Here is a 72089-nt window from a genome sequence, read left to right as displayed (position 1 = left end):
ATACACTATTGGAACCTGATCAAACTAAAAAGCTTCTGCACAGCCAAGAACACGGTAAGTAAAGCAAGCAGACAGCCCTCAGAATGGGAGAAGATATTTGCAGGTTATGTCTCTGACAAAGGTTTAATAACCAGAATCCACAGAGAACTCAAATGTATTAGCAAGAAATGAACAAGTGATCCTATCTCAGACTGGGAAAGGGACCTGAAGAGAAACTTTCCTGAAGAAGACAGATGTACGGCCTACAGACACATGAAAAAATGTTTATCATCCTTAATCTCAGAGAAATGCAAATCAAAACTATGTTGAGACATCATGTAACTCAGGGTAAGATTAGCACATATCACAAAATCCCAAAACCAGAGATGTTGGCATGGATGTGGAGAAAACGGAACACTTCTACACTGCTGGTGGGAATGCAAACTAATACATTCCTTTTGGAAAGATGTTTGGAGAACACTTAGAAATCTAAAAATAGATCTGCCATTTAATCCTATATTTCCTCTATGAGGTTTATATCCAGAAGACCAAAAATCACATTATAACAAAGATATATGTGCCAGAATGTTTATTGCACCCCCATTCATAATTGCTAAGTCATGGAAGAAGCCCAAGTGTCCATCGACCCATGAAAGGATCAATAAATTGTGGTATATGTACACCATGGAATGTTACGCAGCCTTAAAAAAGATGGAAACTTAACCCTTACATGTTTACATGAATGAAGCTGGAACATATTCTTCTTAGCAAAGTATCTCAAGAATTGAAGAAAAATTATCCAATGTATTCAGTCTTATTATGAAACCAACTTATAGCTTTCTTATGAAAGCTATACCCCAATTATAGCCCAAGAAGAAGGAAAGAGAGGAGAGGGAAAGGGGAGGGGACGGGGGAGGCTAGGTAGAGGGAGAGTAATTGATGGGAACAAACCTATGGTGCATCTTACAAGGGTACATGTGAAATTTACTAGGTGTAGAATATAAATGTCTTGACACAACAACTAAGAAAATGCCATGAAGACTATGTTAACCAGTTTGATGAAAACATTTCAAATTGTATATAAAACCAGCACAATTACCCCATAATTGCATTAATGTACACAGCTATGATTTAGTAATAAAAAAAGAACAAAACTGATGAAAACATTGCAAAAATTTGTCATATTAGATGTCAAAATCATTAGTTGACTGTAAGAACCATAACACACTAAGTAAACATCAATAGAGAAACAAAAACCTCAAATGAAAGCCTTGGCCAACAAATCACAGCTCTTGCATCAAGACAATGCACTAGCTCACAAGTAACTATATTGGAACTACTCACTACTCAACTGCTCTGACGCCCAATGACTTTTTTTTCTTCAGCTGAATATAAAAGAAGATATTTTGGTGGCATTCAGGATAGCAAGAGTAATATGATGACCACTCCAATGTCCGTGATAGACACTCCAGGTGTGAGGCTCCAATATCTCTGTTTTAATTTCAGTTCAAGATGGACAACAGAGTGACACCATGTATCTTCAAAACAATTTGTTTTTAATTAGGGGAGCTTGGCGGTGTGGACCTGTAGAGACAGCTACTCAGGAAGCTGAGGCGGGAGGATCACTTGAGCCCAGGAATTTGAGGATTCAGTGAGCTAAGATGTTATCAATGCACTCCAGTCACTGCAAAGAAGCAAGACCCTGTCTCAAAAAAAAAAAAGAGTAACAGCTTCCTTGCATCTGGGCACCATGAGTCTGGGGAGATAGGACTCCAGGCATCTCTGGCTGGTGGGATCTGCCTATCATCACCCCTAAGAGGATACAGGGAGTCAGCGAGAGACTTCTGGACCCCAAGAGGAGGACTAAAACAGTGGAAAACTGGCAATTGGTCGCGTGTGTTCAATCCGTCTAAACCCACCCACAACATCCACAGGCACAAGAACTTAAAGAGTAAGAGGAAGTGAAAGGAAAATTAGGGCAAGGAAACAGATAAAAGAAATCACTCATGAGGAAGAATCAGCAGAAAACTCCAGGCAACATGAAGAACCAGTCCAGAACAACCCCGCCAAGGGACCATGAGGTAGCTACTGCAGAGGATTCCACCTATAAAGAAATGTTAGGAATGACAGAAAGGGAATTTAGAATACACATGTTGAAAACAATGAAAGAAATGATGGAAACAATGAAGGAAACTGCTAATAAAGTGGAAAATAACCAAAAAGAAATCCAAAAACGGAATCAAATAAGAGATGAACGATATGAAGAATATAAAAAGGATATAGCAGAGCTGAAGGAACTGAAACAGTCAATTAGGGAACTTAAAGATGCAATGGAAAGTATCAGCAACAGGTTAGACCATGCAGAAGAAAGAATTTCAGAGGTAGAAGACAAAGTTCTTGAGATAACTCAGATAGTAAAAGAGGCAGAAAAGAAGAGAGAGAAAGCAGAACGTTCACTGTCAGAATTATGGGACTTTATGAAGCATTCCAACATACGAGTTATAGGAATTCCAGAAGGGGAAGAAGAATGCCCCAGAGGAATGGAAGCCATACTAGAGAATATTATAAATGAAAATTTCCCAAATATCACCAAAGATTCTAACACACTGCTTTCAGAGAGATATCGGACCCCAGGTCACCTCAACTCTAACCGAGCTTCTCCAAGACACATTGTGATGAACCTGTCCAAAGTCAAGACAAAAGAAAAGATTCTGCAAGCTGCCAGGAGTAAGCACCAGTTGACCTACAGGGGAAAATCCATCAGAATGACGGCAGACTTCTCTAATGAAACTTTCCAAGCAAGAAGACAATGGTCATCTACCTTTAATCTACTTAAACAGAACAATTTTCAGCCCAGAATTCTGTACCCTGCTAAGCTAAGCTTCAAAATTGACAGAGAAATCAAATCATTTACGGATATACAAACATTGAGGAAATTCGCCACAAGACCAGCTCTACAGGAAATACTTCAACCTGTTCTGCACACTGACCACCACAATGGATCAGCAGCAAAGTAAGAACTCAGAAATCAAAGGACAGAACCTAACCTCCACACTGATGCAAAAGATAAAACTAAGCAATGGACTCTCACAAAATAAGACGAATAGAATACTACCACACTTATCAATTATCTCAATAAATGTTAATGGCTTGAATTCCCCACTGAAGAGACATAGATTGGTTGACTGGATTAAAAAACACAAGCCATCCATTTGCTGTCTGCAAGAAACACACCTGGCTTCAAAAGACAAATTAAAGCTCCGAGTCAAGAGTTGGAAGACAATTTTTCAGGCAAATGGAATTCAGAAGAAAAGAGGAGTTGCAATCTTATTTTCAGATACATGTGGATTTAAAGCAACTAAAGTCGAAAAAGACAAAGATGGTCACTTTATATTGGTCAAGGGAAAAATACAACAAGAAGACATTCCAATTCTGAATATTTATGCACCCAATTTAAATGCTCCCAGATTGGAAAGACTTCATGAAGAAGACTGCCATGGCAACGGCAACAACAACAAAAATAAACAAATGGGACTTCATTAAACTGAAAAGCTTCTGTACAGCTAAGGAGACAAACACATGAAAAAATGTTCATCATCTCTATATATTAGAGAAATGCAAATCAAAACAACCCTGAGATATCATCTAACCCCAGTGAGAATGGCCCACATCACAAAATCTCAAAACTGCAGATGCTGGCGTGGATGTGGAGAGAAGGGAACACTTTTACACTGCTGGTGGGACTGCAAACTAGTACAACCTTTCTGGAAGGAAGTATGGAGAAACCTCAAAGCACTCATGCTAGACCTCCCATTTGATCCTGCAATCCCATTACTGGGCATCTACCCAGAAGGAAAAAAATCCTTTTATCATAAGGACACTTGTACTAGACTATTTATTGCAGCTCAATTTACAATCGCCAAATGTGGAAACAGCCTAAATGCCCCCCAACCCAGGAATGGATTAACAAGCTGTGGTATATGTATACCATGGAATACTATTCAGCTATTAAAAAAAATGGAGACTTTACATCCTTCGTATTAACCTGGATGGAAGTGGAAGACATTATTCTTAGTAAAGCATCACAAGAATGGAGAAGCATGAATCCTATGTACTTAATTTTGATATGAGGACAATTAATGACAATTAAGGTTATGGGGGGAAGCAGAAAGAGGGATGGAGGGAGGTGGTGGGGCCTTGGTGTGTGTCACACTTTATGGGGGCAAGACATGATTGCAAGAGGGACTTTGCCTGACAGTTGAATCAGTGTAACCTGGCTTATTGTACCCCAACAATAAAAAAAAAGTCAGTTCACCTGATTCAGGAAGCAATTAAATTAGGCTAGTCTGACATATTGACTATTTAAGTTAAAGGCAATTGAAAGATAACACGTACAAAAAGATAACTGTCTTTCCTAATCTTCATGCTGTTTCCTTATTTCTTTTTGTTTGCTTTGGCTATATCATGCATGAACATGCTGTTTCCTAAAATCAGGGATGAAATTCTCATAAAAAAAACACATAACACTCTTATTCTCGAGGAGGAGATATTGAGTATTTCTCTTTGAATCCTGTGTCTGTCCCATACCATGAGTCTGTTCCAACTCTTGAACAAGCTAACATCTTGCCTCAGATCCCTCTCTTTTTATTAAATGGAAAAGTATTCATCAAGCACCTACTTTGTCCCAAACGCTCTGTTAAGCAGGTGGTACACAGTGGTGAAAAAATTTATAGAGTCACTGTCCTCGTTGAACTTATTATCAAATGTGGCAATCAAACAAAAAACACCTCACACATTTCAATATATGAAGACAACACAAGCTGATAATCCCCTTAGAATGGAAAAGAGAGAAATGGGATCTACAAGGCGTACTTAACATCAACCATGAATAATCAATGAAGAATCACAAAGAATGTCCAAGCAGTCTTATTTCAGGTTAAGTTACACATTTCAGACTGATACAAAGTTCTCAGTTGGGAAAGATTCCGCAGTAGCTTCTTTCTTGTCTCTAAGTCACACATACAGCCTCTGGAACTTAGAATAAGAAACATCTTGTGATCCACGTGACTGGCAAAAGGAACCTCCATACTTTACCACACAAATCTGGTCTACGTGCCTGTCTTCATTCTCCTATCATTCTGTTCTTTAAGCATGAAATGTTTAATTGCTGTGACAGGTAAAATTATTCATTTTGGTAAAAGCCACCAAGTTAGTGACCTGGCTCAAGTATCTGAAAAAATAGGCACAAGTAACTAATGACATTTGTTCCCCACAATAAACAACCAAAAATTGCATCATTCATTCTTTATTAAAAGAGGGTCTGGGGCACATTGGCCTACAAATGGAAATTTAACAAGTCTCTACTACAATGATCTGTAAATGAAAAAATACTATGAAGTGAAATTTCAGAAAAATTTCCATGTAGTTCTCTGGTCACCAATGTTGGATAAATATTTGGGAAAATACCCAGAAAAAAACACTTTTGGATTACAATCTATGTGAGTCCATGAAGTAGAACCAGTGTGGGCCTCCAAAATAGATGCACTATTTTATTTATTTATGGAACATATTTTCACTCCTGAAATAAAAATGTCATCACTCTATTTCTTGGCATCTTAAAGATTTAACTTGTTACTAGAGCACAGTAGACTTCAGGTCAGTACAATAATTTTGAAAAGTAATTCTGCAATAGCTACAAAAATGTATAAGCACACATACCATTCATCTCATTTGTCCCATGTTAACAAATTTATCACACAGATATACAGACACCCAGACACATGAACATGTAAAACAAAGTGTCTATTCAAGCATTGTCTTAATGATAATAATCCAGTAATGATGTGGAAGTTCTTAATAGTGAAGTGGACTAATAGACTGTAGTATATGTTATGAAAATATATGTATCTATTGAAAACAAGTGACAGCCAAACTTTATTGAAGGGGGGGGATCCCCTCATCCCCTCATGCACTTTTTGGTTTTGTTGTTTTTGGGCTGGCGCCCTACCCCCTTTGAGCCAAAGGCACTGCCCTTTTCATGCACTTTTAAACATGGAAAACTCAAAAAGTCAAACACATTCACATCAACAATGAACTATGTTTTCACTACTTCTTAAATTTAATTAAAGGACAACAGGTTACTAGCCAAATATCGTATGGTTTCCCAAAGTCAGACTATATATAACAACACTTTTCTTTGCCATATTTTTATCAAAGCCCTTTCATCTCACTATTGTGCAAACTGTAGATAAGTGGATTCAGCAGAGGTGTAAGCAGTGAGTAAGCCAATGATATCAGTTTTTTGGCTTCTGGTGAGTAGCCAGATCTGGGTTGCAAATAAGTTATGTTGGCTGTGCCATAGAAAAGGATCACAGATGTGAGATGAGAGGCACAGGTGGAAAAGGCCTTTTGCCTCTCAGTAGTTGATGTTATCTTCAGGATGGCATAAAGAATTCAAATGTAAAACAAAAGTGTCAACAAGAAAGGAATCATAACAATCAAAATAGTAGCTATGAAGGCATATATTTCAAACACAAATGTGTCTGTACATACAAGGTCTAGCACTGCTGGAGCTTCACAAGATATATGATTAATTTCACTGGAGCCACAAAAGGGAAAACTAAATACCCATGTGTTTTGCACAATAGCCCCCATGATCACTAAACCCCATGAGAATATTACCAATTTTATAAAAACTCTTTTGTTCATAATCAATGGATAATTCAGTGGATGGCAAATTGCAGCAAATCGGTCATAAGCTATTGCTCCCAGGAGAAAACATTCCATCCCACCAAAAATAATAATGAAATACATCTATGGAAAACAGCTCACAAAAGACATCACAGTTTTCTCAGTGGAGAGGACCACCAGCATTTCAGGCATGACGACTGCACTGAAACTCACTTCCACCACAGATAAGTTCAGGAGGAACAGGTACATGGGAACATGGAGACTCTTGTCCAGGGAGATGACAACTATAATGATGCCATGATGGCATTTCCCTTCAGGGCCACCAGGTGAATAAAACCCCAAAGAGTGGCTTTTGGAGTTCAAGAAATGTAGAAAAGCCCAGGAGAGTGAATTCAACCACAGAGCTTTGATTTTGCTTTTTCATTTTTAGTTAGTGGAGCCCTACATTCCTTTTATAAACATAGCATGTAAAGTCTACAACAAAGTCACAGTCCCGTCTCCAGAAATTCATGGCAAAGAACAAAAGGAGAGTCCATCCTGTCAGAAATTGATTTTGGGAATTTTGGAGAATGGCCAATTACTTGGAATAATGAATCTTTAAAATATAAAAGGAAAAGTATGAAATTCTGGCTCAGAAATATTATTTGATGACTACTAAATAATATCAAAGATCTCCTTTTACTTGTCCACTCTGCAGTTTGAAAATTAAACAGTCTTAAAGCAAATAAAATATGTTATGACTTAAGTTCCACTTCTTTAAATAGTTATGCATAACATTTTTTCTCAATTTTAAATAAATATAAAACTCAAGACCACAAAATAGTGTTAAAAAGTGCATGGATTGAAATAAAAAACCTCAATAATTTTGATGACAACTGAGAAATTGAAAGCCACAGCAAGCATTTATTAGGTTCAGTGCCTGAGACTTCATTAAATGTGATGGCACTGTAGAAACACATATCCTATCCTTCCTAATCTGTGGCTTATGTGCTGATTTCTGCCCACTTTGCAGATAACAAATCATATTAGGATTGACCTAGATGAAAAATGTTTAAGGTCAGTTCTTCGTGTCTCATCTTAGTGGCCTTGATGACCTTGGGAAAAGACCATTTTTTGGTCACGGTGAACCTGTAATTTGAAAGATTCCACTCTCCCCTCTGTTTCTCTCTTGTTTTTGATTTCTTTCTTGTTTTGACCTTACTTTCCACCTCATAAAATTCATTTAATAATTGTTTACTCAACAAGCACTAATTGACCACCTACCATGTTCTAAGCTTTATATGCTAAGGGGAATATTTGACTCAGACATCAGCAAAGGGCTCACCTCATTACGAAAAATACTTCTGACCCTATAAGCATGACTCTGTACAGCCCACTTCTTGTATCTTGCTACACTTTCTTCTTATTATACCAATTTAACATAAACATATATCTTTTCTGAAATGTATATACACATTCATATATATAGGAAATTCTAAATATCTCACTAAAATACAAACCTCAGCTGGGGAAAGACTTAGCTTCCTTCTTTGTTATATCTCAGTGCCTACAACTGTTCCTGGCCCATCAGAGATGCTAAGTCAGTGTTGGTTAAATAAATGAATAAAACTTTTAGAAAAATCAAGATTCTACTTATAAAAGAGTGTCTTAAAGAAAAGTAATCCAAGTACACGACATAATTGGGAAGGAGAAGCAATAAGATGTGCTTTAGAATTTATATGGGGAAAGGATAAATTCTTAAAGAGAAGGGAGGAGAAAACCACAATCACAGGATGCCTTGGGTGGGAAGAAGAAGGCATAAGGATGATGGCCCAGTTGTCTGACTCAAAGGTGCTTTATGACAACATACAACTGGAATGGAGGCCTACTGGCCTTTGTGGGATGATTTGAAAACCAGAGGAAATTCACTGTGGGTGATGAGGAAGACAGGAAGACAGACAGCCACAGCAAGTTGAAAAATACAATGTTGTCTTAGTGTAGATTTGTAGGAATATAGAAGACAGTGAAAGACAAATTCATTTATTCCTGAATTTGACAATAGTCATGTAATAAAAACAAATGCCCATATTCAGCACAATAATTATGTTCTCAATGTCAAAAATTATTCCATAATTACTAAAATGTGTTCTAAAGCAGTGGTTCTGAACCTGTGGGTCATGATTCATAGGAACTGTATCAAAGGTCTGTGGCATTAGGAAGGTTGAGAACCACTGCTCTAGAGGATCAAGTATTTCAAATATTTCAAATTATATATAAAACCAGTACATTGTACCCCATAATTTCATTAATGTACACAGCTATGATTTAATTTAAAAAAAAAGAAAGACAGAAAGCAGGTGATTAGTAACCTGCCTGTTAAAAAAAAAAGAAAGAAAGGAAGGAAGGAAAAAAAATTACAGGCCAATACCCCTTCTGAACATAGATAGAAAATCCTCCAGAAAATACTAGCAAACCAAATTTAGTAACTCATTTAAAGTCTCATTCACCATAATCAAGTGGAATTGATCCCAGGAATGTAAGAATGCTTCCACATATATAAATCAATAAATGAGATATACCACATTAACAAAATAAGGGACAAAGCAACATGATCACCTTAATAGACACAAGAAAAGCATTTGACAAAATTCAACACCTGTTCACAATAAAAACTCTCAACAATTTAGGGTGAAAAAGAATGCATTTCATGCAACAAGCCCACAGCTAACATCATACTCAGTGGTGTAAATTTGAGAGCTTTCCCTTTAAGATCTGGAACAAAACAAGGATACCCTTCTTTTCAACATAGTACTAGAAGTAATGTCACAATTGCCAGAACAATTGTGCAAGAAAAACAAGGAAAAGAAATCTAAATAGGAAAGAAAGAGGTGAAAATGTCCCTGTGTGCTGATGACATGATATTCTACTGTTATTTAGAAAATCTTAAAATCTCCCTGAAAAACACCTGTTAGAACTGATAAATTTGGAGGAGGAGACAAGATGGCTGACTGAAGCCAGCTTTCCACAGAGGTTCCCGTCCAGAAGGAGAGTTAAAGGACAAAAATTCAGCAAGTAACCTGGTGGACTTGAGCTGCACTAAGAGAGAAGGTTGAAGAATGCACATCAACCCCACTGAGGTGAGCTGTGACCACAAGGATACAAACAAAAGGTACAAAATCCATCACCAAGCGGATGGGAGTCCCCTCCCCCATGAGAACAGCTCGGAGTGCCCCACAAACAATCAGGCAGAGTTCAAATGTCCTCCCACTACACTCCACGGGAGAGAACCTCTAAAAACTGGACCTACCTCCCCTACTAGGGTGCCATGGCATCCTCCTGCCAGGCATAAAACTGTATAAAACTGTATATAGTCTCTATCTGGAATTCTAAGCTCCCAGCGCTACCCTCCACTCACACTGAGGTCTGGAGGACAGTCCTCCAGGAGTTCAGAGACTTGGGTGATTTCTCAAGGGGTGTGGACGGTGCCTGGACTGCAGCTGGTCAGCACTGGCTCTGGGGCACAGGAGTGAGAAGAGGACGGTCGGCGGAGAGGGACCACACTGGAGCAGCGGTTCCCTGAGGCACAGTGTGACATCCGTCTTTTGGTGACAATATGGCCAGGCTTAAAACTGTGTAAAACTGTGTGTGTTCTCTTCCTGCAACACTGGGCTTCCAGTGCTCCCCTCCGCTCTCATTCCAAGGTCTTGAGGCCTGTCCCCCAGGAGTCCCGAATCTTGGGCGATTGCTCAAGGGGTGTAGACAGTGCCGGAGCTGCAGCCAGTCAGTGCAGACTCTGGTACGCAGGAGTGGAGAGAGGACGGTTGGCCGGAAGGGAGCTACACTGGAGCAGCGGTTCCCTGAGCCATAAAACAGCAGCCCTCTTTTGCTAGCAATACGGCTCACTACCGAATATTCTGCAGCCACACCCCCTGTCTCCCTGGGCAACCAGAGACTGTGAGTATGGGATTTGCCTGAGGCAAAACCAACTTGCAAACCAGGGAAAGTCCCAGGGTGGGGCTGACCCAGAGGTCTGCTTTACTGAACCTAAGATGCACCTGGCCCTCAGGGGATCTTAAGCCTATAGATAATACAAGAGCAAAGACAAGCTGATTTGGAACTCAATTCAGCTTCTCTTCTGCAGGGGAACCGCACAGTTGTTCTGTTCTGCTCTGTCAGTGACATTAATCAGGGGTGAGACTGGACCTGAGTGAAAACCCCCCAACCTTCATCAAGCGCCCGAGGATGTCAGGCCTCACCTCCTCCTGCTAGAGAGACGCAGAGTGCAGCAGCCCAGCAGTCTTCCTTGTGATTCAGGTAGGTGCAAACTCCTGGAGTACCGGTTCACTACAGACAACTGGGTCAGCCAACTGCAGGGCTTACAGTGACTGGGTGTGACAGTGGTGCAAGGTGGGGAAGGAGGCATCAATCTTCCCAGACTGATCTATTGGCTGGGTGGCTCCTAGTGACTCCATGCAGCACTGGAGCAAGCCACACCAGAGTAGTCACCAGACCCCTGTGATCCAGTTCCCAGAGACCTCTTAAACTCTCTCACCCAAGATGGGTGCAGACTGAGACAATTGATTTGTACCTTTTCAACTGAACCAGTCGCCTAAGGACAAGTCAGATGCTGCCCTGGGTGCATGGTGGTAGGAAGGTTTGATTCTCCTTTTCCAATTGTTTGCCTGTGGGGGCGGGGTGACTTAATTGATGATATTTCTCAACAGCTGAGACTTCAATCCAGAGTATCTGTTTCACTAGGGTGGAACAGAAACCAGCTGAAAACTAGACAGAACCACTTAGCCCCACCACACCAGACAGGACCCCAGTTTGTCAGGCCACAACACTGTACATGCCCTTGACAAATCCCCAGGGGAAAAAAAATCAAAGGGACTAAAACAACTATGGGGTGGAATCAGTGGAAAAACTCTGGTAACACGAATAACCAGAATAAATCAACACCCCCACCCTCGCCCCCAAAGGAAAGATATGGCAGATGTAACTGAAGATCCCATTCATAAACAATTGGCTGAGATGTCAGAAATCGAATTCAGAATTTGGATTGCAGACAAGATTAACAAAGTAGAATTCGAGGAGAAATTCAAAAGTTGTCTCAAGAATTTAACGAATTTAAAGACAAAACTGCCAAAGACTTAGACACACTTAGAAGCAAGAATTTGCAGCTCTCAAAGATCTGAAAAATACAGTAGAATCCCTCAGCAACAGAATGGAGCAAGCAGAAGAAAGGATTTCTGACATTGAAGATAAAGCCTTTGAACACTCCCAAACTCTCAAAGAGGAAGAGAAATGGAGAGCAAAAATCAATCATTCTCTCAGAGAGCTCTGGGATAATTCGAAGAAGGTAAATATTCGAATCATTGGAGTTCCTGAGACAGATGAAGTGGCCTCGCTGGGCACAGAGGCCCTTCTACATGAAATTATGAAAGAGGATTTTCCCGACATACCTAGAGATTCTGAAATTCAGATAGCGGACAGCTTCAGAACCCCAGCACGACCCAACCCCAATAGGATATCCACCAGGCATATCATAATTAACTTCACTAAAGTTAATATGAAGGAGAAAATTCTCAAAGCTGCCAGGAGAAAGAAAACCATTACCTTCAAAAGGAACAATACGAGAATGACTGCAGATCTCTCTGCTGAAACTTTTTAAGCCAGAAGAGGGTGGTCATCGACTTTTAATCTCCTAAAGCAAAATAACTTTCAACCCCAGATCTTGTATCCAGCTAAGCTGAGTTTCATTTATGATGCAGAAATTAAATACTTCAATGACATTCATATGTTGAAAAAATTTGCCATAACCAAACCAGCTCTTCAGGATATTCTCAGACCTATTCTCCAAAATGACCAACCCAATACTATACCACAAAAGTAAACTCACTCAGAAACTTGGGATCAAACTCCAATTTCCACACTGGCAAAAGGATTAAAAATGTCCACTGGACTTTTGAGAAACTCGATACCCAAAACTTCACCAGACTTATCAATATTCTCCATTAATGTGAACGGCTTAAACTGTCCTCTAAAGAGGCATAGGTTAGCTGACTGGATACAAAAACTCAGGCCAGATATTTGCTGCATACAAGAGTCACATCTTAACTTAAAAGACAAATACAGACTCAGGGTGAAAGGATGGTCATCCATATTTCAGGCAAATGGTAATCAGAAAAAAGCAGGTGTTGCAATTTTATTTCCAGATACAATAGGCTTTAAACCAACAAAAGTAAGGAAGGACAAGAATGGTCACTTCATATTTGTTAAGGGTAATACTCAATATGATGAGATTTCACATATTAATATCTATGTACCCAACCAGAATGCACCTCAATTTATAAGAGAAACTCTAACAGAAATGAGCAACTTCATTTCCTCCAGCTCCATAATAGTCGGAGATTTCAACACTACTTTGGCAGTCTTGGATGGATCCTCCAACAAGAAGCTGAGCAAACAAATCTTACATTTAAATCTAACCATTCAGCATTTAGATTTAGCAGACATCTACAGAACATTTCATCTCAACAAAACTGAATACACATACTTCTCATCAGCCCATGCAACTTACTCCAAAATTGATCACATCTTAGGTCACAAGTCTAACCTCAGGAAATTTAAAGGAATAGAAATTATTCCATGCATCTTCTCGGACCACCATGGAATAAAACTTCAGCCGAGTAACAACAGGAATCTGCGTACTCATACAAAAACATGGAAGTTAAATAACCTTATGCTGAATGATAGCTGGGTCAGAGATGAGATTAAGAAAGAAATCGCCAATTTTTTGGAACAAAACGACACTGAAGACACAAACTATCAGAACCTCTGGGACACTGCAAAGGCAGTTCTAAGAGGGAAATTCATACACTGCAAGCCTTCCTCACAGGGCGGAAAGAGAGGAAGTTAACAACTTAATGGGACATCTCAAGCAACTGGAAAAGGAAGAATATTCCAACCCCAAACCCAGTAGAAGAAAACAAATAACCAAAATTAGAGCAGAATTAAATGACATTGAAAACAAAAGAATTATACAACAGATCAATAAATCAAAAATCTGGTTTTTTGAAAAGGTCAATAAAATAGATAAACCTTTGGCCAACCTAATCAGGAAAAAAAAGAGTAAAATCTCTAATCTCATCAATCAGAAACGACAAAGACGAAATAACAACAGACTCCTCAGAAATCCAAAAAATCCTTAATGAATATTACAAGAAACTTTATTCTCAGAAATATGAAAATCTGAAGGAAATTGATTGATACTTGGAAGCACGTCACCTTCCAAGACTTAGCCAGAATCAAGTGGAAATATTAAACAGGCCCATATCAAGTTCGGAAATAGCATCAACTACACAAAACCTCCCTAAAAAGAAAAGCCTGGGACCAGATGGTTTCACGTCAGAATTCTACCAAACTTTTAAAGAAGAATTAGTACCTATTACTAAATATTAGTAATTATTATTAATTAGTAATTATTAGTAATTATTACTAATATTTAGTAATAGGTACTAATTACCTATACTAATTAGTACCTATTACATATTACTCAACCTGTTCCAACAGGTAGAAAAAGAAGGAAGACTACCCAACATGTTCTATGAAGCAAACATCAGCCTGATCCCCAAACCAGGAAAAGACCCAAGAAGAAAAGACAATTATAGACCGATATCACTAATGAATATAGATGCAAAAATATTCAACAAGATCCTAACAAACAGAAACCATAACACAACAAACAAATTATACATCATGACCAAGTCGGTTTTATCCCAGGGTCTCAAAAAAGGCTGGTTCAATATACGTAAATCTATAAATGTAATCCAGCATATAAACAAATTAAAAAACAAAGACCATATGATTCTCTCAATCGATGCAGAAAAAGCTTTTGATAATATCCAGCATCTCTTCATGATCAGAACACTTAAGAAAATTGGTCTAGAAGGGACATTTCTTAAACTGATAGAGACCATCTACAGCAAACCCACAGCCAATATCATATTGAATGGAGTTAAATTGGAATCATTTCCACTCAGATCAGGAACCAGACAAGGTTGCCCATTGTCTCCACTGCTTTTTAACATTGTAATGGAAGTTTAGCCACCGCAATTAGGGAAGAAAAGGCAATCAAGGGTATCCATATAGGGTCAGAAGAGATCAAACTTTCGCTCTTCGCAGATGATATGATTGTATATCTGGAAAACACTAGTGACTCTACTACAAAACTCTTAGAAGTGATCAAGGAATACAGCAGCGTCTCAGGTTACTAAATCAACATTCGTAAATTGGTAGCCTTTATATATACCAACAATAGTGAATTTGAAAAAACAGTTAAGGACTCTATCCCATTCACAGTAGTGCCAAAGAAGATGAAATATTTGGGAATTTATCTAACAAAGGACATGAAAGATTTCTACAAAGAGAACTATGAAACTCTAAGAAAAGAAATAGTTGAAAATATTAACAAATGGAAAAACATACCATGCTCATGGCTGGGAAGAATCAACATTGTTAAAATGTCCATACTACCCAAAGCAATATATAATTTCAACGCAATCCCTATTAAATCTCTACTGTCATACTTTAAAGATCTTGAAAAAACAATACATCATTTTATATGTAATCAGAAAAAACCTCAAATAGCCAAGACATTACTCAGAAATAAAAACAAAGCAGGAGGAATTACGCTACCAGACCTCAGACTATACTACAAATCGATAGTGATCAAAACAGCATGGTATTGGCACAAAAACTAGAAGTAGATGTCTGGAACAGAATAGAGAACCAAGAGATGAATCCAGCTACCTACCATTATTTAATCTTTGACAAGCCAATTAAAAACATTCAGTGGGGGAAAGATTCCCTATTTAACAAATGGTGCTGGGTGAACTGGCTGGCAACCTGTAGAAGACTGAAACCGGACCCACACCTTTCACCATTAACTAAGATAGACTCTCACTGGATTAAAGATTTAAATTTAAGACATGAAACTATAAAAATACTAGAGGAGAGTGCAGGGGAAATCCTTGAAGAAATCAGTTTGGGCAAGTATTTTATGAGGAGGACCCCCCCCCCCCCGGCAATTGAAGCAGCTTCAAAAATACACTACTGGGACTTGATCAAACTAAAAAGGTTCTGCACAGCTGAGAACACAGTAAGTAAAGCAAGCAAACAGCCCTCAGAATGGGAGAAGATATTTGCAGGTTTTGTCTCCAATAAAGGTTTAATAACCAGAATCCACAGAGAACTCAAATGCATTAGCAAGAATAGAACAAGGGATCCCATCACAGGCTGGGCAAGGGATTTGAAGAGAAACTTCTCTGAAGAAGACAGGCGCGCGGCCTTCAGACATATGAAAAAATGCTCATCATCTTTAATCATCAGAGAAATGCAAATCAAAACTACTTTGAGATATCATCTAACTCCAGTGAGACTAGCCTATATCACAAAATCCCAAGACCAGAGATGTTGGTGCGGATGTGGAGAAAAGGGAACACTTTTGCACTGCTGGTGGGAATGCAAATTAATACATTCCTTTGGAAAGAAATATGGAGAACACTTAGAGATCTAAAAATAGATCTGCCTTTCAATCCTGTAATCCCTCTACCCAGAAGACCAAAAATCACATCATAACAAAGATATCTGTACCAGAATGTTTATTGCAGCCCAATTCATAATTGCTAAGTCATGGAAGAAGCCCATGTGTCCATCGATCCACGAATGGATTAATAAATTGTGGTATATGTATACCATGGAATATTATGCAGCCTTAAGGAAAGATGGAGACTTTACCTCTTTCATGTTTACATGGATGGAGCTGGAACATATTCTTCTTAGTAAAGTATCTCAAGAATGGAAGAAAAAGTACCCAATGTACTAAATTACTATGAAACTAATTTAGCATTTTCACATGAAAGCTATAACCCAGTTACAACCTAAGAATAGTGGTAAGGGGGAAAGGGAGGGGAGGAAGGGGGTGGGGGATTGAGGGAAGGGGGTTGGTGGGATTATACCAGTGGTGCATCTGACAAGGGTATATGTGAAATTTGGTAAATGTGGAATGTAAGTGTCTTGACACAGTAACTGAGAGAATGCCAGGAAGGCTATGATAACCAGTGTGATGAAAGTGTGTCAAACGGTCTGTGAAGCTAGTGAATGATGCCCCATGATCATATCAATGTACACAGCTATGATTTAATAAAAAAATAGAACTGAAAAATTCAGTCAAATTGCATGTTATAGAATCAACATACCAAAACAGTGGTGTTTCTATAAAGTAACGCAAACAATCCCCCCAAAAATTAAGATAACAATTCCATATGCAATAGCATCAAAAAGAAATGTTCAACAATAAATCTAACCAAGGAAGTTAATGATCTGTACACTGAAAACTATAAAACATTGATGAAATGACCTGGAAAAGACACAAATAAATGAAAAGATACCCTGTGTTTTATGTAATAAGTGAGTCAATATTATTAAAATGTTCATACCATCCAAAGTAGTCTACAGATTTGTTGGAATCCCTATTAAAATTCCAAAGTCATTTGTCACAGAAATCGAAAAAATTAGATGAAACCATTAGAGACTCTGAATAGCCAAAGTAGTCTTGACCAAAAGAACAAAGCTGAATCACACTCCTTGATTTCAAAACATATTATAAAGCTATTACAATCAAAGCAACGTGGTATACTGGCATAAAAATATACCATGGGTCATTACAAAAGTTCTGAGATACATAAAAATCAAGAAATGTAAAATTGATGCAGATGGAAGCAAAGGAAGCCCTCCCAACAACATCAATAATCCAAGCAAGTTGAAACTTGCATCTGTGAATCAAAAAGGATGCTGTCAACTATGTTTTTTGGAAGTGAAATAATGGGAACAGAACAAAGCCTGTCTCGAAACTTTTGTAGTGACCTACATACATGTACACCAACGGAATGGGATATTTTGGGGGATAGAAAGCCTAGAAATAAACTCAAGTATCTACAGTCAATTGATTTTCAAGAAAGATACCAAGAACACACAAGGGAGAAGGGTCAGTCTCTTCAGTAAGTGCTGTTAGGAAAACTGGATATTCACATGCAAAAGAGTGAAATTGGACCCATATCTCACACCATGTACAAATTGTCAATTCAAAATGGATTAGAGACTTAAATGTAACACCTAAAACTGTAAAACTTTTAATTTGTACAAGAAAACGTAAGGAAATGCTCCATGACATTGATCTGGGCAATAAATTCTCATATATGACTCAAAAAACACAAGTCAACAAAAGCAAATACAGACAAATGAGATTACACCAAGCTGAAAATCTTCTGCATAGAAAAGGAAACAACACCATGAAGAGACAACACAGAGATTAGGAAAAAATACTTGCAAACAACATATCTGATTAAGAGGTTAATATCTAAAATATTTAAGGAACTCAACTCAATAGCCAAAAAAAGAAAACTAACTTACAAATGGGCTAATAATCTGAATGGATATTACTCAAAAGAAGACACAGTTAACAGATGCATGAAAAAACATGTGCAACATCTCTAATCACCAGGGAGATGCAAATTAACACCATGATGAGATAACAACTAACACCTCCAAGAAGAGCTATTATCAAAAAGACAAATGATAACAAGTGTTGGCAAGGATGTGAAGAAAAAGAAACCTTTGTACACCATTGGTGGGAGTGTAAATTGGTACAACCATTTTAGAAAATAGTATAAGTTTCCTCAAAAAAACTAAAAATAGAATTACCATATGATTCAGCAATTTCATTCCTGGGTATATATCCAAAAGAATTGAAATAGGTATATAAAGAGATATCTATACCTCCCCCCATGAAATAATAGTGCTTTGAGTTTGCATTTTGATAACCATTCAAATCTTATTAGTAACTACAAATACAAATAGGATAGAAAAGAATCAAAGGACAAAATATCTAGAATTGACAAGAACTTGGGAAAGGGAAACACTCATGCTCTGTTGAAGAGTGAGTTGTTGCTGTAACCTGACTGGAGGGAAATCTGACGTAGTAATCACACTAGTCATTTAATGTGGTACCCTTTGAACTGCCAGGTTTATTTCCTGAAACTTAACACGTAATAAGTGCACAAAATATACTAGGGATGTTCATTATAACATGTTTTTACTAGTGAAAAGTTGGAAATAAAATATTCACTTACAAGATATTGGTCACATTGATTATATTTACTCATTAAGAATAAAATGTAGTTAAAAAGAATGAAACACAAAACGATTCAAAAAGATACTCTTAAAAAATTAATAAAATGAACAAACTAAAAAAATATGGTATAGAGTCTCATTCTTTTTTATAAAAAATAGACATAGTGTTTTTACAAAAATAGGAAAAACCGGAATAATGCAAATCAGTCTGGAGTTACTATCTGCAGAAATGAGATAGGGGGTGACAGTAGAGGTACTTTTTAGAGACATTTTGGCATGATTTTAATATCTATGAACATCTCTATCTTAAAGTAAATAAATTACTTTTGTCATAAATTAAAAAGCAAATTTTTTAAGAATAGAAAATGAAATTGAGATTTAAGTTTTTTATTTTTAGACATACATAATAGTTACACAGATTTAGGAAGTACATGTGATATTTTGGCACAAGCATACAATATGTAATGAACAAATCCTGGTAACTGGGATATTCTTCACTTCAAACATTTATTATTTCTTTGTGTTGGGAACAATTCAAATCTTCTCTTCCAGCTATTCTGAAATACATATGTATACATTACTGTTAAAAACTTCAAATAAGCAACCTAACAATGCATCTTAAAGAAATAGAAAAGCAAGAGCAAACTACACCCAAAATTAGTCGAAGAAAGTGTAGCGGGGAGAGGGGAAAATTCAGGATTTCAAATGGTTGAGTAAAGAGTGTCCTCATAAAAATTACTCCCAAATTACAAAATTAATGGGAAACATGAATCTACACTTCATATACAAAAAAGCTAGGATGTAACCTAAATTACTATATGGGAAAGGGAGTGCCCAATACAATGAGATCAAATGATGTGTGTCATTTGATGATGAAGGAACAGTTCAGACAAAGAGAGAAGCACCGAGTTCTCCAGAGCTGAAGTTTTCAAACTGTGGTTCCTGGATTAAGAGCATCAGAAGGACCATGGAACTTGTTGGAAATTCAGGGTATTAGGCTCTAGCATAGATCTACCAAAACAGAAAATTTTTGTATGAATCTCAATAATATGTGTTTTAATTATCCATACAGGTGATTCCAATACACACTAAAGTTTGAAAAATCATGGCAAGTGACAGTCCTTGGGAAAAAAAAGAAAGAAAAAAACATAATCTTTTTGTTTGGAACTAAGAGAACTACAAGGTAGTTAAAGGCTTCCCTGGAACTGCTTGACATAATTTAGAAGCTATGAAGCATGGATAAACAAAGGATCACAATGTCGTACCCAGCAAAAGGACCCCTAAAAGCCCCTAACTGTCTCAGCCTGAGTCCCTGCACATCTCAAACCCCCCCTTTGGGTTAATTCCTCAGACAGGTTTCAGAAGAGAACAAGGAAGTTCCCTGAGTTCTCAAGAACTCCTAGCAACAGGTAACAATGGGAAAACTATTTGTGAGTAGCATAATATGAGGCAATGTGAGCTCCAATTATCGGATGACAGGGAGCAATAGATGGGAATTACTCATCTTCCTCATGAAAATTAAGTTGTGTTATGCAGTAATGCTTCTCAAACTAGTTTAAAGTATATCCAAGTCATGTGAGGATCTTATGAAAATGCAAATTAGAATTCTTGGAGTCTAGGATGAGACCTCAGATTCTACGTTTTGAATATCCTAAATGATGCCCATGTGTCAAGCCCACAGTTGAATAGCAGGTTTATAAAGGACATTACTGCTAACCATGAGTAATCCCTGCTAATTTAACACAAGATCACGCCCCCTCTTCAAACAAACATCCAATCCAAACTAAATGTTGCTATAGAGTGAATAAAAATTCTGACCAAAAATATTGCCAAAACTTGAAGTAACTTTTTCTATAAAAGAAACATGCAGGGCAGCGCCTGTGGCTCAAAAGAGTAGAGCACCAGCCTCATATACCAGAGGTGGTGGGTTCAAACCTGGCGCCAGCAAAAACTGCAAAACACACACACACGCGCACACACACACACACACACACACAAAAGTACATGCTGAAGAAAAAGGTGGAAAAACAACAGAAATTGATTAAACAAATCATAATAGGCAGGTGTCAAGAAAGGTGTCAAATGAAAAAAAAAAATCACAAATGTGATGTCCAAATGGAAGCATTGAAATAAAGGATGAGATACTGCTGGAATCCAGTAGTAAGGAGAAGACAGAATAATTCAGTAAAATAAAAGAGAAACAGTCTTCTAATGATTAAAGTGAGAAATATAGATGACTTGGAAGCTAAGAAAAAAGGTCTATACATGGTTAATATATCTAGAAACCTAATAAAAAGTTTAAAGAATTGTCTCTATCTCATAAAGTTGGTTCGATATTAAATCAAAGAAAAGTGTACGGATCTTGAAACAATGCCTGGCATACAAGAGCTCCAAAATGTGATAGCTTTTCTATTATTGTGATTCCTGTAATTATGACTACCACTGCTGTTATCATGGCTGATCCTTTCAGAAACACTAAATGTTTCCATTAGCATTATACTCATCATCATCGTCATCATTATCTTTTATAAACAGATAAGCTAATGCTCACAAAGACCTAGAACAGCGGTTCTCAACATGTGAGTCACAACCCACAGGAACTGTATTAAAGGGCTGCAGCATTAGGAAAGTTGAGAACCCCTGACCTAGAAGATGGCAAAACCAGTATTTGAAATCATGTTTATTTAATGCTTGCTGCATGTTTTCACTAAGCCTTGCTCCCAGTCATTTAAATTATGTTGATGCATAATTAATTAGCATCAACAACTAGCATATATTTAAATTAAAAATGTCTAAATCATTAAAAACTTTCTACTCTATTCCACATGGAATAGAGGAATACATGGAATTGACCCGCATTTAATACCAGTACAGATTGTTTTATTCTGTCTGCTGTAATTGCAGATCAAATGTGGATTAAGCAGCCTTGGTTTCCATCTAGTGGAACCTTGGTCTGTCATTCCAAATATACACTTTCCCTCTCACAAGTTAAAGTATCAATACCCAAAATTCTGCAATTGTGTTGCGGCCAGACATGGAGATGCGCTCACATTCATCTGCAAGAAAAGATTTATACAACCCAATGGGTTCGTTGCACAGTTACATTGTGTCGGGGTCCCTTCATTGTCACCACTTATCAGCTGGGACTGGCCAGGTCTCCAGCCCTCGGCTTATTTAGGTTCCAGACACTGACCACTAGGCTACCTTCCTCGGGAACAATAGCTCTTAGATGCCTAAGGGCTATTTGCTTTAGCAGAAGGGAAAGAGAGAGAAAGACAGTATTTGAGGAAGTAAAGCAGTCTTAGTAAGAAGAATACATCTTAGCAGACTTTAGCAGCCTTTTGTAGAGAAAGAGACGCCATACAGGCACTCTGCAGGCAGAAGAAGCCACAGAGTCAGAGTGAGCAGATCCGTAATAGAATACACGCCCTAACCGCCCTCTCGTCCAGCTCTTATAAACATACTCCCGTGGCTCTTAACACCACAGGTGTAGAGACTGCCAATCACTGATGCTCTCATCTGGCGAGCTCTCATGCTCGTTAGGAGAGCCAATTCTCTCCCTATGACCTTTTTATCAAGATGTTACATTGTCAAGCTATACAAGAGTTTCTTATAACTCTCACTCCTTGCCATAATCTATACAGGCCGCTACAACATTACACCCTTTCTGGGTGAAGGGCACACCTGTAATTGTGACTTAAAATATGCAAAAACAAACTATGGAACCAAAATGTATGTACCCCCTTAATATTCTGAAATTTAAAAAAAATTTTTTTTTAATTTTAAAAAAGAAAAGACTTACAGGCCCATGCTTGTGATCTCAGCATGGTAGGAGGTAGGAGGATCGCTTGAGGCCAGGAGTTGCAGACCATCCTGGGCAACATAGCTAAACTACATAGGTACAAAAACTAAAAAAATAAAAATGCCTGTAATCCCAGCTACATGGGAGGCTGAAGGAGAAAGATCACCTGAGCCCAAGAGCTTGAAGCTGCCGTGAGATACGATCACACTACTGCATTTTAGCCTAGATGACAGAGTGAGACTGGTTTTTAAAAAGAAAAGAAAATTAAAAAACCAAAAAACAAAAAGAAGACTTGCTGTAAAGTTGCAAAGCTTCAAGGTCAGCCTCAATTTTGAGCTCATGACACTCCCTTCTTGGAGACACCCACTCAATGACTGAGAAAGGATCTGGCATTTCCAACCCATGCAGGAAACTGCTGATAGACAATCCAGAGCTCCCTGTTGCCCTGCAAGGAGACTATGCAAGGCTGACTTAGCAGTCAGAAAGGTCCTTCTGTGAAGAATGTTTTATCTCCTTTCCTATCCCTGGTGTCTGCACTCCTAACTCCATCTGAGTGTCTGCTTCCTAGAAACCCTAACCAGCACACAGGATACTCAAAGTTGTTGGTGAAAGTAGTTGTAAAATAGGGTTTCAAGACTGGATATTCAGGACCAACTGGCCAGGAGATTCCCATCCCAAGTGGTATATGGAGTGCAGATAATTCTGGGCACAACATACAAGTTCAATGATAAAAGCTTTCAGGAATGGTGACTTGGAATTATGTACTATGGAGGGAAATTCACTGGCCAGTGAAATGATTCAGAGATGGAAATGTCCAGGGGCAGTGAAGGGATGATGTACTGTTACATCATAAACATATACTTGTAAAACTTAGAAGTTTGACCAATAAAAATTCCTTATATAATATTTCAATTGGATAAAATTTTATATTGATAAATACATAGCAATATGTATGTATATGTATGTTGATAGAGGTGTCTATATGAATCTAAAGGATACTAATTTTCTTTGGCAAAATTTCTTTTCTCATAGTTTCAGTTGACTACCAACCCCAAGACCATTCAAGAACTTTGAATCACTACTTAGCCTCAAACTCAAAGAGAATGTGGATGAGTCTGACCACATTCACCTGAGGCCAGGAGTTGCAGACCATCCTGGGCAACATAGCTAAATGTTCTCATTACCTTGGAAATGTAATGAGAGGAATTCAAGAAGACTTGAAATTACTGCTTTCTGTATGTATTATAGCAGGAATCAGACACTAGATGTATCCTGAGATATTGAACTTCCTCCTAACTCTGAGACATTGGAAAGCTCTGACAAACATCAGATTTGGTATCACAAAAGAGGAAATATCCCCTGTAGTTGACTAAACCAACATGTAAAGAAATGCCCCTAATTTTGGAATTCAAGTGGTAAAATCACTTGATTACTGGCCCTGGCTTCTGAGGGCTGAATGAAACAAGAACACTAAGGTAACTTGGCCATACACACAGAAGGTGGTCAAGTAACAACCCCCTTATACACTATCTTTCAGATCTCCTTTTTTATTATTAAATCATAGTTATGTACATTAATGCAATCATGTGATGGTTTTATATACATTTCGAAATATTTTTACATTTCCTAAGGCTCCCTCCTGAGCACTGCTCTGTCACAAGTTTTCTTCGAGTACTTTGTGCCTGTTCCATACGCTGAGTCTGCTCCAAGTCTTCAGCAAGCGAACATCTTTCCTCAGACTATTCCTTTTGTACTAATTCAAAAAAGTATTTGTTAAGCACCTACTCTGTCCCAGGCACTGTGTTAGGCAGGTGATACACAGTGGTGAACAAACCATACAGTCACTGTCCTCATCGAGCTTATTATCAAATGTGGTAATAAAACATTAAACATATCACATATTTCAATATATAAAGAAAGCTCAAGGTAATAAGCACTTAGGAAAAGAGAGAGAAGGGATCGACAAGAGGCACTTAACATTAACCATGCAATGTTAAATGAAGAATCATAGAAAAAGTTATAGCAGTTTTTTATTTCAGGGTGAAGTTAGATATTTCAGTCCACTTGGGGAAAGATTCAGCAGTAGCTCCTTTCATATCTCCAAGTCATGCTCACAGTGTCTGGAGCTTAGAATTAGAAAACACCTCATGATTAACTTGACTGGCAGGGGAGCCTCAATTCTTTTCCACACAAATCAACTCTACTTTAGGTGTGTTCCCTCATTCTCCCACAGTTCTCTTCTGCAAGCATTCAAAGTTCCATTGTTGCAGCAGATAAAATGATTCATTCTGATTGGTTGGGTTTTTTTGCTTCTCTGTTTGTTTTTTGTTGTGTTGTGTGTTTTGTTTTCTTTTGTTCTGTTTTGTTGAGATAAACTCTTGTTCTATTTGCCCAGGTTACACTACCATGGCTTTAGCCTAGCTCACAACAACCTCAAACTCTTGGGTTCAGGGATCCTTCTACTTCAACCTCCCAAGTAGCTGTAACTAGAGGTACCCTCCACAATGCCCAGATAATTTTCTACTTTTATTAAAGATGGGGTCTCACTCCTGCTCAGGCCATTCTGAAACTTCTAAGCTCAAGCAATTTTCCTACCTTGGTTCCAAGTAGTGCTAGGCTTACAGGAATGAGACTATGCACAAATTTTTCATTCTGGAAAAGGTAACAGTGTTAGTGATTTGGTTCAAGGACTACAGAAAGTAAACATGAGTGTTAATTATATTTGTTTCTTACATACACAAAAACAAGAAATGCTTCATTAATTCTTTATAAACAGAGAATCTGGGACACATTGGCCTACAAATGGAAATTTAACAAGTCTCTACTACAATGGATGTAGAGGATACCAAGAGCCAGACAACCTCTGAGCAAGATTATTTACAGCTGGGGAGCAGACCCTTGGGCAATTTGTCCACAGTTGCTAGTTGCAGAGAAAGAGGCTGAGCCCATGGTGATCCTTAGACACATAGTCATTGTCTAATACTCCCCTCATTTGTCTTGTATTGTCTCAATAAAAGGCTACTGGGGTGGTTGCTCGGGCAACCTTGCAATCAAGATTAGCATGCCTCCTACAAGCTTGTATTTCTTTTTTCTTTTTTTTCTTCTTTTTAGACACTTTATTATGGAAAAATTTCATCGTACACAGTGTATGGAATGTTCCCAGCACTCAACCTTCAGTACTTAGCAACACTATGATGTTCATTATTTTATCTAACTGTCCATTCACTTTTCACCCCCTCTTGATTATATTTTATTATTTTTTTCTTTTTTTATCTTATTATTAAATCATAGCCGTTAAAGTATCTCAAGAATGGGAGAAAAAGTATCCAATGTACTCAGCCCTACTATGAAACTACTTTATGGCTTTCATATGAAAGCTATAACCCAGTTATAACATAAGAATATGGGAAAAGGGGAGAGGGAGGGGAGGGAGGGGGGAGGATGAGCGGAGGGAGGGTGATTGGTGGGATTACACCTATGGTGCATCTTACAATGGTACGTGTGAAACTTAGTAAATGTAGAATATAAATGTCTGTTTATATAAATATAAACTAAGCTTGTACTTCTAATTCGCATCATGCCTAGTTCCTTCCTGTGGTAATCACCAGGGCCATAGGGATGACAAATGGAAAAGAGCTCTATGAAGTGAAAATTCAGGAAAATTTTCATGTAGTCCTCTACACACCAACATTGAATATACAGAAAGAATACCTAGAGAAATTACTGTTGCATAACAATGTGTGTGAGTTGATGAAGTAGAACCAATTGGAGCCACAAGAATGGATGTACATTCTTTACTTATTCATGAAACAGATTTTCTACTCCAGAAGTAAAAATGTCATCACTCTATTTGTTGGCATCTACCTTTTTATGAGAGCACAGTGCCCTTGAGGTAAGTCTGAACACCCTACAGTCGTTTTGTTTTTTGGTTTGTTTTTTTTGGGGGGGGGGGTGTTTGCTTGTTTTTGTTTTTGAGACAGAGTCTCACTATGTAACACTCAGTAGACTGCCATGGCCTCACAGCTCATAGCAACCTCAAACTCTTGGGCTTAAGCAAGTCTCTTCCCTCAGCCTCCCAAGTACCTGGGATTACAGGAGCCCACCACAATGCTTGGCTATTTTTTTTGTTGCAATTGTCATTGTTGTTTAGCTGACCTGGAGCCAGGTTCAAACCCACCAGCCTCGGGGTATGTGGCTGGTGTCATAACCCCGGTGCTATGGGCTCCAAGACCCTACAATCATTTTGAAATGTAATTTAGCAAGAGCTACTAAAATTTGTAAGCACACTTTTTTTATATCTCAACATATAAACAAATATATCACACAGATTTACAGACATCAATACACAAGGAACATAATGGAACAAAGGATCTGTTGAAGCATCATCTTAATGACAGTAATCCAGTATGATGAGGAAGTTCATAACAGAGAAAGGGAAGAACATATTATTGTATGATATGCTATGAAAACTTATACATATACTAAATATAAGTGACAGCACTATGTTATTGAAAGGGAGAGATCCCCTGATACACATTCAAATATCTACAACTCAACAAATTAAACACATTCACATCAGAATGGAAAAATGTTTTTGAAATGTATTAAATTTAATTAATGGACAATAGGTTAGTAGCCAAATATCACAAGGCTTTTCAAACATAGTCAAACTGTATGTCAAAACATCTTTCTTTGGCATATTTTTATCAATGCCCTTTTCATCTCATTATTTCTCAAACTGTAGATAAGTGGATTCAGCAGAGGTGTAAGCAGTGAGTAAGCCAATGATATCAGTTTCTTGGTTTCTGCTGAGTAGCCAGATTTGGGTTGCAAATATGTCAGGATGGCTGTGCCATAGAAGAGGGTCACAGATGTGAGATGAGAGGCACAGGTGGAAAAGGCCTTTTGCCTCCCAGTAGTTGATGGCATCTTCAGGATGGCATAAAGAATTTGAATGTAAGACAAGACTATCAATAAGAAAGGGACAATAATCATCAAAACAGTAACTGTTGAGGCATATATTTCAAACACAAATGTGTCTGCACATGTAAGCTCTAACACTGCTGGAGCTTCACAGAAGAGATGATTAATTTCATTGGAGCCACAAAAGGGAAAACTAAATACCCATGTGGTCCACACAGTAGCCTCCATGATCCCTGAAATCCATGAGAACATTATTAATGTCATAAAAACTCTTGTGTTCATAATCACTGGGTAGTTCAGAGGATGGCAAATTGCAGCAAATCGGTCATAAGCCATTGCTCCCAAGAGAAAACATTCCATCCCACCAAAAAGAATAATGAAATACATCTGTGCAAAACAGCTCACAAAAGACATCACAGTTTTCTCAGTGGAGAGGACCACCAGCATTTCAGGCATGATGACCGCACTGAAACACACTTCCACCACAGATAAGTTCAGGAGGAACTGGTACATGGGAACATGAAGGCTCTGGTCCAGGGATATGACGACTATAATGGTGGCATTTCCCATCAGCATCACCATGTAAATAACCAAGAAAACCCCAAAGAGTGGCTCTTGGAGATCAGGAATAGTAGAGAAACCCAGGAGAATGAATTCAACCACAGAGCTTTGGTTTTGCATTTTCATTTTCAGTAAGGGAGCCCTATATTCATTCTTTTAAGATAGAATTTAAAGTATATTAAAAAATCACACTTCAGTCTCCAGAAATTCTTTGCAAAACCCAGAAGCAGAGCTTATCCTGTTAGAAATTCATTTTGTCAAATTTGGAGAATGGCCAATATCTTGGAATAATGAATTTTTTACATGGAATGGGGAAAGGGAAGAATTCCAGCTGATAAGTACTAAATAATATCAAAGATCTACTTCCATACACTCTATACACTCTATAGTTTGAAAATTAACACAATATTAGTGCAAATAAAATATCTTATGACTTAGGTTCCATTCCCATAACGTAGTTATACAAAACATCCCTTTTTCTCGATTTTAAATAAATATAAAATTTAAGACCACAAAACATAGTGTTAAAAAGCAGACAGATTGAAATTGAAAACCTCAATTTTTTATTGAAAAATGGAAAGTTACAGCAAGTATTCATCAGGTTCAATGCCTGTAACCTTATTAAATGTGATGACATTAAATGTGTAGAAACACATGAAGGGAGCTGTGGTGTAGATGAACCTATCCTACGTGATTTGTGGTCTACGTGCTGATTTCTGCCCACTTTCCAGATATGAAATCATATTAGGATTAAGCCAGATGCAAAATGGTTAGGGTGAATTCTCCTTGCCTCATTCTAGGGACCTAGATGACATAGGAAAAAGACCATTTTTGTGGTCAACATGAACCTGGAATTTAAAAGTTTCCATTCTCTGTTTCCCTCTTGTCATTATTCTTAACTTCCTCCTCATAAAGTCCCTTTAATCATAAATTACTCAAAAAGCACTAATTGACCACCTACCATTGGAGCCCAGACATCAGCGAAGGGCTCACCTCATTATGGAAAATACCTTCTGACTCTACAACCATGACTCTGTATGTCCCACTTCTTGTATCTTGCTACACTTTCTTCTTATTACCACCAATTGAAATTAAGCATATATATATTTTCTGAAATGTATATATACATTTATATATATAGGAAATTCTAAATATCTCACTAAAATACAAACCTCAGGTGGGGAAAATTTAGCTTCCTTCTTTGTTATATCTCAGTGCCTACAACTGTTCCTGGCCCTTCAGAGATGCTGAGTCAAAGTTGGTTAAAGAAACGAATAAAACTATTAGAAAAATCAAGATGCTACCTGTAAAAGAGTGTCTAAAAGAAAAGTAAACCAAGTACATGACATACTGGGGAAGGAGAAACAATAAGATGTGTGTTGAAATTTAAATGGGAGAAGGATAAAATCTGAAATAGGTGGGGGGGATCACAATCACAGGATGCCTTGGGTGGGAAGAAGAAGGCATAAGATGAGGGCCCAGTTGTCTGATTCAAAGGTGCTTGATGACAACATAGAACTGGAATGGAGGCCCATTGGCCTTTGTGGGATGATTTGAAAACCAGAGGAAATTCACTGTGTGCAATGAGGAAGCCAGGAGGACCAACAGACACAGCAAGCTGAAGAAATATGCTGGCTTAGTGCAGATCAGTAGGAATACAGAAGATGGTGAAAGACAAATTCATTTATTCCTGAATTTGACCATAGTCATGTACTAAAATCAAATGCCCATATTAACCACAATAATTCTGTCAAAAAAAAGTCCCATGATCCTGATTGCGCAATCAAATATTTCAAACCCATTTTCAATGGGGAAAGAAAGCACAAATACATACTCAGTTCCAAATACAATAGAAACTCCCTACTTGAACACCTCCCTACATTGACTACTTCCTAAGGTGACCTAACTTACATGGACCATTCAGCCCCACATGTGTATATCAGTACAGTAACCTTAGTTCCTTATATTTCACTTCCTATGTTAATCAGTTTATTACAGTCCTTAGGTACTCAACTTACAAAGGTTCTACTATATATAAAAGTAGATTGCTTTGAAAATTAGAAAACTTAGAATACCATCTTAAAAAATGCAAAACTTTTACAGAACAAATTAAAGGCATATAATATAACAAGATTGTTATAAGTGATAAAGAGAAAGTGACCATGAATACTCTATCTTTCCTCTATAGCTTCAAAGACCCTAACTGTGTCTTGGAAATTTACTGACATGTTATATTTAGGCACATTTCCTTTCCAAGGTTTCAGCCTGTAGATGGGAAGATGAAAGTGTTGGACTTCCTGACCAAGCTCCTCGCTTGAGTTGCAAACTTCTAAGACATGATGTTAGTGCATGCAAAATACTTATACCTTGAAAATACCTTCAGTATTTTCCCTAAACAGAAATTGACTTGCATCAAAGCAAAAGTCTACTACTTCAAATCCTTCAGCCATTCCTGGCGCTTCCTGAGCACAGACACATCATTTCAACAGCATTTCCAACTATTAGTGCGAAGAACTATAAATGGGAACACAACCAACAGCCACACATGCAGAATCTACACTTCTTACCTATATTCAGTCTCTTTAATTTTCATAGTTATTTTATCAGAAGTTTCACCTCTAGCCAATGCCACCTATTCATAAATACAGGTTAGTGATTCACTGCACTGCTTCTATAACATTGCATGATATAGAATCATATGCCCTGGAGAATCCTTCCCTGGACAATATGGAATCACTTCATACAGACCTTCCCATGTTATATAACTAAAGAGGGCTCAACTTGGGCACTTAGGTGAGAAAGCTCAAGAGCACACACTTGGAGCCCTGCTCCTTCCAGTGTCTCTGGGGAATGAATGCTTCTTCACACAAGAGATTCAATTCCACTAGGACACTCCTGTATGAGGTGAAGGCAGAGGCTGAATGAATATTGTCATTAAGGAGAGAAGGGAGGCTTGAGGAGGGTATGAGCAAAGACAGGTGGCCTAGAATTTCATGGGACAGAATGCACAGTTTGTGTAATGGAAGTAAACAAGAAAAGGAAAGTATATTCAAGGCTCTTAGTAGAAAGCTTGGATGCTCCCACACCAAAGGACTTTTATCTCCTTGAGAAGAAATTCAAAGTCCCTGAAACAATCAAGAAAAATTTATCAGTACTATTGATTTCATACACAGAGCTTTTTTCTTTTCTTTTCTTTTTTTTAACAAAGACTCACTATGCCACCCTCGGTAGAATGCAATGGCCTCACAGCTCACAACAACCTCAAATTCTAGGGCTCAAGCAATTCTCTTGCCTCAGTCTCCCAAGTACGTGAGACTACATGTGCCCACCACAAGGCCCAGATATTTTTGTGGCAGTTGTCATTGTTGTTTAGCAGGCTCGGGCTGGGTTTAAACATGCCAGCCTCAGTGTATGTGGCTGACACTGTAACCACTATACTACGGGCACCAAGCCCACAGTCCTTTTCAACTTGGAGTCAAAATATCTGTACTGGCTTGTATAACATTGAATACACCTATAAACTTTCTGGTTCCATTATTTTCTCTGCAAAATAATGATGATGGTATTAATTTCATAAGGGAAATATGAGAATCAGAGAACTCGGGGCTCAGTCTAAACTAGCCTGAGCATTGAGGAAGACCACAAACTCTGTCTCAGGAGAATGCAGGTGTGAATGAATCTGCTGGCTTGGATACATCTAAATCCAGACAATGTGCTCAGATCAAGGTTCTTCTTTTCTTCTTCTCATCTGTTTTCATGGATTGGGTTCTATTCTCAAGAAGTTCTTCCTTCCTGGTGGCAATAAGCCTGCCAGAAACACTTAGGGACACATTCTCCCTAATCTGTGTGCAGTGGGAAATGTACCAGTGATCCTGAGGAAAGGGGATCTCATTCACAGAATCCAGTCCAGGCACCCCCCCCACATCATTCATCATGATAGGATTTCATGCACAGAAATGAGCCAGTCACACGCCCCAGAGATGGGAAAAGCTGCCTAAATATGGATATTTTATGATTCCTATTTCATAATATGCCATGGACGCATCTGTGGTACTGACATGTTCTACATGTTGATATCAGTGATTGTGTCATAGGTGATGTCCAGTGAGAAGTCATCGAGATGTAGGTCATAACGTGCATGCTTTTCTATATGTATATCAGATTTCAGTGAAAAAGGTATAAAGGGGCATTTCACACATATGCAAAAGAGGATAAACTAAAAGCAATATTAACATCGATATCTAACTCAAGCCACTATGTCATTTATGTAACAGCAATCAAAATGTGGAGATTTTAACACACCTTTCTCAAAGTTTGAGAGACCAAATAGAAAACAAAGAAATGCCAGTGGGATAATTTGAATAGTAAAATTTTTTTACCTCACCAATCACACATTTTTGTCTCAACATATCTATGAGATGTTTACAAAATTTGATGATATGTTTTGTCCAAAAGAAAATCCCAATAAATTCCAAAATCTTGATAGTCATAGACACACAGCATTATTTGCAAAAAAAAAAACTGCCCCAAGATTATGAAAGAGAACTTTCTAGACATGCCAAGAGATTCTGGATTTCAGATAGCTGACAGTTTCAGAACTCCAGCATCACTCAACACAAATAAGACATCCCCCAGGCACATTATAATCAATTTCACTAAAGTTAATATGAAAGGAGAAAATTCTGAAAGCAGCCAGATGAAAGAAAACCATCACCTACAAGGGGAAGAATATTAGAATAACTGCAGATCTCTCTGCTGAAAACTGTCAAGCTAGAAGAGGATGGTAATCGATTTTTAATCTCCTAAAGCAAAATAACTTTCAACCCAGGATCCTGTACCCAGCCAAACTGAGTTTTATTTATGATGCAGAAATTAAATACTTTAATGACACTCACATGTTGAAGAAATTTGCCACAACTAAACCAGCTCTCCAGGATATTCTCAGACCTATCCTCCATAAAGACCAGCGTAATTCTCCTCCACAAAAGTAAACCCACCCAAAAAATTTTTGATCAAATTCCAACTTTCACAGTCGCAAAAGTATTAAAAATGTCCACCGGTCTCTCGAAAGGCTTATCATACTCTCAATTAATGTGAATGGTTTAAATTGTCCTCTAAAGAGGAATAGGTTGGTGGACTGGATACAAAAACTCAAGCCAGATATCTGCTGCATCCAAGAATCACATCTTACATTAAAAGACAGATATAGACTCAAGGTGAAGGGATGGTCATCTATACCCCAGGTAAATGGAAAGCAGAAAAAAGCAGGTGTTGCAATCCTATTCACAGATGCAATAGACTTTAAACCAACTAAAATAAGGGAGGATAAGGATGGACACTTAATATTTGTTAAAGGTAATATTCAATATGATGAGGTTTCAATTATTAATATTTATGCACCCAACGAGAACGCACCTCAATTTATAAGAGAAACTCTAACAGACATGAGCAACTTGATTTCCCCGAGATCCATAGTAGTTGGAGATTTTTAACACCCCTTTAGCAGTGCTGGATAGATCCTCCAAAAAGAAGCTAAGCAAAGAAATCTTAGATTTAAACTTAACCATTCAACATTGGGACTTAACAGACATCTACAGAACATTTCATCCCAAAAAAACTGAATACAGATTCTTATCATTAGCCCACGGAACATACTCCAAAATTGACCACATCCTAGGCCATGAATCTAACCTCAGCAAATTTATAAAAATAGAAAATATTCCTTGCATTTTCTCAGACCATCGTGGAATAAAAGTTGAACACAATAACAACAGGAATCTGCATAACCATACAAAAACATGGAAGCTAAATAACCTTATGCTGAAGGATAGATGGGTTTTAGATGAGATTAAGAAGGAAATCACGGGCGGCGCCTGTGGCTCAAGGAGTAGGGCACCAGTCCCATATGCCGGAGGTGGCGGGTTCAAACCCAGCCCCGGCCAAAAAAAAAAAAAAGAAGGAAATCACCAAATTTTTGGAACAAAACAATAATGAAGACATGAATTATCAGAACCTCTGGGATACTGCAAAGGCAGTCCTATGAGGGAAATTTATAGCACTGCAAGCCTTCCTCAAGAAAACAGAAAGATAGGAAATTAATAACTTAATGGGACATCTCAAGCACTGGAGAAGGAAGAACATTCCAACTCCAAACTCAGCAGAAGAAAAGAAATAACCAAAATCAGAGCAGAATTAAATGAAATTGAAAACAAAAGAATTATACAACAGGTCAATAAATCCAAAAGTTGGTTTTGTGAAAAGGTTGATAAAATAGATAAACCTTTGGCCAACCTAACCAGGAAAAAAAGAGTAAAATCTCTAATTTCATCAATCAGAAATGGTAACCATGAAATAACAACAGACCACTCAGAAATTCAAAAAAATCCTTAACGAGTACTACAAGAAACTCTACTCTCAGAAATATGAAAATCTGAAAGAAATTGACCAATACCTGGAAGTACATCACCTACCAAGACTTAGTCAGAATGAAGTGGAAATGTTGAACAGGCATATATCAAGTTCTGAAATAGCATCAACTATGCAAAATCCCCTAAAAAGAAAAGCCCAGGATCAGATGGCTTTACATCAGAATTCTACCAAACCTTTAAAGAAGAATTAGTACCTATGTTACTAAACCTCTTCCAAAATATAGAAAAAGAAGGAATACTACCCAACACATTCTACAAAGCAAACATCACCTGGATCCCTAAACCAGGGAAAGACCCAACAAGAAAAGAAAATTATAGACCAATATCACTAATGAATATTGATGCAAAAAATACTCAAGAAGATCTTAACAAACAGAATCCAACAACACATCAAAAAAATCATAGACCACGACCAAGTGGAATTTATCCCAGGGTCTCAAGGCCGGTTCAATATACATAAATCTGTAAATGTAATTCAGCACATAAACAAACTAAAAAATAAAGACCATATGATTCTCTCAATTGATGCAGAAAAAGCTTTTGATAATATCCAGCATCCCTTCATGATCAGAACACTTAAGAAAATTGGTATAGAAGGGACATTTCTTAAACTAATAGAGGCCATCTACAGCAAACCCACAGTCAATATCATATTGAATGGAGTTAAATTGAAATCATTTCCACTCAGATCAGGAACCAGGCAAGGTTGCCCATTGTCTCCATTGCTCTTTAACATTGTAATGGAAGTTTTAGCCATTGCAATTAGGGAAGAAAAGGCAATCAAGGGTATCCACATAGGGTCAGAAGAGATCAAACTTTCATTCTTCGCAGATGACATGATCGTATATCTGGAAAACACTAGGGATTCTACTACAAAACTTCTAGAAGTGATCAAGGAATATAGCAATGTCTCAGGCTACAAAATCAAAACCCATAAATTTGTAGCCTTTATATATACCAACAATAGCCAAGCTGAAAAAAACAGTCAAGGACTCTATTCCTTTCACAGTAGTGCCAAAGAAGATGAAATATTTGGGAGTTTATCTAACAAAGAATGTGAAAGATCTCTATAAAGAGAACTATGAAACTTTAAGAAAAGAAATAGCTGAAGATGCTAACAAATGGAAAAACATATCATGCTCATGGCTGGGAAGAATCAACATCACTAAAATGTCTATACTACCCAAAGCAATATATAATTTTAATACAATTCCTATCAAGGCTCTATTGTCATATTTTAAAGATCTTGAAAAAATAATACTGCGTTTTATATGGAATCAGAAAAAACCTCAAATAGCCAAGACATTACTCAGAAATAAAAACAAAGCAGGGGGAATCATGCTACCAGAACTGAGACTGTACTATAAATCGATAGTGATCAAAACAGCATGGTACTGGCACAAAAGCAGAGAAGTAGATGTCTGGAACAGAATAGAGAACCAAGAGATGAATCCAGCTACTTACTGTTATTTGATCTTTGACAAGCCAATTAAAAACCTTCAGTGGGGGAATTTGGAGACAAGGTGGCAGACTGAACCCAGCTTTCAACAGAGGCTCCCATCCAGAAGGAGAGTTAAGGGACAGGAATTTCGCAAGTATCCTGGTGGACTTGAGCCTCAACAAGAGAAAAGGTTGAAGAACGCACATCAACACCACTGAGGCAAGCTGTGATCACAAGGACGCAAACAAAAGGTACAAAATCCACCACCAAGCGGACGGGAGTCCCCCTCCCCCATGGGACCGGCTCAAGAGCCCCACAATTAAACAAGTGGACAGAAATTAAAGGCCTTCCCACTACACTCCACGGGAGAGACCTTCTAAAAACTGGACCTACCTCGCCTACTGGGGTGCCGTGGCGTTCTCCTGCCAGGCATAAAACTGAATAAAATTTTAAAAATCCTTTGCCGGCAACCCTGAATCCCCAACACTCCCCTCCCACCCACTGAGGTCTGGAGGCCAGTCCCCCAGGATTTCGGATCCTTGAGTGATTTCTCAAGGGGAGTGGACAGTCCCCAAGTTGCGACTGGTCAGCATTGAATCTGAGGCACGCAAGTGAGGAGAGGGCACCGGGCTGAGGGGGAGTCACGCCTCGGCGGCACTTCCCTGTGGTGCGGTGCAACAGCCCTCCCCGTGCATCAATACAGCCAGACATAAAACTGAATGAAACTCTAGCTTCCCCCCCCACTCTCACTCGGGGTCTAGGGACCTGTCCCCCAGAAGTTCGGATCCTTGGGTGATTTCTCGAGGGGAGCGCACAGTGCCCGAGCCGCAACTGGTCAGCGCTGACTCTGAGACACCCGGGCGAGGAGAAAGCACTCTACTGAGGGGAAGTCACGCCTCAGCGGCACTTTCCTGCACATTAGGTGCAGCAGCCCTCCCCGGGCAACATTACGGGGTCGGGCACAAAACTGAATAAAATTCTAGCTTCCCCACTGAGAGCTGAGAGCCCCTACTCTCACTCGGGGTCTGGAGGCCTATCCCCCAGGAGTTTGGATCCTTGGGTGATTTCAAGAGGGGAGTGCACAGTGCCCGAGCTGCGTCAGGTCAGCACTGACTCTGAGACACGTGAGCAAGGAGAGGGCACTCTGCTGAGGGGAAATCAAGCCTTGGCAGCACTTCCCTGTGGTGCAGTGCAACAGCCCTCCCAGGGCGGGTGTAAAACTGAATGAAACTCTACCTTCCCCCCCACTCCCAATCGGGATCTGGGGGCCTATCCCCCAAGAGTTCGGATTCTTGGGGGATCTCTTGAGGGGTGTGGACCCAGCATAAACTGCGGCCACTCAGTGCTGACTCTGGGGCGTGAGACAGAGGAGAAAAGGGTCGGCTGAGTGCCCACACCAGAGCAGCAGTTCCCTGGAGGTAGATCAACAGCCATTTTTTCTTTAACAGAAGAACGCTCAGTTCTGGATATTCTGAGGCCACACCCCCTGTCTCCCTGGGCAACCAGAGGAGGCCACCGGTAAGCGGGGGATTTCCTGACACTGCTCACAAACCTGGGAAGCTTCCAGGGCGGGGCCGACCCAGAGAGGTGATCGGCAAACCTCCAGTAGCAAAGAGGACACAAACCTCCAGCAGCAAAGATGTTTGAACTCAGACCAGCCCGTCTTCTGTAGGTGATTTCGGCAGGAACAGAGACAGAACCCCGCAAAGTTGTCTGTTCTGTTCTGTTCTGTTAGCAGCATCCGTCAGGGACGGGGCTAAGCCTCAGTGAACACCTCCTTCCCATCACCTGCATCAAGCACTCAAAGATGTCAGGCCCCATCTCCTCCTGCTAGATAGTGGCAGTCTGCGGGGGCCTGGCAGACTTCCTTGCGATTCAGGCAGGTGCAAACCCCTGGAGTGTCTGTTCACTGCAGGCAACTGGGTTAGCCATCTGCAGAGATACCAGTGACTGGGTCCGACGGAAGGGCAAAGTGGGGAAGGAGACATCAACCTTCCCAGACTGCTCTGTTTGCTGGGTGGCTCCTCCTGACCCCACGCTGCACTGGGGTGAGCCGTGTCAGAGGAGTCACCAGGCTCCTGTGATCCAGTTCCCAGAAACATCTAGAACTCTCCCACCCGAGACAGGTGCCGATTGACACAGTTGATTTGGACATTTTGAACTGGGCCAACAGACTGAGGACTTTTCAGGCAGTGCCCTGGGTGTGCCGTTCCAGGAAGGTTTGATTCTCCTTTTCCAACTGGGGCCAGAGGTGGGCGAGCGGGGTGACTTAATTGCTGATTTTTCCACACAGCTGAGACTTCAAGCCAGTGTAGAAGTTACAATAGGATTGAACAGAAACCAGCTGAAAACAATAGAGAACCACTTTGCTCCACCACACCAGACAGGGCCCCAGTTTCTCAGGACACAACACTGTACGGCCAATCGATTAACCCCCAGGGGAAAAACCAAACGGAGTAAAATAACCATGGGGCAGAATCAGCAGAAAAACTCTGGTAACATGAATAACAAGAATAGATCAACCCCCCCAAGAAAAGACACGGCAGATGTGATTGAAGATCCCATTCATAAACAACTGGCTGAGATGTCAGAAATCGAATTCAGAATTTGGATCGCAGACAAGATTAATAAAATGGAATTAGGAATTCGAGGAGAAATTAAAAAGTTGTATCAAGAATTTAACAAATTTAAAGACAAAACCACCAAAGACTTACACACACTGAAGCAAGAATTTACAGCCCTCAAAGATATGAAAAATACAGTAGAATCCCTCAGCAACAGAATGGAGCAAGCAGAAGAAAGGATTTCTGACAGTGAAGATAAAGTCTTCGAACGCTCCCAATCTCTCAAAGAGGAAGAGAAATGGAGAGCAAAAATGGATCACTCACTCAGAGAGCTCTCAGATAATTCGAAAAAAAGGAATATAAGAATAATAGGGATTTCTGAGAATGATGAAGTGGCCTCCAAGGGCACAGAGGCCCTTCTGCATGAAATTATGAAAGAAAATTTTCCAGACATGCCTAGAGAATCTGAAATTCAGATAGCAGACAGCTTCAGAACCCCAGCACGATTCAACCCCAATAAGACATCCCCCAAACATATCATAATTACCTTCACTAAAGTTAACATGAAAGAGAAGATTCTCAAAGCAGTCCGGCAAAAGAAAACTATTACGTACAAAGGTAAGAATATTAGAATAACTGCAGATCTCTCTGCTGAAACTTTTCAAGGCAGAAGAGGGTGATCATCAACTTTTAATCTCCTAAAGCAAAATAACTTTCAACCCAGGATCTTGTATCCAGCCAAACTGAGTTTCATCTATGATGGAGAAATTAAATACTTCAATGACATTCATATGTTGAAAAAATTTGCCATAAGTAAACCAGCTCCTCAGGATATTCTCAGACCTATCCTCCACAATGACCAACCCAATCCTATACCACAAAAGTAAACTCACTCAGAAACTTCGGATCAAACTCCAACTTCCACACTGGTGAAAGGATTAAAAATGTCCACTGGACCTTTGAAAAACTCGATACCCAAAATTCCACCAGACTTATCAATACTCTCCATCAATGTGAATGGCTTAAACTGTCCTCTAAAGAGGCATAGGTGAGCTGACTGGATACAAAAACTCAAGCCAGATATTTGTTGCATACAAGAGTCACATCTCAACTTAAAAGACAAATACAGACTCAGGGTGAAAGGATGGTCATCCATATTTTAGGCAAATGGTAATCAGAAAAAAGCAGGTGTTGCAATTTTATTTGCAGATACAGTAGGCTTTAAACCATCAAAAGTAAGGAAGGACAAGAATGGTCACTTCATATTTGTTAAGGGTAATACTCAATATGATGAGATCTCAATTATTAATATCTATGCACCCAACCAGAATGCATCTCAATTTATAAGAGAAACTCTAACAGACATGAGTAACTTGATTTCCTCCAGCTCCATAATCGTTGGAGATTTCAACACTCCTTTGGCAGTGTTGGATCGATCCTCCAGCAAGAAGCTGAGCAAAGAAATCTTAGATTTAAACCTAACCATCCAATATTTAGATTTAGCAGACATCTACAGAACATTTCATCCCAACAAAACTGAATACAAATACTTCTCACCAGCCCAGGGAACTTACTCCAAAATTGACCACATTTTAGGTCACAAGTCTAACCTCAGTAAATTTAAAGGAATAGAAATTATTCCATGCATCTTCTCGGACCAACATGGAATAAAACTTGAATTGAGTAACAACAGGAATCTGCATACTCATACAAAAACATGGAAGTTAAATAACTTTATGCTGAATGATAGCTGGGTCAGAGATGAGATTAAGAAAGAAATCGCCAATTTTTTGGAACAAAACGACAATGAAGGCACAAACTATCAGAACCTCTGGGACACCGCAAAGGCAGTTCTAAGAGGGAAATTTATAGCACTGCAAGCCTTCCTCAAGAGAACGGAAAGAGAGGAAGTGAACAACTTAATGGGACATCTCAAGCAACTGGAAAAGGAAGAACATTCCAACCCCAAACCCAGTAGAAGAAAAGAAATAACCAAAATTAGAGCAGAATTACATTAAATTGAAAACAAAAGAATAATACAGCAGATCAATAAATCAAAAAGTTTGTTTTCTGAAAAGGTCAATAAAATAGATAAACCTCTGGCCAACCTAATGAGGAAAAAAAGAGTAAAATTTCTAACCTCATCAATCAGAAACAACAAAGACGAAATAACAACAGACTCCTCAGAAATCCAAAAAATCCTTAATGAATATTACAAGAAACTTTATTCTCAGAAATATGAAAATCTGAAGGAAATAGACCGATACTTGGAAGCACGCCACCTTCCAAGACTTAACCAGAATCAAGTGGAAATGTTGAACAGACCCATATCAAGTTCAGAAATAGCATCAACTATACAAAACCTCCCTAAAAAGAAAAGCCCAGGACCAGACGGTTTCACGTCAGAATTCTACCAAACTTTAAAGAGGAATTAGTACCTATATTACTCAACCTGTTCCAAAATGTAGAAAAAGAAGGAAGACTACCTAACGCATTCTATGAAGCAAACATCACCCTGATCCCCAAACCAGGAAAAGACCCAACAAGAAAAGAAAATTATAGACCAATATCACTAATGAATATAGATGCAAAAATATTCAACAAGATCCTAACAAACAGAATCCAGCAACACATTAAACAAATTATACATCATGACCAAGTTGGTTTTATCCCAGGGTCTCAAGGCTGGTTCAATATACGTAAATCTATAAATGTAATTCAGCACATAAACAAATTAAAAAACAACGACCATATGATTCTCTCAATTGATGCAGAAAAAGCTTTTGATAATATCCAGCATCCCTTCATGATCAGAACACTCAAGAAAATTGGTCTAGAAGGGACTTTCCTTAAACTGATAGAGGCCATCTACAGCAAACCCACAGCCAATATCATACTGAATGGAGTTAAATTGGAATCATTTCCACTCAGATCAGGAACCAGACAAGGCTGCCCATTGTCTCCATTGCTTTTCAACATTGTAATGGAAGTTTTAGCCACCGCAATTAGGGAAGAAAAGGCGATCAAGGGTATCCATATAGGGTCAGAAGAGATCAAACTTTCGCTCTTCCCAGATGATATGATTGTGTATCTGGAAAACACTAGGGACTCTACTACAAAACTCCTAGAAGTGATCAAGGAATACAGCAGCATCTCAGGTTACAAAATCAACATTCATAAATCGGTAGCCTTTATATACACCAACAACAGTCAAATTGAAAAAGCAGTTAAGGACTCTATCCCATTCACAGTAGTGCCAAAGAAGATGAAATATTTGGGAATTTACCTAACAAAAGACGTGAAAGATCTCTATAAAGAGAACTATGAAACTCTAAGAAAAGAAATAGCTGAAAATGTTAACAAATGGAAAAACATACCATGCTCATGGCTAGGAAGAATCAACATTATCAAAATGTCCATACTACCCAAAGCAATATATAATTTCAACGCACTCCCTATTAAAGCTCCACTGTCACATTTTAAAGATCTTGAAAAAACATTACTTCGTTTTATATGGAATCAGAAGAAACCTCGAATAGCCAAGACATTACTCAGAAATAAAAACAAAACAGGAGGAATCACACTACCAGACCTCAGACTTTACTACAAATCGATAGTGATCAAAACAGCATGGTATTGGCACAAAAACAGAGAAGTAGATATCTGGAACAGAATAGAAAACCAAGAGATGAATCCAGCTACTTACCGCTATTTGATTTTTGACAAGCCAATTAAAAACATTCAGTAGGGAAAAGATTCCCTATTTAACAAATGGTGCTGGGTGAACTGGCTGGCAACCTGCAGAAGACTGAAATTTGACCCACACCTTTCACCATTAACTAAGATAGACTCTCATTGGATTAAAGATTTAAGCTTAAAACATGAAACTATAAAAATACTAGAGGAGAATGCAGGGAAAACCCTTGAAGAAATTGGTCTGGGTGAGTATTTCATGAGGAGAACCCCCCGGGCAATTGAAGCAGCTTCAAAAATACACTACTGGGACTTGATCAAACTAAAAAGCTTCTGCACAGCTAAGAACACAGTAAGCAAAGCAAGCAGACAGCCCTCAGAATGGGAGAAGATATTTGCAGGGTATATCTCTGACAAAGGTTTAATAACCAGAATCCACAGAGAACTCAAACGCATCAGCAAGAAAAAAACAAGGGATCCCATCGCAGGCTGGGCAAGGGATTTGAAGAGAAACTTCTCTGAAGAAGACAGGCGCACGGCCTTCAGACATATCAAAAAATGTTCATCATCTTTAATCATCAGAGAAATGCAAATCAAAACTACTCTGAGATATCATCTAACTCCAATGAGACTAGCCTATATCACAAAATCTCAAGACCAGAGATGTTGGCGTGGATGCGGAGAAAAGGGAACACTTCTGCACTGCTGGTGGGAATGCAAATTAATACATTCCTTTTGGAAAGATATATGGAGAACACTCAGAGATCTAAAAATAGATCTGCCTTTCAATCCTGTAATCCCTCTGCTGGGCATATACCCAGAAGACCAAAAATCACAACATAACAAAGATATTTGTACCAGAATGTTTATTGCAGCCCAATTCATAATAGCTAAGTCATGGAAAAAGCCCAAGTGCCCATCGATCCACGAATGGATTAATAAATTGTGGTATATGTATACCATGGAATACTATGCAGCCTTAAAGAAAGATGGAGACTTTACCTCTTTCATGTTTACATGGATGGAGCTGGAACATATTCTTCTTAGTAAAGTATCTCAAGAATGGAAGAAAAAGTACCCAATGTACTCAGCCCTACTATGAAACTAATTTGGGGCTCTCACATGAAAGCTATAACCCAGTTACAACTTAACAATAGGGGGAAGTGGGAAAGGGGGAGGTGGGTAGAGGGAGGGGGATCCGTGGTATCACACCTGCGGTGCATCTTACAGGGGTATTTGCGAAACTTGGTAAATGTAGAATGTAAAGGTTTTGGCACAGTAACTGAGATAACGCCGGAAAGGCTATGTTAACCACTGTGATAAAAATGTGTCAAATGGTCTATGAAGCGAGTGTATGATGCCCCATGATCATATCAATGTATACAGTTATGATTTAATTAAAAAGAAAAACCTTCAGTGGGGCTTTCAGCTTTGCTTGTAACCGGTAAAGCTCCACAACCCGGGTTTGCCGGGCCGAGCAGCATGACGTCCACCCTGGAGAACTACATCAACTGAACTGTTGCTGTTATTACTTCTGATGGGAGAATGATTGTGGGAACACTGAAAGGTTTTGACCAGACCATTAATTTGATTTTGGATGAAAGCCACGAGCGAGTATTCAGCTCTTCACAAGGAGTAGAGCAAGTGGTACTAGGATTGTACATTGTAAGAGGTGACAATGTTGCAGTCATTGGAGAAATTGATGAAGAAACATATTCTGCGCTTGATTTGGGGAATATTCGGGCAGAACCTCTAAACTCTGCAGCACATTGAAGAAAAACTACATACTTGGACATCTGTAAATCTTTGTACAGAAACTGATTATTCTGAGGAAACGTGTGGAATTTTTATGAGTGTGTAATTGTGGATTTTGATTACATATTGATTCATTGTAATATGTAAATTAAAATATTTCTACATTTTATTGAAAAAACTTTTTTGCCTAAATTATGTTCGGTAGCTTGATTTTATTTTTCTATTAAATGTGTGAAAATCTCATAATTTGAAAATTTAGAAAAAAGTGCTTTCTGATATTTTACTATTTATGGAACACCAGTGGAAAAGAGAAATTTGTGTGCTGTACAAGTTAAGCATACAAATAACATCAGGAGTGCAGGATGTATATGTTTCTTTCCCTGGTTTTGAGAAAGTCACAGGAAGGTAAATTCTATTTTCTTCAGTTACCTGAATCATCAGCATTTATCCCACTGCACCTAGAGATGGTTTGCCAATACTTTTGAAAGTTGCTCCCTACTATTTAAGAGGCATAGGTATCATAAAAATGTGTTTGGTTGAGAAAAGGAGAAATGCTCTCAAACTTTTACTAGATTGGGTCAAAAATTGGGACTTCAATATTAAGGATGACTGTTGGAGAGGACAATGTTAAAAATCTTTGGATGCGCTTAGGTTAGATATGAAAGAAATCTGAACACATTAACATTGAATTTTACAAGCATTTTATAATCTGAGAAAATTGATTCCATGCAGTCCTAAAAGCCATTGTAGCTTTTAGTTTTGAAAAATTGGAAAATTCTAATATTAAAGTTTTTATTGTTGATAAAAAAAATGAATAAAAACCTTCAGTGGGGAAAAGATTCCCTGTTTAACAAATGGTGCTGGGTGAACTGGCTGGCGATCCTGTAAAAGACTGAAACTTGACCCACACCTTTCACCATGAACTAACATAGACTCTCACTGGATAAAAGATTTAAACTTAAGAGATGAAACTATAAAAATACTTGAAGAAAGTGCAGGGAAAACTCTTGAAGGAATCGGCCTGGGTGAATATTTTATGAGGAGGACACCCCAGGCAATCGAAGCAGTATCAAAAATACATTACTGGGACTTGATCAAACTAAAAAGCTTCTGCACAGCCAAGAACATAGTAAGTAAACCAAGCAGACAGCTCTCAGAATGGGAGAAAATATATGCAGGTTATACCTCCAATAAAGGTTTAATAACCAGAATCCACAGACAACTCAAATGTATAAGCAAGAAAAGAACAAGTGATTCCATCTCAGGGTGGGCAAAGGACTTGAAGAGAAACTTCTCTAAAGAAGACAGACGCACGATCTACAACACATGAAAAAAAGCTCATCATCTCTAATCATCAGAGAAATGCAAATCAAAACTACTTTGAGATATCACCTAACCCCAGTAAGAGTAGCCCACCTAACAAAATCCCAAAACCAGAGATGTTGGCGTGGATGTGGAGAAAAGGGAACACTTCTACACTACTGGTGGGAATGCACACTAATACATTCCTTTTGGAAGGATGTTTGAAGAATACTTAGAGATCTAAAAATAGACCTGCCATTCGATCCTACAATTCCTAAAAGAGGCATATACCCAGAAGACCAAAATCACATCATAACAAAGATATTTCTACCAGAATGTTTATTGCAGCCCTATTCATAATTGCTAAGTCATGGAAAAAGCCCAAGTGCCCATCGATCCATGAATGGATTAATAAATTGTGGTATATGTACACCATGGAATATTATGCAGTCGTAAAGAAAGATGGAGACTTTACCTCTTTCATGTTTACATTGATGGAGCTGGAACATATTCTTCTTAGTAAGGTATCTCAAGAATGGAAGAAAAGGTATCCAATGTACTCAGCCCTAGTATGAAACTAATTTATGGCTTTCACATGAAAGCTATAACCCAGTTACAACCTAAGAATAGGGGGAAGGGAGAAAGGAAGGGGAGGGAGCGGGGAGGTAGGCAGAGGGAGGGGGATTGGTGGGATTACATCTGTGGTGCATCTTGCAAGGGTATATGTGAAACTTAGTAAATGTGGAATGTAAATGTCTTAGCACAATAATGGAGATGGTGCCTTGAAGGCTATGTCAACCAGTGTGATGAGCATGTGTCTAACGATCTACAAAACCAGGGTATGGTGCCCCACAATCACATTAATGTATACAGCTATGATTTAATAATAAAAAAATAAAAATAGACCTACCATTTGATCCTATAATTCCTTTACCATTTGATCCTATAATTCCTTTACCCAGAAGACCAAAAATCCCAATATAACAAAGACATCTGTACCAAGATGTTTATTGCAGCCCAATTCATAATTGCTAAGTCATGGAAGAAGCCCAAGTGCCCATCCACCCACAAATGGACTAGCAAATTGTAGTACATGTATACCATGGAATATTGTGCAGCCTTAAAGAAAGATGGAGACTTTACCTCTTTCATGCTTACATGGATGGAGCTGGAACATATTCTTCATAGCGAAGTATCTCAAGAATGGAAGAAAAAGTATCCAATGTACTCAGCCCTACTATGAAGCTAATTTATAGCTTTCAGATGAAGGCTATAACCCAACTGTAGCACAAGAATATAGGGAAGGGGCCAAGGGAGGGGAAGGGAGGGGGATGTCAGGGTGAAGGGAGGGTAATGGGTGGGGCCACACCTACGGTGCATCTTAGAATGGGTACAGGTGAAACCTACTAAATGCAGAATACACATGTCTACATATAATAACTAAGAAAATGCCATGAAGGCTACGTTGAACAGTTTGATGAGAATATTTCACATTGTATATGAAACCAGCACATTGTACCCCTTGACTGCACAAATCTACACAGCTATGATTTAACAATAAAAATAAATAAATAAAAATTTTTTAAAAGATAAAAAAAAGATTAAGAAGAACTGCCCCAAAAACTCAAAGGTAATAAAGGAAAGCTTAAGTCTTATAACAAGCTAAAAATATGCTAAAAACAGGGCATGTTTGAGGTCTGATAATTAAGTTAACAAACTTGCCACCACGTGCTTACCTTGGCAGCACTGTACAAAGAACTCAGTAGGGATACACAACATTACTATATTAGTGTCTCACAGGTGTGTTCATATCCTTCTGTGGCAGTGTCTTGCTAAGCGGTATTCATTACTATTGAATGCATTCGTGTGCAATTGCAAGATGTCAGAACTTGCTCTATAGTAATAAGCATTGTAAATTTCTCATTAAACTTGGCAAGAGTGGAGGTGAAGTTAGGGACATGGTAGTCAAAGTTTATGGGATAATGCTATGAAGAAAACAACAGTGTACAAATGGATTAAAAGTTTTTCTCAGGGCGGCGCCTGTGCCTCAAAGGAGTAGGGCACTGGCCCTATATGCTGGAGGTGGTGGGTTCAAACCCAGCCCTGGACAAAAACAGCAAAAAAACAAAAAATAGTTTTTCTCAAAGGAGAGAAAGGCTCACTGATGAAGAGATGTCAGAGTGGCCAGTAAAGAACAGAACTGATGAAAACATTGCAAAAATGTGTCATATTAGATGTCAAAGTCATTGGTTGACTGTAAGAACCATAATAGACCAAGTAAACATCAATAGAGAAACAAAAACCTTAACTGAAAGTCTTGGCCAACAACTCATGGCTCTTGAATCGAGACAATGCACTAGCTCACGAGTAACTGTATTGGAACACCCTTGCTACTCATCTTATCTGACCCCCAATGACTTTTTTTTTTAACTGAATATAAAAGAAGAGATTTTGGTGGCATTCGGGATGGCAAGAGTAATACGACGACCATTCCAATGCCCGTAATAGACACTCTGGGTGTGAGGCACAACTATCTCTGTTTTAATTTCAATTCGAGCCTGGACAACAGAGTGACAACATGTATCTTTAAAACAACTTTGTTTTAATTAGGGGAGCCTCGTGGTGTGGACCTGTAGAGACAGCTACTCAGGAGGCTGAGGCAGGAGGATCACTTGAGCCCAGGAGTTTGAGGATGCAGTGAGCTAAGATGGTATCACTGTACTCCAGCCTCTGTGACAAAGCAAGATCCTGTCTAAAAAGAAAAAAAAAATTATTTCACCTGATTCAGAAAGCAATGAAATTAGGCTAGTCTAACGTATTGACTATTTAAGTTAAAGGCATTTGAAAGATAATAGGTACAAGAAAATAACTGTCTTTCCTGAACTTCATGCTGTTTGCTTCTTTCTTTTTCTTTGCTTTGACTATATCCCTGTCTCTTAAAAGCAGGGATGAAATTCTCATGAAAAGAACATAACACTTTTATTCTCAAGGAGGAGATATTGAGTAGTTCTCTTTGAGTCCTGTGCCTGTCCAATATCCCGAGTCTGCTCCCAACTCTTAAGAAGCTAACATCTTGCCTCAGACCACTCTCTTTTTAATAATGAAAAAGTATTCATCAAGCACCTACTTTGTCCCAGGCGCTCTGTTAAACAGGTGGTACACAGTGGGAAAAAATTCTTAGAGTCACTGTCCTCATTGAACTTATTATCAAATGTGGCAATAAAACATTAAACACTTTGCACATTTCAATATATGAAGACAGGTCAAGCTAATGAGCCCCTTAGAATGGAAAGAAGAGAGGTGGGATCTACAAGGTGTACTTCAACGTCAACCATGAAATGATCAATGAAGAATCACAAAGAACGTCCAAGCAGTCTTTTATTTCAGGTTAAGTGACACATTTCAGACTGATACAAAGTTCTCAGTTGGGAAAGATTCTGCATTAGCTTTTTTCCTGTCTCTTAAGTCATGCATACAGCATCTGGAGCTTAGCATTAGGAAATAACTTGTGATCAATTTGATTGGCCCGAAGGACCTCCATACTTTACCACACAAAACTGTTCTACGTGACCGTCTTCATTCTCCTATCATTCTGTTCTCTAAGCATGAAATGTTTAATTGCTGTGACAGGTAAAATTATTCATTTTGGAAAAGGTCACCAAATTAGTGAACTGGCTCAAGTATCATAAAAAATAGGCACAAGTAACTAATGACATTTGTTCCCCACAATAAACAACCAAAAATTGCATCATTCATTCTTTATTAAATGACGGTCTGGGGCACATTGGCCTACAAATGGAAATTTAACAAGTCTCTACTACAATGATCTGTAAATGAAAAAATATTATGAAGTGAAATTTCAGGAAAATTTCCATGTAGTTCTCTGGTCACCAACATTGGATGAATATTTGGGAAAATACCCAGAAAAAAAACACTTTTGGATTACAATCTATGTGAGTCCATGAAGTAGAACCAGGGTGGGCCTCCAACATAGATGCACACATATATATATATTTGTTGTTGTTGTTGTTGTTGTTGTTGTTGTTGTTGATTCATTGAGGGTACAATAAGCCAGGTTACACTGATTGCAATTGTTTGGTAAAGTCCCTCTTACAATCATCTCTTGCCCCCATAAAGTGTGAGACACTCCAAGGCCCCACCCCCCTTCCTCCTTCCCTCTTTCTGTCCCCCCCCCTTAACCATAATTGTCATTAATTGTCCTCATATCAAAATTGAGTACATAGGATTCATGCTTCTCCATTCTTGTGATGCTTTACTAAGAATAATGTCTTCCACGTCCATCCAGGTTAATACAAAGGATGTAAAGTATGAACATTTTTTCATGTGTTTGTTAGCCATTCGTCTGTCATCTTTAGAGAAAGTTCTATTCATGTCTCTTGCCTGGCTTTTTTCATGTGGATTAATTTGAGTTCTCTATAGATCCTAGTTATCAAGCTTCTGTCTGATTGAAAATATGCAAATATCCTTTCCCATTGTGTAGGTTGTCTCTTTGCTTTGGTTATTGTCTCCTTAGCTGTACAGAAGCTTTTCAGTTTAATGAAGTCCCATTTGTTTATTTTTGTTGTTGTTGCAATTGCCATGGCAGTCTTCTTCATGAAGTCTTTCCCCAGGCCAATATCTTCCAGTGTTTTTCCTATGCTTTCTTGGAGGATTTTTATTGTTTCATGCCTTAAATTTAAGTCCTTTATCCATCTTGAATAAATTTTTATGAGTGGGGAAAGGTGTGGGTCCAGTTTCAGTCTTTTACATGTAGACATCCAGTTCTCTCAATGGCATTTATTGAATAGGGAGTCTTTCCCCCAAGGTATGTTCTTGTTTGGTTTATCAAAGATTAGGTGGTTGTAAGATGTTAGTTTCATTTCTTGGTGTTCAATTCGATTCCAAGTGTCTATGTCTCTGTTTTTGTGCCAGTACCATGCTGTCTTGAGCACTATGGCTTTGTAGTACAGATTTAAATCTGGTATGGTGATGCCCCCAGCTTTATTTTTGTTACAGAGAACTGCCTTAGCTATACGGGGTTTTTTCCGGTTCCATACAAAACACAGAATCATTTTTTCCAAATCTTGAAAGTATGATGTTGGTATTTTGATAGGAATGGCATTGAATAAGTAGATTGCTTTGGGAAGTATAGACATTTTAACAATGTTGATTCTTCCCATCCGTGAGCATGGTATGTTCTTCCATTTGTTAATATCCTCTGCTATTTCCTTTCTGAGGATTTCATAGTTTTCTTTATAGAGGTCCTTCACCTCCTTCGTTCGGTATATTCCTAGGTATTTCATTTTCTTTGAAAGTATGGTGAAGGGAGTTGTGTCCTTAATTAGCTTCTCATCTTGACTGTTATTGGTGTACACAAAGGCTACTGACTTGTGGACATTGATTTTATATCCTGAAACATTACTGTATTTTTTGATGACTTCTAGGAGTCTTGTGGTTGAGTCTTTAGGGTTCTCTAAGTATAAGATCATGTCGTCAGCAAAGAGGGAGAGTTTGACCTCCTCTGATCCCATTTGGATTCCCTTTATTTCCTTGTCTTGCCTACTTGTGTTGGCTAGAACTTCCAGCACTATGTTGAATAGTAAAGGTGACAGAGGACAACCTTGTCTGGTTCCAGTTCTAAGAGGAAAAGCTTTCAGTTTTACTCCATTCAGTAAAATATTAGCTGTGGGTTTGTCATAGATAGCTTCAATCAGTTTTAGAAATGTGCCACCTATGCCTGTACTCTTCAGTGTTCTAATTAGAAAAGGATGCTGGATTTTATCAAATGCTTTTTCTGCATCTATTGAGAGGATCATGTGATCTTTATTTTTGCCTCTGTTAATATGGTGGATAACGTTTATAGACTTGCGTATGTTAAACCAGCCTTGCATCCCTGGGATGAAGCCTACTTGATCATGATGAATGATTTTTTGATGATAAGCTGTAATCTATTGGCTAGAATTTTGTTGAGAATTTTTGCATCTATATTCATGAGTGAGATTGGTCTGAAATTCTCTTTTTTGTTTGGGTCTTTTCCTGGTTTTGGTATCAGGTTGATGTTTGCTTCATAGAATGTGTTGGGAATATTCCTTCTTCCTCAATTTTTTGGAATAATTTCTGCAGTTCAGGAATCAGCTCTTCCTTGAACGTTTGATAGAATTCTGGAGTGAAGCCATCTGGACCAGGGCATTTTTCGGTTGGAAGATTTTTTATTGTTTCTTTGATCTCAGTGCTTGAAATTGTTCTGTTCAGGAGCTCTATTTCTTCCTGGCTGAGTCTAGGGAGAGGGTGTGATTCCAAATATTGATCCATTTCTTTCACATTGTCAAATTTCTGGGCATAGAGTTTCTGGTTGTATTCAGAGATGATCTCTTGTATCTATGTGGGATCAGTTGTTATCTCCCCTTTATCATTTCTGATTTAGGTTACTAGAGATTTTACTTTTCTATTCCTCGTTAGTCTGGCCAATTGTTCTTTTTTCGAAGAACCAATTCCTTGTTTCATTAATTTTCTGAATGATTCTTTTGTTTTCAATTTCATTGATCTCTGATTTGATTTTGGATATTTCTTTTCTTCTACTGAGTTTAGGCTTAGATTGTTCTTCTTTTTCCAATTCCATAAGATCTCTTGTGAGATTGTTGATGTGCTCTCTTTCTGTTTTTTGAATGTAGGCATCTAAAGCGATGAATTTTCCTCTCAAAACTGCTTTTGCAGTATCCCACAGGTTTTGGTAGCTGGTGTCTTCATTGTTGTTATGCTCAAGGAAGTTAATGATTTCCTGTTTTATTTCTTCCTGCACCCATCTGTTATTCAGCAGAAGATTGTTTAATTTCCAAGCCTTTGGGTGGGGTCAAGAATTTTTGTTAGAGTTGAGTTCCTCCTTTAGTGCCTTATGGTCTGAGAAGATACAAGGTAAAATTTCAATTCTTTTGATTCTGTTGATATTTGTTTTGTGTCCCAGGATATGATCAATTTTGGAGAATGTTCCATGGGGTGATGAGAAGAATGTAAATTCTTTATCTTTGGGATGGAGTGTTCTATATGCGTCTATCAAGCACAGTTGTTCTAGGGTCTCATTTATATCTCTTATATCCTTGTTTAATTTCTGTTTAGAGGATCTGTCCAGCTCTGTAAGAGGAATGTTAAGGTCGCCTGTTATTATGGTATTATCAGATATCATGTTGCTCAGACTGAGTAAGGTCTGTTTCAAGAATCTGGGAGCATTTAAATTGGGTGCATAAATATTTAGAATGAAATGTCTTCTTGTTGTATTTTTCCCTTGACCAATATAAAGTGACCATCTTTGTCTTTTTTGACTTTAGTTGCTTTAAATCCACATGCATCTGAAACTAAGATTGCAACTCCTCTTTTCTTCTGAATTCCATTTGCCTGAAAAATTCTCTTCCAACCCTTGACTCAGAGCTTTAATTTGTCTTTTGAAGCCAGGTGTGTTTCTTGCAGACAGCAAATGGATGGCTTGTGTTTTTTAATCCAGTCAGCCAATCCATGTCTCTTCAGTGGGGAATTCAAGCCATTAACATTTATTGAGATAATTGATAAGTGTGGTAGTATTCTATTCGTCTAATTTGGTGAGCGTCCATTGCTTAGTTTTATCTTTTGCATCAGTGTGGAGGTTAGGTTCTGTCCTTTAATTTCTGAGTCGTTACTTTGCTGCTGATCCATTGTGGTGGTCAGTGTGCAGAACAGGTTAAAGTATTTCCTGTAGAGCTGGTCTTGTTGTGGCGAATTTCCTCAATGTTTGTATATCCGTAAATGATTTGATTTCTCCGTCAATTTTGAAGCTTAGCTTAGCAGGGTACAGAATTCTGGGCTGGAAACTGTTTTGTTTAAGTAGATTAAAGGTAGATGACCATTGTCTTCTTGCTTGGAAAATTTCATTAGAGAAGTCTGCCATCACTCTAATGGATTTGCTCCTGTAGGTCAACTGGTGCTTACTCCTGGCAGCTTGTAGAATCTTTTCTTTTGTCTTGACTTTGGACAGGTTCATCACAATGTGTCTTGGAGAAGCTCGGTTAGAGTTGAGGCGACCTGGGGTCCGATATCCCTCTGAAAGCAGTGTGTCAGAATCTTTGGTGATATTTGGGAAATTTTCTTTTATAATATTCTCTAGTATGGCTTCCATTCCTCTGGGGCATTCTTCTCCCCCTTCTGGAATTCCTATAACTCGTATGTTGGAATGCTTCATAAAGTCCCATAATTCTGACAGTGAACGTTGTGCTTTCTCTCTCTTCTTTTCTGCCTCTTTTACTATCTGAGTTATCTCAAAAACTTTGTCTTCTACCTCTGAAATTCTTTCTTCTGCATGGTCTAACCTGTTGCTGATACTTTCCATTGTATCTTTAAGTTCTCTGATTGACTGTTTCAGTTCCTTCAGCTGTGCTATATCCTTTTTATATTCTTCATATTGTTCATCTCTTATTTGATTCTGTTTTTAGATTTCCTTTTGGTTAATTCCCACTTTATTAGCAGTTTCCTTCATTGTTTCCATCATTTCTTTCATTGTTTTCAACATGTGTATTCTAAATTCCCTTTCTGTCATTCCTAACATTTCTTTATAGGTGGAATCCTCTGCAGTAGCTACCTCATGGTCCCTTGGCGGGGTTGTTCTGGATGGATTCTTCATGTTGCCTGGAGTTTTCTGCTGATTCTTCCTCATGAGTGATTTCTTGTATCTGTTTCCTTGCCCTAATTTTCCTTTCACTTCCTCTTGCTCTTTAAGTTCTCATGCCTGTGGACTAAGTGTTACAGGACCAGAAGTGTGAGAAGGTTGAAGAGCAAAAAGGGATGAAAGAAAGGAGGACCGAGTGATAAGAAAAATAGAGAAAGGAGAGGGGGTGGGTAAAAGGAATATTGACAAAAAGAAAAGAGGCACAGAAAGGGAGAGACAGAACAATATAAGTGTACCGTAGGGTACTTTGATACAACCTTAAAGAAAAAACCACCTTCTGGGGGTGCCCAGTGGGTGGTTCCCTTGAGGTCAGCAGCTCTTTGCTAACCTGATCAGAGACAGTACCCCACCTCCACCAAGTAGAGAGGAAAGACAAAAATGCTATAAATCAAACCAAAACAAGCAATCAGAAAACTTTACAGGATAAAATTGGGTGGAAAACCAAATAATAGCGGTAGAAACACTAACAAAAATGAAGTTCTAATTATTGAAATAGGCAGCAATGGGAAATTATAATTAAACTAGAAAAGTTGAGAAAGAAAAAGGATCTGTATGGAAAAGGTTGAACTTAAAAAACAAAACAATGAGGGGGGGAACAACAATCAACAATATCAAAATAAACAAAAAAAAAACAACAAAACCAAAAAAAAAAAAACACACAACCAAAAACAAAGCAGTATGTATATGTTATTGAATATTGTCTGGGCAACACGTGGTCTTCTGGGGTATGAGATGTTAATCACAGTTCTGATATGACTGGAGGCTGCTAGTTTCTCAAACCCCAGCAGGTAGACACCCTAAATCTCTCTTCAGCCCACTTAAAAGGCACTTTGAACTTGTTCACTTGCTGAGCAGAAGCTTTCCCAGGGAAGTGCTTGTTGCTGGAATCACTGCTGAAGTGGCTATCCACTTACCCAGTGTGCCAAAACTGGTCTCACTCTGCCCCTGAGGGTTAGGTCTGCAAGGTGGCTCAGACCCCACCCTTAGGCTACTTGGTCACTGGGTTACCAGCTCCCACCCGTTTCTAGCTCTGCGACCCTGAGGGCGGAGCTTGCCGGGGCAGATCACTGACAATGGATCTGTGTGACCCACCACCAAACACTATTAGCTCCGTCTGGCTCAGCGGCTCAGACTGGGGCCCTAGACAAAAGCCAAAGTTCTCCGCACTCCTGCTCAGGCTCTCCCCAAGGCAGTTCAGCTCAGTGCCAAGTCCAAAGACACCAAAACAGTTCACAGGTAAGGCCTTTCTGGTTTGCAGTCTCGCTGCTACTGAACTTACAGTTGCGGGCGGGTTTAGATGGATTGAACACACGCGACCACTTGCCGTTTTTCCACTGTTTTAGTCCTCCTCTTGGTGTCCAGAAGTCTCTCACTGACTCCCTGTATCCTCTCAGGGGTGATGATAGGCAGATCCCACCAGCCAGAGATGCCTGGAGTCCTATCTCCCCAGACTCACGGTGCCCAGATGCAAGGAAGCTGTTACTCGGCTGCCGTCTTGCTCCACCTCCAAAAGGTAAGTGAGTAAAGCACAATTTCAAGAACTCAAAGTTGTTGCACTGGAAAGAGATCTGAAACAACAGCCACTAACTCTTTTTTCCTTTGGCTTCTTTATTCACAAGCATCATAGGAATCTCCTCTTCTGGAGCAACAAAGACAAATTAGCCCAGATGCACATATTTTATTTATTTATGGAACAGATTTTCATTCCTGAAATAAAAACGTCATCACTCTATTTGTTGGTATCTTAAAGATGTAACTTATTACCAAAGCACAGTAGACTTCAGGTCAGTATGAAGCAGCTACAGTCATCTTGAAAAGTAATTCTGCAATAGCTACTAAAATGTATAAGCACACATACGCTTTATCTCATTGGTCTCATGTTAACAAATTTATCACACAGATGTACAGACATCAGGACACATGAACATATAAAACAAAGTGTCTATTCAAGCATGGTCTTAATGACAATAATCCAGTAATGATGGAAGTTCTTAATAGAGAAGTGTATTCATATACTGTAGTATATGTTATGAAAATATATGTATTTATTGAAAACAAGTGACACAGAAATTTATTGAAAGGGAGAGATCCCCTGATGCACAGTCAAACATGCAGAACTGAAATCAAACACATTCACATCAACAATGTTTTCACCACTCCTTAAACTTAATTAAAGGACAACAGGTTACTAGCCAAATATCATATGGCTTCCCAAACATAGTCAGACCATATGTAACAACACATTTCTTTGCCATATTTTTATCAAAGCCCTTTTCATCTCACTATTGCGCAAACTGTAGATAAGTGGATTCAGCAGAGGTGTAAGCAGTGAGTAGGCCAATGATATCAGTTTCTTGGTTTCTGCTGAGTAGCCAGATTTTGGCTGCAAATAAGTCATGTTGGCTGTGCCATAGAAAAGGATCACAGATGTGAGATGAGAGGCACAGGTGGAAAAGGCCTTTTGCCTCCCAGTGGTTGATGGCATCTTCAGGATGGCATAAAGAATTTGAATGTAAGACAAAAGTATCAACAAGAAAGGAATCATAACAATCAAAATAGTAGCTATGAAGGCATATATTTCAAACACAAATGTGTCTGCACATGCAAGGTCTAGCACTGCTGGAGTTTCACAAGATATATGATTAATTTCGTTGGGGCCACAAAAGGGAAAACTAAATACCCATGTGGTCTGCACAATAGCTCCCATGATTGCTAAACCCCACGAGAATATTACTAATTTTATAAAAACTCTTTTGTTCATGAGCACTGGATAGCTCAGAGGATGGCAAATTGCAGCAAATCGGTCATAAGCCATTGCCCCCAGGAGAAAACATTCTGTCCCACCAAAAAGAAGAATGAAATACATCTGTGTAAAACAACTCGCAAAAGACATCACAGTTTTCTCAGTGGAGAGGACCACCAGCATTTCAGGCATGATGACCACACTGAAACTCACTTCCACCACAGATAAGTTCAGGAGGAACAGGTACATGGGAACGTGGAGGCTCTTGTCCAGGGAGATGGCAACTATAATAATGGCATTTCCCATCAGGGTCACCAGGTGAATAACCAAGAAAACCCCAAAGAGCTGTTCTTGGAGTTCAGGAAAAGTAGAAAAGCCCAGGAGAGTGAATTCAACCACAGAGCTTTGATTTTGCTTTTTCATTTTTAGTTAGTGGAGCCCTACATTCATTTTATAAACATAGAGCATGTAAAGTCTACAACAAAGTCACAGTCCAGTCTCCAGAAAACAGAAGCAGAGTTCATCCTGTCAGAAATTGACTTTGGGAATTTTGGAGAAGGGCCAATTACTTGGAATAATGAATCTTTAAAATATAAAAGGAAAAGTAAAAAATTCTGGCTCAGAAATATTATTTGATGACTACTAAATAATATCAAAGATCTACTTTTACTTCTCCACTCTGCAGTTTGAAAATTAAACACAGTCTTAAAGCAAATAAAATATGTTATGACTTAAGTTCCATTTCTGTAAATAGTTATACATAATATATTTTTTCTCGATTTTAAATAAATATAAAACTTAAGACCACAAAACTGTGTTAAAAAATGCATGGATTGAAATAAAAAAAACTCAATAATTTTGATAATAACTGAAAAATTGAAAGCTACAGCAAGCATTTATTAGGTTCAGTGCCTGTGACTTCATTAAATGTGATGGCACTGTAGAAACACATAAAGGATTTGCGAAGAACCTATCCTTCCTAATCTGTGGCTTATGTGCTGATTTCTGCCCACTTTGCAGATAGCAAATCATATTAGGATTGACCTAGATGAAAAATGTTTAAGGTCAGTACTTCATGTCTCATCTTAGTGACCTGCAGCTGACCTTGGAAAAAGACCATTTTTTGGTCACTGTGAACCTGTAATTTGAAAGATTCTACTCTCCCTGTTTCTCTCTTGTTTTTGATTTCTCTCTTGTTTTTGACCTTACTTTCCACCTCATAATGTTCATTTAATGTTCATTGTTATTTACTCAACAAGCACTAATTGACTACCTACCATGTTCTAAGCTTTAAATGCTCGGGGGAACATTTGACCCAGACATCAGCAAAGGGCTTACCTCATTCCGGGAAATACTTCTGACCCTATAACCAGGATCTTGTACATCCCACTTCTTGTATCTTGCTACACTTCCTTCTCATTTTCCCATTTGAACCTAAATATAAATATCTCACTAAAATACAAACCTCAGGTGGGGAAAGATTTAGCTTCCTTTTTTGTTATATCTCAGTGCCTACAACTGTTCCTGGCCCTTCAGAGATGCTGAGTCAATTTTGGTTAAAGAAATGAATAAAACTATTAGAAAAATCAAGATTCTACCTGTAAAAAGAGTGTCTAAATGAAAAGTAAACCAAGTACATGACATAATTGGAAAGGAGAAGCAATAAGATGTGCTTTAGAATTTATATGGGTAAAGGATAAATTCTGAAAGAGAAGGGAGTGGGAAACCACAATCACAGGATGCTTGGGTGGGAAGAAGAAGGCATAGGATGATGGCCCAGTTGTCTGACTCAAAGGTACTTGATGACAACATAGAAGTAGAACGGATGCCTACTGGCCTTTGTGGGATGTTCTAAAAACCAGAGGAAATTCACTGTGGGCAATGTGGAAGCCAGGCAGATAGACAGACACAGCAAGCTGAAGACATACGATGTTGTCTTAGAGCAGATCTGTAGGAATATAGCAGACAGAGACAGACAAATTAATTTATTCCTGAATTTGACCGTAGTCATGTACTAAAAACAAATGCCCATATACACTGCAATAATTATGTTCTCAATGTCAAAAATTGTTCCATAATTACTAAAATAGGCTCTAGAGCAGTGGTTTTCAACCTGTGGGTCACAACCCACAGGAACTATCTTAAAGGTCTGCGGCATTAGGAAGGTTGAGAACCACCGCTCTAGAGGATCAAATATTTCACATCCATTTCTAATGCAGAAAGAAAGAACAAATATATATTCAGTTCCAAATACAATAATAGAGCCTCCCTAATTGAACACCTGCCTACATTGACCACTTCCTAATTTGACCTAATTTTCATAGACCAGTCAGCTCCATAAGTATGTATCTGTAGAGCAACCCTACTTCTTTGTATTCCACCTCCTTATGTTAACTAGTTTGTTACAGTCCTTTGTATAGTCAACTAACATAGGTTCTAGTGTATATAAAAGTGGATTGGTTTTGAAAATTAGACAATTTGAATGCCATCTGAAAAAACAGAAAACCTTTATAGAACTGGTCAAATGCATGTAATGAAATAAAACTGTTGTATGTGTAAAAAGAAACTGACCATGAATACTCTATCATTCCTCAATGACTTGAAAGACCCTAATTGTGTCTTGGAAAATTCACTGACATGTAATATTTAGGAACATTCCCTTCCCAAGTGTTCATCAAGCTGATGGAAAGAGGTAAGTTTTTGACTTACTGACCAAGCTTACTCCCTTCTGTTGCAAACTTCCAAGATGTGATGTTAGTGTATGCAAAATACTTACACCTTTAATTATCTCCTGAACTTTTCTCTGAAATGAAATTGACTTGCATCAAAACAAAAGTCTATGATTCAAATCTTTCAGCCATGCCTATCAATTCCTGAGCACTAACACATCATTTCAACAGCATTTCCAACTATCAGTTTGAAGAACTACAAATGGGAAACCAACCAACAGGCACGCATGCAGAATTTACACTTCTTACCTATTGACTCTGTTTTTTCATTTTCACAGTACTTTATCAGAAGTTTCATCTCTAGCCCAAAGCCAACTATTCATAAAGACATCATAGTGATTCACTGCACTGTTTTATAACATTATATGACATAGAATCATATACCCTGGAGAATTCCTCCCTGGAGAACATGGAATCACTTTATACAGATCTTCCTGTGTTTTTTTTTATAACTAAGGCATGAACTTAGCCCCTTAGGTGAAAATGCTCAAGAGCACACATTTGGAGCCCCACTGCTCCCAATGTCTATGGGGTATGAGCTCCCCTTCACACAAGAGATTCAATTCTAACGTGACGCTTCCTGTAGGAGGTGAAAGCACAGACTGAATAAGTGTTGTCAATAGAGAGAAGGAGGGTGCTTGTGGGGAAGGTGTGAGCAAAAGCATTTGACCTAGGATTTCACTGGACTGAATGCACAATTTGTGCAATGGAGGGAAACAAGAAAAAAAAGTACAGTGAAGCGTCTTTGTAGAAAGGCTGGATGCTCCCTCACCCTGGAACTTTCATCTTTTTGAGAAGAAATTCAGAGTTCCTGCAAAAAATGAGAACAAATGTCAATATTGTTTACTTCATAGACAGATATTTTTAACTCGAAGTCAAAATGTCTGAACTTGCTTAGGACTTTGAGCACATCACTGAACTTTCTGGTTCTAGGACTTTATCTGTAAAATAAAGATTATAATGTTAATTTCATATGGCAGATATGAGAATCATAGAACATGGGACTCAGCCTAAATTGAACTGATCAATAAAGAAGACCACAGGCTCTGTCCCAGGGGCATGCGGAGGTGAATGAATCTGCAGGCTTAGCTGGATCCACTTGCAGATGATGTGCTCAGACCAAGGTTCTTCTTTTCTTCTTCTCATCTCTGTGTTCATGGAGCAACTTTCATTATGAAGATCAACCTTCAGATGATCTGAAGGGACTTAGGGACACATTCTCCCTAAGCAGTATGCAGTGGGAAATGTGCAAGTGATCCTGAGGAAAGGAGATCTCATTCACAGAATCCAGTCCAGGGACCCCTCCCCTATCATCCATTATAGTAGGATTCCATGTTCATGATTGAACCAGTCACATGCCCCAAAGATGGGACAACTGCCTACATATAGATTTTCATTAGTCCAACATCCTAATATGCCATGGGGGTTTCTGTTGTACTGACAAGTTCTCCATATTGATATCATGATTGCATCAGAGGTGATGTCCAGTTTGTGAGAAGACATCAAGATGTGGGTCATGATGTGTACACTTTTCTATATGCATCTCAGATTTCAGTAAAAGAGGTATGAAATAATCTTTCAGACATATGCTAAAGAAGATAAATCAGAAACAATACTAACATCGGTGCCTAACTCAAACCACTATCTCATTGATGTAACGGTAATCAAATGGGGCGATTTTAACACACCTTCCTCAACATTTGAGAAACCAAATAGACAACATAGAAATGCCAGTGGGAGAATCTGAATAATAAAATTTTGATAAGAACATTTTTACCTCACTCATCATATTTTTATCTCAAAATATCTATGAGATGTTTATAAAATTTGATTATATGTTTTGTAAGAAAGAAAATCTCAAGGAGGGAGACAAGATGGCGGACTGAAGCCAGCTTTCAACAAAGGCTCCCATCCAGAAGGAGAGTTAAGGGACAGGAATTTAGTAAGTATCCTGGTGGACTTGAGCCTCACCAAGAGAGAAGGCTGAAGAACGCACATCAACACCGCTGAGGCAACTTGTGATCACAAGGGCAAACAAAAGGTACAAAATCCACCACCAAGCGGACGGGAGTCCCCCTCCCCCATGAGACCGGCTCTAGAGCCCCACAATTGAACAAGCGGGCAGAAATTAAAGGCCCTCCCACTACACTCCACGGGAGAGACCTTCTAAAAACTGGACCTACCTCCCCTACTGGGGTGCCGTGGCGTTCTCCTGCCGGACATAGGGCTGAATAAAACTTTGGGAATCCTTTGCCGGCATCCCTGAATCCCCGGAGCTCCCCTCCCGCCCACCGAGGTCTGGAGGCCTGTCCTCCAGGACTTCGAATCCTTGGGAGATTTCTCAAGGGGAGTGGACAGTCCCCGAGTTGTGACTGGTCAGCATTGACTCTGAGGCACGCCGAGTGAGGAGAGGGCACCGGGCTGAGGGGGAGTCACGCCTCACGGCACTTCCCTGCGGTGCAGTGCACCAACCCTCCCGGGGCATAGGGGGCCCAAGACTGAATAAGACTCTGGCCTCCCCGCTGAGAGCTGAGAACCCCTACTCTCACTCGGGGTCTGAGGGCCTATCCCCCAGGAGTTCGGCTCCTTGGGTGATTTCTCGAGGGGAGTGCACAGTGCCTGAGCTGCGTCAGGTCAGCGCTGACTCTGGGACACGTGAGCGAGGAGAGGGCACTCTGCTGAGGGGAAATCAAGCCTTGGCGGCACTTCCCTGCCAAGCAGTGCAGGAGCCTTCCCCGGACCGTAGTATTGCGTGAAACTGAATGAAATTCTAGCTTCCCCCCGCCCCACTCCCAATCGGGGTCTGGGGGCCCATCCCCCAAGAGTTCTGATTCTTGGGGGATCTCTTCAGGGGTGTGGACCCAGCACAAACTGCGGCCGCTCAGTGCTGACTCTGGGGCGCGGGACAGAGGAGAAAAGGGTCGCCTGAGTGCCCACACAAGAGCAGCAGTTCCCTGGAGGTAGATCAACAGCCGTTTTTTCTTTAACGGCAGAACGCTCACTTCTGGATATTCTGAGGCCACACCCCCTGTCTCCCTGGGCAACCAGAGGAGGCCACCGGTGACACGGCTCACAAACCCGGAAGCCTCCAGGGCGGGGCCGACCCAGAGAGGTGTTCAGACGCAATTCTCCAGCGGCAAAGACGTTTGAACTCAAAACAGCCCGTCTCCTGTAGGCGACGACAGGAACAGAGACAGAACCTCACAAAGTTGTCTGTTCTGTTCTGTTCTGTTAGCAGCATCCATCAGGGACAGGGCTAAGCCTGAGTGAACACCTCCTTCCCATCACGTGCATCAAACACTCAAAGATGTCAGGCCCCATCTCCTCCTGCTAGATAGCGGCAGTCTGCGGGGGCCTGGCAGACTTCCTTGCGATTCAGGCAGGTGCAAACCCCTGGAGTGTCTGTTCACTGCAGGCAACTGGGTTAGCCATCTGCAGAGATACCAGTGACTGGGTCCGACGGAGGGGCAAAGTGGGGAAGGAGACGTCAACCTTCCACGACTGCTCTGTTTGCTGGGTGGCTCCTCCTGACTCCACGCTGCACTGGGGTGAGCTGTGTCAGAGGAGTCACCAGGCCCCTGTGATCCAGTTCCCAGACACCTCTTGAACCCTTCCACCCGAGACAAGTGCCGATTGAGACAGTTGATTCGGACCTTTTGAACTGGGTTAATAGACTGAGGACTTTTCAGGCGGTGCCCTGGGTGTGCGATTGTAGGAAGGTTTGAATCTCCTTTTACAACTGGGGCCAGAGGTGGGCAGGCGGGTTGACTTAATTGCTGATTTTTCCACACAGCTGAGACTTCAAGCCAGAGTAGAAGTTGCAATAGGATCGAACAGAAACCAGCTGAAAACAAGACAGAACCACTTTGCTCCACCACACCAGACAGGGCCCCAGTTTCTCAGGCCACAACACTGTACGGGCCCTCGATAAAACCCCAGGGGAAAAACCAAAGGGAGTAAACCATGGGGCGGAATCAGCGGAAAAACTCTGGTAACATGAATAACCAGAATAGATCAACCCCCCCAAGAAAAGATACGGCAGATGTGATTGAAGATCCCATTCATAAACAACTGGCTGAGATGTCAGAAGTCGAATTCAGAATTTGGTTTGCAGACAAGATTAATAAAATGGAATTAGGAATTCGAGGAGAAATTCAAAAACTGTCTCAAGAATTTAACGAATTTAAAGACAAAACCACCAAAGACTTAGACACACTGAAACAAGACCTTACAGCCCTCAAAGATATGAAAAATACAGTAGAATCCCTCAGTAACAGAATGGAGCAAGCAGAAGAAAGGATTTCTGACATTGAAGATAAAGTCTTCGAACGCTCCCAATCTCTCAAAGAGGAAGAGAAATGGAGAGCGAAAACGGATCACTCACTCAGAGAACTCTCAGATAATTCGAAAAAAAACAACATAAGGGTTATAGGAATTTCGGAGAATGATGAAGTGGCTGCCAAGGGCACAGAGGCCCTTCTACATGAAATTATGAAAGAAAATTTTCCAGACATGCCTAGAGAATCTGAAATTCAGATAGCAGACAGCTTCAGAACCCCAGCATGATTGAACCCCAATAAGCCATCTCCCAGACATATCATAATTAGCTTCACTAAAGTTAACATGAAAGAGAAGATTCTCAAAGCAGCCCGGCGAAAGAAAACTATAACGTACAAAGGTAAGAATATTAGAATAACTACAGATCTCTCTGCTGAAACTTTTCAAGCAAGAAGAGGCTGGTCATCAACTTTTACTCTCCTAAAGCAAAAAAACTTTCAACCCAGGATCTTGTATCCAGCTAAACTGAGTTTCATCTATGATGGAGAAATTAAATACTTCAATGACATTCATATGTTGAAAAAATTTGCCATAAGTAAACCAGCTTTTCAGGATGTTCTCAGACCTATCCTCCACAATGACCAACCCAATCCTATACCACAAAAGTAAACTCACTCAGAAACTTCGGATCAAACTCCAACTTCCACACTGGCGAAAGGATTAAAAATGTCCACTGGACCTTTGAAAAACTCGATACCCAAAATTCCACCAGACTTATCAATACTCTCCATCAATGTGAATGGCTTAAACTGTCCTCTAAAGAGGCATAGGTGAGCTGACTAGATACAAAAACTCAAGCCAGATATTTGGTGGATACAAGAGTCACATCTCAACTTAAAAGACAAATACAGACTCAGGGTGAAAGGATGGTCATCCATATTTCAGGGAAATGGTAATCAGAAAAAAGCAGGTGTTGCAATTTTATTTGCAGATACAGTAGGCTTTAAACCATCAAAAGTAAGGAAGGACAAGAATGGTCACTCCATATTTGTTAAGGGTAATACTCAATATGACGAGATCTCAATTATTAATATCTATGCACCCAACCAGAATGCACCTCAATTTATAAGAGAAACTCTAACAGACATGAGTAACTTGATTTCCTCCAGCTCCATAATCGTTGGAGATTTCAACACTCCCTTGGCAGTGTTGGATTGATCCTCCAGAAAGAAGCTGAGCAAAGAAATCTTAGATTTAAACCTAACCATCCAATATTTAGATTTAGCAGACATCTACAGAACATTTCATCCCAACAAAACTGAATACACATACTTCTCATCAGCCCACGGAACTTACTCCAAAATTGACCACATTTTAGGTCACAAGTCTAACCTCAGTAAATTTAAAGGAATAGAAATTATTCCATGCATCTTCTCGGACCATCATGGAATAAAACTTGAATTGAGTAACAACAGGAATCTGCATACCCATACAAAAACATGGAAGTTAATAACTTTATGCTGAATGATAGCAGTGTCAGAGATGAGATTAAGAAAGAAATCGCCAATTTTTTGGAACAAAACGACAATGAAGACACAAACTATCAGAACCTCTGGGACACTGCAAAGGCAGTTCTAAGAGGGAAATTTATAGCACTGCAAGCCTTCCTCAAGAGAACGGAAAGAGAGGAAGTTAACAACTTAATGGGACATCTCACGCAACTGGAAAAGGAAGAACATTCCAACCCCAAACCCAGTAGAAGAAAAGAAATAACCAAAATTAGAGCAGAATTAAATGAAATTGAAAACAAAAGAATAATACAACAGATCAATAAATCAAAAAGCTGGTTTTTTGAAAAGGTCAATAAAATAGATAAACCTCTGGCCAACCTAATGAGGAAAAAAAGAGTAAAATCTCTAATATCATCAATCAGAAACAACAAAGACGAAATAACCACAGACTCATCAGAAATCCAAAAAATCCTTAATGAATATTACAAGAAACTTTATTCTCAGAAATATGAAAATCTGAAGGAAATAGACCGATACTTGGAAGCACGCCACCTTCCAAGACTTAACCAGAATCAAGTGGAAATGTTGAACAGACCCATATCAAGTTCAGAAATAGCATCAACTATACAAAACCTCCCTAAAAAGAAAAGCCCGGGACCAGATGGTTTCACGTCAGAATTCTACCAAACCTTTAAAGAGGAATTAGTACCTATATTACTCAACCTGTTCCAAAATGTAGAAAAAGAAGGAAGACTACCCAACACGTTCTATGATGCAAATATCACCCTGATCCCCAAACCAGGAAAAGACCCAACAAGAAAAGAAAATTATAGACCAATATCACTAATGAATATAGATGCAAAAATATTCAACAAGATCCTAACAAACAGAATCCAGCAACACATCAAACAAATTATACATCATGACCAAGTCGGTTTTATCCCAGGGTCTCAAGGCTGGTTCAATATACGTAAATCTATAAATGTAATTCAGCACATAAACAAATTAAAAAACAAAGACCATATGATTCTCTCAATTGATGCAGAAAAAGCTTTTGATAATATCCAGCATCCCTTCATGATCAGAACACTCAAGAAAATTGGTCTAGAAGGGACTTTTCTTAAACTGATAGAGGCTATCTACAGCAAACCCACAGCCAATATCATATTGAATGGAGTTAAATTGGAATCATTTCCACTCAGATCAGGAACCAGACAAGGCTGCCCATTGTCTCCATTGCTTTTCAACATTGTAATGGAAGTTTTAGCCACCGCAATTAGGGAAGAAAAGGCGATCAAGGGTATCCATATAGGGTCAGAAGAGATCAAACTCTCGCTCTTCTCAGATGATATGATTGTGTATCTGGAAAACACTAGGGACTCTACTACAAAACTCCTAGAAGTGATCAAGGAATACAGCAACGTCTCAGGTTACAAAATCAACATTCATAAATCGGTAGCCTTTATATACACCAACAACAGTCAAATTGAAAAAGCAGTTAAGGACTCTATCCCATTCACAGTAGTGCCAAAGAAGATGAAATATTTGGGAATTTACCTAACAAAAGACGTGAAAGATCTCTATAAAGAGAACTATGAAACTCTAAGAAAAGAAATAGCTGAAAATGTTAACAAATGGAAAAACATACCATGCTCATGGCTAGGAAGAATCAACATTATCAAAATGTCCATACTACCCAAAGCAATATATAATTTCAACGCACTCCCTATTAAAGCTCCACTGTCATATTTTAAAGATCTTGGAAAAACATTACTTCATTTTATATGGAATCAGAAAAAACCTCGAATAGCCAAGACATTACTCAGAAATAAAAACAAAACAGGAGGAATCACACTACCAGACCTCAGACTTTACTACAAATCGATAGTGATCAAAACAGCATGGTATTGGCACAAAAACAGAGAAGTAGATATCTGGAACAGAATAGAGAACCAAGAGATGAATCCAGCTACTTACCGCTATTTGATTTTTGACAAGCCAATTAAAAACATTCAGTGGGGAAAAGATTCCCTATTTAACAAATGGTGCTGGGTGAACTGGCTGGCAACCTGCAGAAGACTGAAATTGGACCCACACCTTTCACCATTAACTAAGATAGACTCTCATTGGATTAAAGATTTAAACTTAAGACATGAAACTATAAAAATACTAGAGGAGAATGCAGGGAAAACCCTTGAAGAAATTGGTCTGGGTGAGTATTTCATGAGGAGAACCCCCCGGGCAATTGAAGCAGCTTCAAAAATACACTACTGGGACTTGATCAAACTAAAAAGCTTCTGCACAGCTAAGAACACAGTAAGCAGAGCAAGCAGACAGCCCTCAGAATGGGAGAAGATATTTGCAGGGTATAACTCTGACAAAGGTTTAATAACCAGAATCCACAGAGAACTCAAATGCATCAGCAAGAAAAAAACAAGGGATCCCATCGCAGGCTGGGCAAGGGATTTGAAGAGAAACTTCTCTGAAGAAGACAGGCGCACGGCCTTCAGACATATGAAAAAATGCTCATCATCTTTAATCATCAGAGAAATGCAAATCAAAACTACTCTGAGATATCATCTAACTCCAATGAGACTAGCCTATATCACAAAATCTCAAGACCAGAGATGTTGGCGTGGATGCGGAGAAAAGGGAACACTTCTGCACTGCTGGTGGGAATGCAAATTAATACATTCCTTTTGGAAAGATATATGGAGAACACTCAGAGATCTAAAAATAGATCTGCCATTCAATCCTGTAATTCCTCTGCTGGGCATATACCCAGAAGACCAAAAATCACAACATAACAAAGATATTTGTACCAGAATGTTTATTGCAGCCCAATTCATAATAGCTAAGTCATGGAAAAAGCCCAAGTGCCCATCGATCCACGAATGGATTAATAAATTGTGGTATATGTATACCATGGAATACTATGCAGCCTTAAAGAAAGATGGAGACTTTACCTCTTTCATGTTTACATGGATGGAGCTGGAACATATTCTTCTTAGTAAAGTATCCCAAGAATGGAAGAAAAAGTACCCAATGTACTCAGCCCTACTATGAAACTAATTTGGGGCTCTCACATGAAAGCTATAACCCAGCTACAACTTAACAATAGGGGGAAGTGGGAAAGGGGGGGGTGGGTAGAGGGAGGGGAATCGGTGGGATCACACCTGTGGTGCATATTACAGGGGTATTTGCGAAACTTGGTAAATGTAGAATGTAAAGGTTTTGGCACAGTAACTGAGATAACGCCGGAAAGGCTATGTTAACCACTGTGATAAAAATGTGTCAAATGGTTTATGAAGTGAGTGTATGATGCCCCATAATCATATCATTGTATACAGTTATGGTTTAATAAAAAAAAAATAATAATAATAAGAGGAAGGGAAACCGCCCCGGCGGCAGGTATGGGGAAGCATCATTTGCCTTGTGGCAAAATGGAAATTAGACAGATATAAACATTCAAATCGTGTCAAGGGAAAAAAAAGCAAACGCTGAAAATTCCTTATCCCTGAATTACTGGGAGATTTTAGCCTTTATTCTTTTCTGCTTTAAGAAATATTTTATATAATGCCGCCAGAGGGCCAGTAAGGGAAATAGTAATTATGTTTAAACAGCCACCATTTCACTAACATGAAATATTTGTACAGGCTCTTAAACATGAAGTTAAGTGCCAGAGGCTATTTTCATTGTTTAATGTATTAAGTAAATAAAAATGTATCTAAGATGTGGACATACAAAAAAAAAAAAAAAAGAATATGGGGAAGGGGGAGAGGGAGGGAAGAGAGAGGGAGGATGGGCGGAGGGAGGGTGATTGGTAGGATTACACCTGCGGTGCATCTTACAAGGGTACATGTGAAACTTAGTAAATGTAGAATATAAATGTCTTAACACAATAACTAAGAAAATGCCAGGAAGGCGATGTTAACCAGTGTGATGAAAATGTGTCAAACGGTCTATAAAACCAGTGTATGGTGCCCCACGATGGCATTAATGTACACAGCTATGATTTAATAATAAAAAAAAAATAAAATTTAAAATAAATAAATGAAAGAGCAATGCTCAGAAGGATAAGCAACATGACATGACAAAGACCCTGGAAGATGGCGGAGACAACATTAAAAAGCAAGTTTACTTGAATTTTGCCACATGTTCCTGGTGTTTCCAATATGCAGTCTTGCCTGTCACTTCAATTATATTTTATGCACAATGAAAAAGCAATGGCATTTAATGTACACTTATATGTATCATTTCTAACCCATTAGAAAGTTGCTATTACATCCCACACAAAAGGTGTGGACATGCACATAATACCAATATAAACACTTTTGTTTATACCTGCTGTAGCTACACACCAAATCCACACCAAGTGGCATTGATTTCCATCTGGTGGAGCCTTTGGTCTGTCATTCCAAATACAGCCTTTCTCTCTCCCTTTTTAAAGCATACATACACCAAATTCTTTACCTACATTGCCGCAGACATGGGGTTGCACTGATTACTCTCATCTATAAGGAAAGACTTGATGCGCAATTGGGAAGTATGTGTTTGGCTCACTATTGTTAGTGCCTTTAAGGTCAACATCAGCTTTTAAGCCAAGGTCCCTAATTCACAGAGGACCTAGTCAATGACTGAGAAAGAATCTACTATGTCCCACCCACACAAGGTACCTCTGATAGACTGTCCAGAGCTCCCCATTGCTTCCAGGAGACTTAGCAAGTCCTTCTTGGCAGTCAGAGGGCTCCTCCTGCCAAGTCTCTTTCAGCTCCTTTTCTGTCCCAGGTGTCTGCACTGCTGACTCCATCTTAGCATCTGCTTCCTAGAAACCTCAACCAGCACCCAGAGTACTCAAAGTTGTTGGTGAAAGTAGGCAGTAAAAAATAGGATTTAGAGACTGGATCTGTAGGACCAATTGGCCATGAGGATTCCCATCCCAAATGGTATGTGGAGTGCAGACAACTCCTGGCACAACATGGCAATTCAGTGGTCAAGATTTCAGGAATAGTGACTTGGAATTATGTATCATGGAGGGAAATATATTGGCGAATGCAATATTCAGGCATTTAAATGTCTAGGGGCAGTGAAAGGATGATAGTCATAGGATAATGTTTTTTTAGTTCCTATACTTTGGATATTTGACTCTTCTAACCTCGTGTCAAAATTTTATCCCTGTTGTTGGAGGTAGAACCTAACTAGAAATCTGTGGATCGTGGGAACAGATCCCTCCTGAATTGATTAAAGCCTTGGGGGTGGGTGAGTTCACTGAGAGAGTTCCTTTTCTGTTAGTTCCCTCCACAGCTGGTTGCTAAAAAGAGCCTTGCTCCTCCCACTCTTTCTTGTTTCCTCTCTCACCATGTGGTCCTACACCCTGGCTCCCCCTCTTCTTCCAACATGAGCAAATTCAGAATGATGCCCTCACCAGATGCAGATGCCAGAACCAGGCTTCTTATACAGGTAAAAGATCTGTGAGTCAAAGAAACCTCTTACCTTTATAAATTACCCAGCCTCAGGTAATCCTTTATAACAATACACATGGACTAACATACTGCTAAATTGCACTGATGTGCAGACAGACAGCAAGAGATAAGTTCCACTGAAAAATCATTGCCAACAAACTGTGAGAGGAGAGAGCCTTTCAGTGGGTCAGGAAGACCCACTCACAATGGGCAAGGAAAAACAGCTGAAGATCTAATTCAGGATTAGTCACAGGGACAAACTTCAAAATAGCTGCATGCTTAAGAAAGGGTGATATACTAATACAAACTTGGAGCTGCAGTTGGGAGAAATCTAAAGTCTTGCCATGTGAGATGGAATTTCTGGGTGGATGCCCCCAAAGATTTTTACTTTCAAGATACACATACCCTTTGATACATGAGAGGTGACACAACCCACCCCAACCCACATAGGTATAGAAGATTATAAACTGATATGAAGATCTTAGCCAAAAGACTGAGAGGTGCTGTGTAGAAGACTATAGAAGAGGTGCCCCCAAAGGTTTTTACATACACCCTTTGATATAGCAGAGGTGACACAACCCACCACAACCCATGTAAGTACAGAAGATTATAAACTGATAAGAAGAGAGACTATACTTGATCTTAGCCAAAAGAATAAGAGGTTCTGTGTAGAAGACTATAGAAGGGGTGCCCCCTTAGGAACTGCCTTCACTCCTGTCCTCAACACAAGGTCTATAAATAAGGACTGTCACAGCACAGCACAGCCAGGGACACACTGTGCCACTCAACGGATTTAAGACACTTACCACAATGTAGCTGCAAGAACTAGCATAGCAGGGCAGCACCTGTGGCTCAAAGGAGAAGGGTGCCGGCCCCATTTACCAGAGGTGGTGGGTTCAAACCCAGCCCCGGCCAAAAACTGCAAAAAAAAAAAAAAAAGAACTAGCATAGCTGCACACCTGCACTTTTAGGGACCAGGGGGAAACTCGTGGTACTGAATTCTGAGTGTGCTGGACCAAGAAGCTGGTAAACAAGACTAGGTCAGTCAGAGTTCATTGACTCAAACAAAGACAGGAAGTTGGAAGCCAGGAGGTCTAGGGTAGAAGCATGTTGATGGTCACATGGCATGAGCATGAAGGTCTTTGTAGCCCACAAAAACACACAATCAATAGATAAAATGATTGAGGCAGTTGAATTTAGCCTCCATCTCCCAGAGGCCATCCTGGTGTTTGTATGATGCCCAAAAAAAACAAAGTGGCCTAACAGCAGAGATAAAGACTTTACTAGAGGCCAAACAATATGGACTCCCATTGACCAAGGCCAATCAAATTTACTAGTGATATTTTTAGACTGAATTGTGTCCGTCCA

General features: G+C 39.1%; 2 protein-coding genes and 2 pseudogenes across 2 annotated transcripts; 1 reads left to right on the top strand and 3 right to left on the bottom strand.

Annotated features, from left to right (window-relative positions):
* Positions 1–6148: 6148 nt before the first annotated feature.
* LOC128565948 (olfactory receptor 10A3-like) lies at positions 6149–7093 on the bottom strand (annotated as a pseudogene).
* A 20226-nt stretch (positions 7094–27319) lies between these two features.
* LOC128565904 (olfactory receptor 10A3-like) lies at positions 27320–28252 on the bottom strand. Its single transcript, XM_053562695.1, has one exon. The coding sequence runs from the start codon at positions 28250–28252 to the stop codon at positions 27320–27322; it is 933 nt and encodes a 310-aa protein (XP_053418670.1).
* A 15482-nt stretch (positions 28253–43734) lies between these two features.
* On the top strand, positions 43735–44025 carry LOC128565748 (U6 snRNA-associated Sm-like protein LSm8; annotated as a pseudogene).
* Positions 44026–56219: 12194 nt separating this feature from the next.
* Positions 56220–57164, bottom strand: LOC128565906 (olfactory receptor 10A3-like). Its single transcript, XM_053562697.1, has one exon. The coding sequence runs from the start codon at positions 57162–57164 to the stop codon at positions 56220–56222; it is 945 nt and encodes a 314-aa protein (XP_053418672.1).
* Between the last annotated feature and the right edge of the window lie 14925 nt (positions 57165–72089).

The sequence above is a fragment of the Nycticebus coucang genome, chromosome 14 (genome assembly GCF_027406575.1).
Source record: "Nycticebus coucang isolate mNycCou1 chromosome 14, mNycCou1.pri, whole genome shotgun sequence".
NCBI lineage: Eukaryota > Metazoa > Chordata > Mammalia > Primates > Lorisidae > Nycticebus > Nycticebus coucang.
Note: the sequence above shows the minus strand (reverse complement) of the source record. Positions and strands in the feature narration are given on the sequence as shown.

Bases quoted from the DNA above. Each gene is read 5' to 3' on its own strand.
- LOC128565904 (XM_053562695.1), bottom strand. From the start codon at position 28,252: ATGAAAATGCAAAACCAAAGCTCTGTGGTTGAATTCATTCTCCTGGGT.
- LOC128565906 (XM_053562697.1), bottom strand. From the start codon at position 57,164: ATGAAAAAGCAAAATCAAAGCTCTGTGGTTGAATTCACTCTCCTGGGC.